At 47.8% G+C, this 72089-nt stretch overlaps 1 protein-coding gene and 1 pseudogene across 1 annotated transcript; both read right to left on the bottom strand.

Moving 5' to 3' along the window:
* Positions 1–26382: 26382 nt before the first annotated feature.
* LOC141088179 (NADP-dependent alcohol dehydrogenase-like) lies at positions 26383–41018 on the bottom strand (annotated as a pseudogene).
* A 46-nt stretch (positions 41019–41064) lies between these two features.
* LOC141088178 (NADP-dependent alcohol dehydrogenase-like) lies at positions 41065–50521 on the bottom strand. The gene is made up of 3 exons (XM_073574102.1): positions 50501–50521; positions 46627–46712; positions 41065–41689 (listed from the first exon to the last, which is right to left on the bottom strand). The coding sequence occupies exons 1-3, from the start codon at positions 50519–50521 to the stop codon at positions 41065–41067; spliced, it is 732 nt and encodes a 243-aa protein (XP_073430203.1).
* Between the last annotated feature and the right edge of the window lie 21568 nt (positions 50522–72089).

Raw genomic sequence — 72089 nt, 5'->3', positions numbered from 1 at the left:
TCCTCCTCAGTGACACAGTGAGGGGCTACGCGCCCCCTTCTGCTCTGAGGGTATGTACTCATCTAAGAGTGATGCTCAAACTGTTGGGGTGCAGCTGTGGGACCCTATTTTCAGAGATGATGTCCTCCACCCAAGTCTCAAAAGCTGAAAGGGTCTTCAGGAGAGGTGGGTAGTCAAGCTAGGCTATCAGACGGTCACCTCTGTAGCTGTAGTGTCATCCTTCCTATGGTTCCATTCAGGGTTGGACAGGGGTGGACATGTTGTTGGTACAACTTGTGCAACTACACACGGGCCAAGAGTTAAGGGTACCAATTTCCACTTCCAAAGCTGATGAAGCTGTGCGTTATGATGATTCATTGGGCTGATCATTAGCATAAAGACAGAATCTAAAATTTATCCACAACAAGACCATTAATATGAGGCATACAGGTAGGACTAGCTTAACATTTCTATTACCTGTATGCTCATATTAATAGGCCATATACGTCTCGCGGGGGGGGTGACAGATTCTATTTAAAGCATAAACAGACATATATAAATTCTTATCTATCTAATTGGATGATGACAGCTGTCCAGACCTGCATCCCACCACAACAACCACTCCGGAGTAATCCCTGGCGAATGCTATCCTCCTCAGTGAGATAGTACATGGCTACGCGCCCCCTTCTGCTCTGAGGGTATATACTCATCTAAGAGTGATGCTCAAACTGTTGGGGTGCAGCTGTGGGACCCTATTTTCAGAGATGATGTCCTCCACCCAAGTCTCAAAAGCTGAAAGGGTCTTCAGGAGAGGTGGGTAGTCGAGCTAGGCTATCAGACGGTCACCTCTGTAGCTGTAGTGTCATCCTTCCTATGATTCCATTCAGGGGTGAACAAGGGCAGACATGTTGTTGGTACAACTTGTGCAACTGCACACGGGCGAAGAGGTACATATATTAATCCTTATCTATCTATCTAATAGGATGACGACAGCTGTCCAGACCTGCATCCCACCACAACCACCACTCCGGAGTAATCCCTGGCGAATGCTATCCTCCTCAGTGACACAGTGAGGGGCTACGCGCCCCCTTCTGCTCTGAGGGTATGTACTCATCTAAGAGTGATGCTCAAACTGTTGGGGTGCAGCTGTGGGACCCTATTTTCAGAGATGATGTCCTCCACCCAAGTCTCAAAAGCTGAAAGGGTCTTCAGGAGAGGTGGGTAGTCGAGCTAGGCTATCAGACGGTCACCTCTGTAGCTGTAGTGTCATCCTTCCTATGGTTCCATTCAGGGGTGGACAGGGGCGGACATGTTGTTGGTACAACTTGTGCAACTACACACGGGCCAAGAGTTAAGGGTACCAATTTCCACTTCCAAAGCTGATGAAGCTGTGCGTTATGATGAGTCATTGGGCTGATCATTAGCATAAAGACAGAATCTAAAATTTATCCACAACAAGACCATTAATATGAGGCATACAGGTAGGACTAGCTTAACATTTCTATTACCTATATGCTCATATTAATAGGCCATATACGTCTCGCGGGGGGGTGATAGATTCTATTTAAAGCATAAACAGACATATATAAATTCTTATCTATCTAATTGAATGACGGCAGCTGTCCAGACCTGCATCCCACCACAACAACCACTCCGGAGTAATCCCTGGCGAATGCTATCCTCCTCAGTAACACAGTGACTGGCTACGCGCCCCCTTCTGCTCTGAGGGTATGTACTCATCTAAGAGTGATGCTCAAACTGTTGGGGTGCAGCTGTGGGACCCTATTTTCAGAGATGATGTCCTCCACCCAAGTCTCAAAAGCTGAAAGGGTCTTCAGGAGAGGTGGGTAGTCGAGCTAGGCTATCAGACGGTCACCTCTGTAGCTGTAGTGTCATCCTTCCTATGGTTCCATTCAGGGGTGGACAGGGGCGGACATGTTGTTGGTACAACTTGTGCAACTGCACACGGGCGATGAGGTACATATATTAATCCTTATCTATCTAATAGGATGACGACAGCTGTCCAGACCTGCATCCCACCACAACAACCACTCCGGAGTAATCCCTGGCGAATGCTATCCTCCTCAGTAACACAGTGACTGGCTACGCGCCCCCTTCTGCTCTGAGGGTATGTACTCTTCTAAGAGTGATGCTCAAACTGTTGGGGTGCAGCTGTGGGACCCTATTTTCAGAGATGATGTCCTCCACCCAAGTCTCAAAAGCTGAAAGGGTCTTCAGGAGAGGTGAGTAGTCGAGCTAGGCTATCAGACGGTCACCTCTGTAGCTGTAGTGTCATCCTTCCTATGGTTCCATTCAGGGGTGGACAGGGGCGGACATGTTGTTGGTACAACTTGTGCAACTGCACACGGGCGATGAGGTACATATATTAATTCTTATCTATCTATCTATCTATCTATCTATCTATCTATCTAATAGGATGACGACAGCTGTCCAGACCTGCATCCCACCACAACAACCACTCCGGAGTAATCCCTGGCGAATGCTATCCTCCTCAGTGACACAGTGAGGGGCTACGCGCCCCCTTCTGCTCTGAGGGTATGTACTCATCTAAGAGTGATGCTCAAACTGTTGGGGTGCAGCTGTGGGACCCTATTTTCAGAGATGATATCCTCCACCCAAGTCTCAAAAGCTGAAAGGGTCTTCAGGAGAGGTGGGTAGTCGAGCTAGGCTATCAGACGGTCACCTCTGTAGCTGTAGTGTCATCCTTCCTATGGTTCCATTCAGGGGTGGACAGGGGTGGACATGTTGTTTTTACAACTTGTGCAACAGCACACGGACGATGAGGTACATATATTAATCCTTATCTATCTATCTAATAGGATGACGACAGCTGTCCAGACCTGCATCCCACCACAACAACCACTCCGGAGTTATCCCTGGCGAATGCTATCCTCCTCAGTAACACAGTGACTGGCTACGCGCCCCCTTCTGCTCTGAGGGTATGTACTCATCTAAGAGTGATGCTAAAACTGTTGGGGTGCAGCTGTGGGACCCTATTTTCAGAGATGATGTCCTCCACCCAAGTCTCAAAAGCTGAAAGGGTCTTCAGGAGAGGTGGGTAGTCGAGCTAGGCTATCAGACGGTCACCTCTGTAGCTGTAGTGTCATCCTTCCTATGGTTCCATTCAGGGGTGGACAAAGGTGATCATGTTGTTTTTACAACTTGTGCAATTGCACACAGGCGATGAGGTACATATATTAATCCTTATCTATCTATCTATCTAATAGGATGACGACAGCTGTCCAGACCTGCATCCCACCACAACTACCACTCCGGAGTAATCCCTGGCGAATGCTATCCTCCTCAGTGACACAGTGACTGGCTACGCGCCCCCTTCTGCTCTGAGGGTATGTACTCTTCTAAGAGTGATGCTCAAACTGTTGGGGTGCAGCTGTGGGACCGTATTTTCAGAGATGATGTCCTCCACCCAAGTCTCAAAAGCTGAAAGGGTCTTCAGGAGAGGTGAGTAGTTGAGCTAGGCTATCAGACGGTCACCTCTGTAGCTGTAGTGTCATCCTTCCTATGGTTCCATTCAGGGGTGGACAGGGGCGGACATGTTGTTGGTACAACTTGTGCAACTGCACACGGGCGATGAGGTACATATATTAATCCTTATCTATCTATCTAATAGGATGACGACAGCTGTCCAGACCTGCATCCCACCACAACAACCACTCCTGAGTAATCCCTGGCGAATGCTATCCTCCTCAGTGAGACAGTAAATGGCTACGCGCCCCCTTCTGCTCTGAGGGTATGTACTCATCTAAGAGTGATGCTCAAACTGTTGGGGTGCAGCTGTGGGACCCTATTTTCAGAGATGATGTCCTCCACCCAAGTCTCAAAAGCTGAAAGGGTCTTCAGGAGAGGTGGGTAGTCGAGCTAGGCTATCAGACGGTCACCTCTGTAGCTGTAGTGTCATCCTTCCTATGGTTCCATTCAGGGGTGGATAGGGGTGGACATGTTGTTTTTACAACTTGTGCAATTGCACACGGTCGATGAGGTACATATATTAATCCTTATCTATCTATCTAATAGGATGACGACAGCTGTCCAGACCTGCATCCCACCACAACCACCACTCCGGAGTAATCCCTGGCGAATGCTATCCTCCTCAGTAACACAGTGACTGGCTACGCGCCCCCTTCTGCTCTGAGGGTATGTACTCTTCCAAGAGTGATGCTCAAACTGTTGGGGTGCAGCTGTGGGACCCTATTTTCAGAGATGATGTCCTCCACCCAAGTCTCAAAAGCTGAAAGGGTCTTCAAGAGAGGTGAGTAGTCGAGCTAGGCTATCAGACGGTCACCTCTGTAGCTGTAGTGTCATCCTTCCTATGAATCCATTCTAGGGGTGGACAGGGGCGGACATGTTGTTGGTACAACTTGTGCAACTGCACATGGGCGATGAGGAACATATATTAATTCTTATCTATCTATCTATCTAATAGGATGACGACAGCTGTCCAGACCTGCATCCCACCACAACCACCACTCCGGAGTAATCCCTGGCGAATGCTATCCTCCTCAGTGACACAGTAAGGGGCTACACGCCCCCTTCTGCTCTGAGGGTTTGTACTCATCTAAGAGTGATGCTCAAACTGTTGGGGTGCAGCTGTGGGACCCTATTTTCAGAGATGATGTCCTCCACCCAAGTCTCAAAAGCTGAAAGGGTCTTCAGGAGAGGTGAGTAGTAGAGCTAGGCTTTCAGACGGTCACCTCTGTAGCTGTAGTGTCATCCTTCCTATGGTTCCATTCAGGGGTGGACAGGGGCGGACATGTTGTTGGTACAACTTGTGCAACTGCACACGGGCGATGAGGTACATATATTAATCCTTATCTATCTATCTAATAGGATGACGACAGCTGTCCAGACCTGCATCCCACCACAACAACCACTCCTGAGTAATCCCTGGCGAATGCTATCCTCCTCAGTAACACAGTGAGGGGCTACGTGCCCCCTTCTGCTCTGAGGGTATGTACTCTTCTATGAGTGATGCTCAAACTGTTGGGGTGCAGCTGTGGGACCCTATTTTTAGAGATGATGTCCTCCACCCAAGTCTCAAAAGCTGAAAGGGTCTTCAGGAGAGGTGGGTAGTCGAGCTAGGCTATCAGACGGTCACCTCTGTAGCTGTAGTGTCATCCTTCCTATGGTTCCATTCAGGGGTGGACAGGGGCGGACATGTTGTTGGTACAACTTGTGCAACTGCACATGGGCGATGAGGTACATATATTAATTCTTATCTATCTATCTAATAGGATGACGACAGCTGTCCAGACCTGCATCCCACCACAACAACCACTCCTGAGTAATCCCTGGCGAATGCTATCCTCCTCAGTGAGACAGTAAATGGCTACGCGCCCCCTTCTGCTCTGAGGGTATGTACTCATCTAAGAGTGATGCTCAAACTGTTGGGGTGCAGCTGTGGGACCCTATTTTCAGAGATGATGTCCTCCACCCAAGTCTCAAAAGCTGAAAGGGTCTTCAGGAGAGGTGGGTAGTCGAGCTAGGCTATCAGACGGTCACCTCTGTAGCTGTAGTGTCATCCTTCCTATGGTTCCATTCAGGGGTGGATAGGGGTGGACATGTTGTTTTTACAACTTGTGCAATTGCACACGGTCGATGAGGTACATATATTAATCCTTATCTATCTATCTAATAGGATGACGACAGCTGTCCAGACCTGCATCCCACCACAACCACCACTCCGGAGTAATCCCTGGCGAATGCTATCCTCCTCAGTAACACAGTGACTGGCTACGCGCCCCCTTCTGCTCTGAGGGTATGCACTCTTCCAAGAGTGATGCTCAAACTGTTGGGGTGCAGCTGTGGGACCCTATTTTCAGAGATGATGTCCTCCACCCAAGTCTCAAAAGCTGAAAGGGTCTTCAAGAGAGGTGAGTAGTCGAGCTAGGCTATCAGACGGTCACCTCTGTAGCTGTAGTGTCATCCTTCCTATGATTCCATTCTAGGGGTGGACAGGGGCGGACATGTTGTTGGTACAACTTGTGCAACTGCACACGGGCGATGAGGAACATATATTAATTCTTATCTATCTATCTATCTAATAGGATGACGACAGCTGTCCAGACCTGCATCCCACCACAACCACCACTCCGGAGTAATCCCTGGCGAATGCTATCCTCCTCAGTGACACAGTAAGGGGCTACACGCCCCCTTCTGCTCTGAGGGTTTGTACTCATCTAAGAGTGATGCTCAAACTGTTGGGGTGCAGCTGTGGGACCCTATTTTCAGAGATGATGTCCTCCACCCAAGTCTCAAAAGCTGAAAGGGTCTTCAGGAGAGGTGAGTAGTAGAGCTAGGCTTTCAGACGGTCACCTCTGTAGCTGTAGTGTCATCCTTCCTATGGTTCCATTCAGGGGTGGACAGGGGCGGACATGTTGTTGGTACAACTTGTGCAACTGCACACGGGCGATGAGGTACATATATTAATCCTTATCTATCTATCTAATAGGATGACGACAGCTGTCCAGACCTGCATCCCACCACAACAACCACTCCGGAGTAATCCCTGGCGAATGCTATCCTCCTCAGTAACACAGTGAGGGGCTACGTGCCCCCTTCTGCTCTGAGGGTATGTACTCTTCTATGAGTGATGCTCAAACTGTTGGGGTGCAGCTGTGGGACCCTATTTTTAGAGATGATGTCCTCCACCCAAGTCTCAAAAGCTGAAAGGGTCTTCAGGAGAGGTGGGTAGTCGAGCTAGGCTATCAGACGGTCACCTCTGTAGCTGTAGTGTCATCCTTCCTATGGTTCCATTCAGGGGTGGACAGGGGCGGACATGTTGTTGGTACAACTTGTGCAACTGCACATGGGCGATGAGGTACATATATTAATTCTTATCTATCTATCTAATAGGATGACGACAGCTGTCCAGACCTGCATCCCACCACAACCACCACTCCGGAGTAATCCCTGGCGAATGCTATCCTCCTCAGTGACACAGTGAGGGGCTACGCGCCCCCTTCTGCTCTGAGGGTATGTACTCATCTAAGAGTGATGCTCAAACTGTTGAGGTGCAGCTGTGGGACCCTATTTTCAGAGATGATGTCCTCCACCCAAGTCTCAAAAGCTGAAAGGGTCTTCAGGAGAGGTGGATAGTCGAGCTAGGCTATCAGACGGTCACCTCTGTAGCTGTAGTGTCATCCTTCCTATGGTTCCATTCAGGGGTGGACAGGGGCGGACATGTTGTTGGTACAACTTGTGCAACTGCACACGGGCGATGAGGTACATATATTAATCCTTATCTATGTATCTAATAGGATGACGACAGCTGTCCAGACCTGCATCCCACCACAACAACCACTCCGGAGTAATCCCTGGCGAATGCTATCCTCCTCAGTGAGACAGTAAATGGCTACGCACCCCCTTCTGCTCTGAGGGTATGTACTCATCTAAGAGTGATGCTCAAACTGTTGGGATGCAGCTGTGGGACCCTATTTTCAGAGATGATGTCCTCCACCCAAGTCTCAAAAGCTGAAAGGGTCTTCAGGAGCGGTGGATAGTCGAGCTAGGCTATCAGACGGTCACCTCTGTAGCTGTAGTGTCATCCTTCCTATGGTTCCATTCAGGGGTGGGCAGGGGTGGACATGTTGTTTTTACAACTTGTGCAACTGCACACGGGCGATGAGGTACATATATTAATCCTTATCTATCTATCTAATAGGTTGACGACAGCTGTCCAGACCTGCATCCCACCACAACAACCACTCCGGAGTAATCCCTGGCGAATGCTATCCTCCTCAATAACACAGTGACTGGCTACGCGCCCCCTTCTGCTCTGAGGGTATGTACTCTTCTAAGAGTGATGATCAAACTGTTGGGGTGCAGCTGTGGGACCCTATTTTCAGAGATGATGTCCTCCACCCAAGTCTCAAAAGCTGAAAGGGTCTTCAGGAGAGGTGAGTAGTCGAGCTAGGCTATCAGACGTTCACCTCTGTAGCTGTAGTGTCATCCTTCCTATGGTTCCATTCAGGGTTGGACAGGGGCGGACATGTTGTTGGTACAACTTGTGCAACTGCACACGGGCGATGAGGTACATATATTAATTCTTATCTATCTATCTAATAGGATGACGACAGCTGTCCAGACCTGCATCCCACCACAACCACCACTCCGGAGTAATCCCTGGCGAATGCTATGCTCCTCAGTGACACAGTGAGGGGCTACGCGCCCCCTTCTGCTTTGAGGGTATGTACTCATCTAAAAGTGATGGTCAAACTGTTGGGGTGCAGCTGTGGGACCCTATTTTCAGAGATGATGTCCTCCACCCAAGTCTCAAAAGCTGAAAGGGTCTTCAGGAGAGGTGGGTAGTCGAGCTAGGCTATCAGACGGTCACCTCTGTAGCTGTAGTGTCATCCTTCCTATGGTTCCATTCAGGGGTGGACAGGGGCGGACATGTTGTTGGTACAACTTGTGCAACTGCACACGGGCCAAGAGTTAAGGGTACCAATTTCCACTTCCAAAGCTGATGAAGCTGTGCGTTATGATGAGTCATTGGGCTGATCATTAGCATAAAGACAGAATATAAAATTTATCCACAACAAGACCATTAATATGAGGCATACAGGTAGGACTAGCTTAACATTTCTATTACCTGTATGCTCATATTAATAGGCCATATACGTCTCGCGGGGGGGGTGACAGATTCTATTTAAAGCATAAACAGACATATATAAATTCTTATCTATCTAATTGGATGACGACAGCTGTCCAGACCTGCATCCCACCACAACAACCACTCCGGAGTAATCCCTGGCGAATGCTATCCTCCTCAGTAACACAGTGACTGGCTACGCGCCCCCTTCTGCTCTGAGGGTATGTACTCACCTAAGAGTGATGCTAAAACTGTTGGGGTGCAGCTGTGGGACTCTATTTTCAGAGATGATGTCCTCCACCCAAGTCTCAAAAGCTGAAAGGGTCTTCAGGAGAGGTGAGTAGTCGAGCTAGGCTATCAGACGTTCACCTCTGTAGCTGTAGTGTCATCCTTCCTATGGTTCCATTCAGGGTTGGACAGGGGCGGACATGTTGTTGGTACAACTTGTGCAACTGCACACGGGCGATGAGGTACATATATTAATTCTTATCTATCTATCTAATAGGATGACGACAGCTGTCCAGACCTGCATCCCACCACAACCACCACTCCGGAGTAATCCCTGGCGAATGCTATGCTCCTCAGTGACACAGTGAGGGTCTACGCGCCCCCTTCTGCTTTGAGGGTATGTACTCATCTAAAAGTGATGGTCAAACTGTTGGGGTGCAGCTGTGGGACCCTATTTTCAGAGATGATGTCCTCCACCCAAGTCTCAAAAGCTGAAAGGGTCTTCAGGAGAGGTGGGTAGTCGAGCTAGGCTATCAGACGGTCACCTCTGTAGCTGTAATGTCATCCTTCCTATGGTTCCATTCAGGGGTGGACAGGGGCGGACATGTTGTTGGTACAACTTGTGCAACTGCACACGGGCCAAGAGTTAAGGGTACCAATTTCCACTTCCAAAGCTGATGAAGCTGTGCGTTATGATGAGTCATTGGGCTGATCATTAGCATAAAGACAGAATATAAAATTTATCCACAACAAGACCATTAATATGAGGCATACAGGTAGGAGTAGCTTAACATTTCTATTACCTGTATGCTCATATTAATAGGCCATATACGTCTCGCGGGGGGGGTGACAGATTCTATTTAAAGCATAAACAGACATATATAAATTCTTATCTATCTAATTGGATGACGACAGCTGTCCAGACCTGCATCCCACCACAACAACCACTCCGGAGTAATCCCTGGCGAATGCTATCCTCCTCAGTAACACAGTGACTGGCTACGCGCCCCCTTTTGCTCTGAGGGTATGTACTCATCTAAGAGTGATGCTAAAACTGTTGGGGTGCAGCTGTGGGACTCTATTTTCAGAGATGATGTCCTCCACCCAAGTCTCAAAAGCTGAAAGGGTCTTCAGGAGAGGTGGGTAGTCGAGCTAGGCTATCAGACGGTCACGTCTGTAGCTGTAGTGTCATCCTTCCTATGGTTCCATTCAGGGGTGCACAGGGGCGGACATGTTGTTGGTACAACTTGTGCAACTGCACACAGGCGATGAGGTACATATATTAATCCTTATCTATCTATCTAATAGGATGACGACAGCTGTCCAGACCTGCATCCCACCACAACAACCACTCCGGAGTAATCCCTGGCGAATGCTATCCTCCTCAGTGAGACAGTAAATGGCTACGCGCCCCCTTCTGCTCTGAGGGTATGTACTCATCTAAGAGTGATGCTCAAACTGTTGGGGTGCAGCTGTGGGACCCTATTTTCAGAGATGATGTCCTCCACCCAAGTCTCAAAAGCTGAAAGGGTCTTCAGGAGAGGAGGGTAGTCGAGCTAGGCTATCAGACGGTCACCTCTGTAGCTGTAGTGTCATCCTTCCTATGGTTCCATTCAGGGGTGGACAGGGGTGGACATGTTGTTTTTACAACTTGTGCAACTGCACACGGGCGATGAGGTACATATATTAATTCTTATATATCTATCTAATAGGATGACGACAGCTGTCCAGACCTGCATCCCACCACAACCACCACTCCGGAGTAATCCCTGGCGAATGCTATCCTCCTCAGTGACACAGTAAATGGCTACGCGCCCCCTTCTGCTCTGAGCGTATGTACTCATCTAAGAGTGATGCTCAAACTGTTGGGGTGCAGCTGTGGGACCCTATTTTCAGAGATGATGTCCTCCACCCAAGTCTCAAAAGCTGAAAGGGTCTTCAGGAGAGGTGGGTAGTCGAGCTAGGCTATCAGACGGTCACCTCTGTAGCTGTAGTGTCATCCTTCCTATGGTTCCATTCAGGGGTGGACAGGGGCGGACATGTTGTTGGTACAACTTGTGCAACTACACACGGGCCAAGAGTTAAGGTACCAATTTCCACTTCCAAAGCTGATGAAGCTGTGCGTTATGATGAGTCATTGGGCTGATCATTAGCATAAAGACAGAATCTAAAATTTATCCACAACAAGACCATTAATATGAGGCATACAGGTAGGACTAGCTTAACATTTCTATTACCTGTATGCTCATATTAATAGGCCATATACGTCTCGCGGGGGGTGTGACAGATTCTATTTAAAGCATAAACAGACATATATAAATTCTTATCTATCTAATTGGATGACGACAGCTGTCCAGACCTGCATCCCACCACAACCACCACTCCGGAGTAATCCCTGGCGAATGCTATCCTCCTCAGTGACACAGTGAGGGGCTACGCTCCCCCTTCTGCTCTGAGGGTATGTACTCATCTAAGAGTGATGCTAAAACTGTTGGGGTGCAGCTGTGGGACTCTATTTTCAGAGATGATGTCCTCCACCCAAGTCTCAAAAGCTGAAAGGGTCTTCAAGAGAGGTGGGTAGGCGAGCTAGGCTATCAGACGGTCACCTCTGTAGCTGTAGTGTCATCCTTCCTATGGTTCCATTCAGGGGTGGACAGGGGTGGACATGTTGTTGGTACAACTTGTGCAACTGCACACGGGCGATGAGGTACATATATTAATCCTTATCTATCTATCTAATAGGATGACGACAGCTGTCCAGACCTGCATCCCACCACAACAACCACTCCGGAGTAATCCCTGGTGAATGCTATCCTCCTCAGTGAGACAATAAATGGCTACGCGCCCCCTTCTGCTTGGAGGGTATGTACTCATCTAAGAGTGATGCTCAAACTGTTGGGGTGCAGCTGTGGGACCCTATTTTCAGAGATGATGTCCTCCACCCAAGTCTCAAAAGCTGAAAGGGTCTTCAGGAGAGGTGGGTAGTCGAGCTAGGCTATCAGACGGTCACCTCTGTAGCTGTAGTGTCATCCTTCCTATGGTTCCATTCAGGGGTGGACAGGGGCGGACATGTTGTTGGTACAACTTGTGCAACTGCACACGGGCGATGAGGTACATATATTAATCCTTATCTATCTATCTAGTAGGATGACGACAGCTGTCCAGACCTGCATCCCACCACAAAATCCACTCCGGAGTAATCCCTGGCGAATGCTATCCTCCTCAGTGAGACAGTAAATGGCTACGCGCCCCCTTCTGCTCTGAGGGTATGTACTCATCTAAGAGTGATGCTCAAACTGTTGGGGTGCAGCTGTGGGACCCTATTTTCAGAGATGATGTCCTCCTCCCAAGTCTCAAAAGTTGAAAGGGTCTTCAGGAGAGGTGGGTAGTCGAGCTAGGCTATCAGACGGTCACCTTTGTAGCTGTAGTGTCATCCTTCCTATGGTTCCATTCAGGGGTGGACAGGGGTGGACATGTTGTTTTTACAACTTGTGCAACTGCACACGGGCAATGAGGTACATATATTAATCCTTATCTATCTATCTAATAGGATGACGACAGCTGTCCAAACCTGCATCCCACCACAACAACCACTCCGGAGTAATCCCTGGCGAATGCTATCCTCCTCATTAACACAGTGACTGGCTACGCGCCCCCTTCTGCTCTGAGGGTATGTACTCAACTAAGAGTGATGCTAAAACTGTTGGGGTGCAGCTGTGGGACCCTATTTTCAGAGGTGTTGTCCTCCACCCAAGTCTCAAAAGCTGAAAGGGTCTTCAGGAGAGGTGGGTAGTCGAGCTAGGCTATCAGACGGTCACCTCTGTAGCTGTAGTGTCATCCTTCCTATGGTTCCATTCAGGGGTGGATGGGGCGGACATGTTGTTGGTACAACTTGTGCAACTGCACACGGGCGATGAGGTACATATATTAATCCTTATCTATCTATCTAATAGGATGACGACAGCTGTCCAGACCTGCATCCCACCACAACAATCACTCCGGAGTAATCCCTGGCGAATGCTATCCTCCTCAGTTAGACAGTAAATGGCTACGCACCCCCTTCTGCTCTGAGGGTATGTACTCATCTAAGAGTGATGCTCAAACTGTTGGGGTGCAGCTGTGGGACCCTATTTTCAGAGATGATATCCTCCACCCAAGTCTCAAAAGCTGAAAGGGTCTTCAGGAGAGGTGGGTAGTCGAGCTAGGCTATCATACGGTCACCTCTATAGCTGTAGTGTCATCCTTCCTATGGTTCCATTCAGGGGTGGACAGGGGCGGACATGTTGTTGGTACAACTTGTGCAACTGCACACGGGCGATGAGGTACATATATTAATTCTTATCTATCTATCTAATAGGATGACGACAGCTGTCCAGACCTGCATCCCACCACAACCACCACTCTGGAGTAATCCCTGGCGAATGCTATCCTCCTCAGTGACACAGTGAGGGGCTACGCGCCCCCTTCTGCTCTGAAGGTATGTACTCATCTAAGAGTGATGCTCAAACTGTTGGGGTGCAGCTGTGGGACCCTATTTTCAGAGATGATGTCCTCCACCCAAGTCTCAAAAGCTGAAAGGGTCTTCAGGAGAGGTGGGTAGTCGAGCTAGGCTATCAGACGGTCACCTCTGTAGCTGTAGTGTCATCCTTCCTATGGTTCCATTCAGGGGTGGACAGGGGCGGACATGTTGTTGGTACAACTTGTGCAACTGCACACGGGCGATGAGGTACATATATTAATTCTTATCTATCTATCTAATAGGATGACGACAGCTGTCCAGACCTGCATCCCACCACAACCACCACTCTGGAGTAATCCCTGGCGAATGCTATCCTCCTCAGTGACACAGTGAGGGGCTACGCGCCCCCTTCTGCTCTGAAGGTATGTACTCATCTAAGAGTGATGCTCAAACTGTTGGGGTGCAGCTGTGGGACCCTATTTTCAGAGATGATGTCCTCCACCCAAGTCTCAAAAGCTGAAAGGGTCTTCAGGAGAGGTGGGTAGTCGAGCTAGGCTATCAGACGGTCACCTCTGTAGCTGTAGTGTCATCCTTCCTATGGTTCCATTCAGGGGTGGAAAGGGGCGGACATGTTGTTGGTACAACTTGTGCAACTGCACACGGGCGATGAGGTACATATATTAATTCTTATCTATCTATCTAATAGGATGACGACAGCTGTCCAGACCTGCATCCCACCACAACCACCACTCTGGAGTAATCCCTGGCGAATGCTATCCTCCTCAGTGACACAGTGACTGGCTACGCGCCCCCTTCTGCTCTGAGGGTATGTACTCATCTAAGAGTGATGCTCAAACTGTTGGGGTGCAGCTGTGGGACCCTATTTTCAGAGATGATGTCCTCCACCCAAGTCTCAAAAGCTGAAAGGGTCTTCAGGAGAGGTGGGTAGTCGAGCTAGGCTATCAGACGGTCACCTCTGTAGCTGTAGTGTCATCCTTCCTATGGTTCCATTCAGGGGTGGACAGGGGCGGACATGTTGTTGGTACAACTTGTGCAACTGCACATGGGCGATGAGGTACATATATTAATCCTTATCTATCTATCTAATAGGATGACGACAGCTGTCCAGACCTGAATCCCACCACAACAACCACTCCGGAGTAATCCCTGGCGAATGCTATCCTCCTCAGTAACACAGTGACTGGCTACGCGCCCCCTTCTGCTCTGAGGGTATGTACTCTTCTAAGAGTGATGCTCAAACTGTTGGGGTGCAGCTGTGGGACCCTATTTTCAGAGATGATGTCCTCCACCCAAGTCTCAAAAGCTGAAAGGGTCTTCAGGAGAGGTGAGTAGTCGAGCTAGGCTATCAGACGGTCACCTCTGTAGCTGTAGTGTCATCCTTCCTATGGTTCCATTCAGGGGTGGACGGGTGCGGACATGTTGTTGGTACAACTTGTGCAACTGCACACGGGCGATGAGGTACATATATTAATTCTTATCTATCTATCTAATAGGATGACGACAGCTGTCCAGACCTGCATCCCACCACAACCACCACTCCGGAGCAATCCCTGGCGAATGCTATCCTCCTCAGTGACACAGTGACGGGCTACGCGCTCCCTTCTGCTCTGAGGGTATGTACTCATCTAAGAGTGATGCTCAAACTGTTGGGGTGCAGCTGTGGGACCTTATTTTCAGAGATGATGTCCTCCACCCAAGTCTCAAAAGCTGAAAGGGTCTTCAGGAGAGGTGGGTAGTCGAGCTAGGCTATCAGACGGTCACCTCTGTAGCTGTAGTGTCATCCTTCCTGTGGTTCCATTCAGGGGTGAACAGGGGCTGACATGTTGTTGGTACAACTTGTGCAACTACACACGGGCCAAGAGTTAAGGGTACCAATTTCCAGTTACAAAGCTGATGAAGCTGTGCGTTATGATGAGTCATTGGGCTGATCATTAGCATAAAGACAGAATCTAAAATTTATCCACAACAAGACCATTAATATGAGGCATACAGGTAGGACTAGCTTAACATTTCTATTACCTGTATGCTCATATTAATAGGCCATATACGTCTCGCGGGGGGGGTGACAGATTCTATTTAAAGCATAAACAGACATATATAAATTCTTATCTATCTAATTGGATGATGACAGCTGTCCAGACCTGCATCCCACCACAACAACCACTTTGGAGTAATCCCTGGCGATTGCTATCCTCCTCAGTAACACAGTGACTGCCTACGCGCCCCCTTCTGCTCTGAAGGTATGTTCTCATCTAAAAGTGATGCTAAAACTGTTGGGGTGCAGCTGTGGGACCCTATTTTCAGAGATGATGTCCTCCACCCAAGTCTCAAAAGCTGAAAGGGTCTTCAGGAGAGGTGGGTAGTCGAGCTAGGCTATCAGACGGTCACCTCTGTAGCTGTAGTGTCATCCTTCCTATGGTTCCATTCAGGGGTGGACAGGGGCAGACATGTTGTTGGTACAACTTGTGCAACTGCACACGGGCGATGAGGTACATATATTAATCCTTATCTATCTAATAGGATGACGACAGCTGTCCAGACCTGCATCCCACCACAACAACCACTCCGGAGTAATCCCTGGCGAATGCTATCCTCCTCAGTGAGACAGTAAATGGCTACGCACCCCCTTCTGCTCTGAGGGTATGTACTCATCTAAGAGTGATGCTCAAACTGTTGGGGTGCAGCTGTGGGACCCTATTTTCAGAGATGATGTCCTCCACCCAAGTCTCAAAAGCTGAAATGGTCTTCAGGAGAGGTGGGTAGTCAAGCTAGGCTATCAGACGGTCACCTCTGTAGCTGTAGTGTCATCCTTCCTATGGTTCCATTCAGGGGTGGACAGGGGCGGACATGTTGTTGGTACAACTTGTGCAACTGCACACGGGCGATGAGGTACATATATTAATTCTTATCTATCTATCTAATAGGATGACGACAGCTGTCCAGACCTGCATCCCACCACAACCACCACTCCGGAGTAATCCCTGGCGAATGCTATCCTCCTCAGTAACACAGTGACTGGCTACGCGCCCCCTTCTGCTCTGAGGGTATGTACTCTTCTAAGAGTGATGCTAAAACTGTTGGGGTGCAGCTGTGGGACCCTATTTTCAGAGATGATGTCCTCCACCCAAGTCTCAAAAGCTGAAAGGGTCTTCAGGAGAGGTGGGTAGTCGAGCTAGGCTATCAGACTGTAGCTGTAGTGTCATCCTTCCTATGGTTCCATTCAGGGGCGGACATGTTGTTGGTACAACTTGTCACACGGGCACAACCACCACTCCGGAGTAATCCCTAGCGAATGCTATCCTCCTCAGTGACACATTGAGGGGCGATTCACCGCCTTCTGCTCTGAGGGTATGTACTCTTCTAAGAGTGATGCTCAAACTGTTGGGGTGCAGCTGTGGGACCCTATTTTCAGAGATCATGTGCTCCACCCATGTCTGAAAAGCTGAAAGGGTCTTTGTGAGAAATGGATTGTCAAGCTAGGCTATCATACGGTCACCTCTGTAGCTGTAGTGTCATCCTTCCTATCTCTCCATTCAGGGGTGGACAGGGGCGGACATGTTGGTGCAACTTGTACAACTGCAGACAGGACAAGAGGTAAGGGGACCAATTTCCACCTAAAAAGCAGATGAAATTGTGCGTTATTATAAGTCTTTGGGGTGATCATTAGTATAAAGACAGAATGTAAAATTTATCCACAACAAGACCATTAATTTGAGGCATACAGGTAGGACTAGCTTGACATTTCTATTACTTTTATTCATTCAGTGACATCACTAGTAGAAGGTAATGGGGGTGAAACCAACAACCAAAACATTTAGTGACATCACAAGTAGTGTCTTATGGGGGCAAAGCTAACAACCAAAACATTCCGTGAAATGAAAAATAAGAGCTAATGTGAATGAAGCCAACAACCATAATCTTCCGTGACATCATATGACGCAGCTATTTGGGGTGGATCAACTATCCCATCACTCTAAGACAGTGTTCCCCAACTCCAGTCCTCAAGAGCCACCAACGGTTCATGTTTTCAGGATTTCATTCGTATTGCCCAGGTGATGGAATTTTTGCCTGTGCAGGTACTGCAATTATCACGTAGGCCATACTAAGGAAAGCCTGAAAACATGAATCCTTGGTGGCTCTTGAGGACTGGAGCTGGGGAACGCTGCTCTAAGACATAACAAGGAACAGCTAATGTGGGCAGAGCCAACAGTTACCACATTCCGTGACATCGCAAGTAGCAGCTAGTGGGTGCGGATCCAACAACCTCACTTCCACTGAAGTGCATTGTCCAATATATTAGAGATCAAACTATATGAATCCTAGCAATGTGGGGGAATATTTGAATAGTTTTACTACATATGGAGCTAATATGTATATACATCGGTGTTGTACCAGGATTTCCCAATATTGGTTGGATTTATATTTTTGACCTGGACTGTATTTTACTATGTGTCTCTATAACATCCGACAATTACATAATTATCTTCATGTTACATGTGTTCCCTTTACAGGATGTAACTTTAATCTCCCAGATTTGGATGATTCTATAACAATACATGGCCTAAAAATCAAGAAGTCGTCATGTTCCAGTTATGGCTGAGGGGATTCTCTTAATTAACTAATTAACTAATCTATGGACCTGATGAGCAAGAAAGTCAGAAACCAGTAAAATGTGATGGATAATCGGTAAATCATTGTCATTTCTGTACTTGAAGATAAATCCCGTCACATCCTATGTATCTCTTTACTGTTGGAAGAAAGGCTGTAAAATTTGGACATCTCCTAATATGAGGGGTTCACTATTTATTTTGGACCTGCTTGTATTATAGAGAATAAAGACTCCTTAGTGAATAAAAAATAAATGAGAAATAGATGATAGAAGAAAATGAAGGACACAACAAGAGATGACATAGCGCCGACTTATCTCTCTCCACCGTCTGCAACTGTCAGATGGAATGTTGGCTCTGCAGCTCTTTACACAATGTTTGTGTGTGATGTCATAATGCAAGGGGGCAGAGCCAGAAACCTCAACATTCTGTGACATCATCAGCAGGAGCAGCAGCTGTTTAAAGAGACCAGAGCAGGCCATACAACCAATTCATTACCACATGAAATGGACTCTAATTATCCACCTTGGCTTCTTAAAACTTTTATAAAATGCCACAATGTTAACATACACTGTAATTCCGGAGTAGTTCCTACTGATTTGAACAGTGATAAATCAATAATAATAACTCATATATCCCAGTATTATAGAAGATTAGATTATATGGATGGTTGGATGGGGAGGTGGACATGCTACTGTAGGATAATGTTACTATATACCAGGGTTGGGCTATTACTTATCCCAAGGGGCTACATGATAGACAGTAACATATTAATTACAATTATTATTTTATAGTAATAATAACTTTATAACTTAATATTGAGCAGAATTAAATATGCTGACACCCCATACATACCATATGAGCCCATATACAGCTCTCCTCTATACCTCTTTATACTGTAAGAGCTCACACTTAGCTTCCTACATACAGTATGATTCCTCACATAGCCCCTCTATATACGTTGTCAGAACCCACATAGCCTCTCTATACATAGTATGAGCCCCCACATAGCCTCTATATATAGTATGAGCCTCCACATAGCCACTCTGTATATAGTATGTGCCCCCAAATAGCCTCTCTATATTCAATATGAGCCCTCACATAGCCTCTCTATATTCAATATGAGCCCTCACATAGCCTCTCTATATATAGTATGAGCCTTCACATAGCCCTTTGTATATAGTATGAGACCACACATAGCCACTCTATATATAGTATGAGCCCCCACATAGCCTCTATATATAGTATGAGCCCCCACATAGCCACTCTCTATATAGTATGAGCCCCCACATAGCCTCTATATATAGTATGATCCCCCACATAGCCACTCTATATACTGTATAGTATGAGCCCCCACATAGCCTCTATATATAGTATTAGCCCCACATAGCCTCTACATATAGTATGAGCCACCACATAGCCACTCTATATATAGTATGAGCCCCCACATAGCCTCTATATATAGTATGAGCCCCCACATAGCCACTCTTTATATAGTATGAGCCCCCACATAGCCTCTATATATAGTATGAGCCCCCACATAGCCTCTACATATAGTATGAGCCACCACATAGCCTCTCTATATTCAATATGAGCCCTCACATAGCCTCTCTATATTCAATATGAGCCCTCACTAGCCTCTCTATATATAGTATGAGCCCTCACATAGCCCTTTGTATATAGTATGAGACCACACATAGCCACTCTATATATAGTATGAGCCACCACATAGCCTCTCTATATTCAATATGAGCCCTCACATAGCCTCTTTATATATAGTATGAGCCACCACATAGCCACTCTATATATAGTATGAGCCCCCACATAGCCTCTATATAGTATGAGCCCCCACATAGCCACTCTATATATAGTATGAGCCCCCACATAGCCTCTATATATAGTATGAGCCACCACATAGCCTCTCTATATTCAATATGAGCCCTCACATAGCACTTTGTATATAGTATGAGACCACACATAGCCACTCTATATATAGTATGAGCCCCCACATAGCCTCTATATAGTATGATCCCCCACATAGCCTCTCTATATTCAATATGAGCCCTCACATAGCACTTTGTATATAGTATGAGACCACACATAGCCCCCTATATACAGTATGAGCCAGAGGTGTATCTAGAAGTGATGAGCAAGCCTGCTTGCCACTGCTCAATACTTGATCAAGCATCGCGGTCAGTGGCGTAGCGTGGGGGGGGCAGGGGGGTGGTCCGCCCCAGGCGGCACGTGTGTGAGGGCGGCGCGGTAGCAGCCGCAGCAATTCCTCTCCTCTGTGGGAGAACTCATTTCCGCCCAGTCTCCCTGGCTGTGGATGGTGCAGCAGTGCTGGAGGTCTCCTCCTTCCTCCAGTTATGGGGGTGGCTGGGATTGCTGTAGGCCAGCCCAGTCTGATGTGTATACACTGGATCCAGGGCAGGGTTTGCTCCATGCTCTCACTCATGCTGAATGTGCCCGGGACAGGAGCTGTACAGCCTGGGAAACAAGTCCTCTGCCAGGCTGATGCCCACTCCTGCCCTGCAGGTAAGCTGCCCCCCTGCTGTGCTGGGGGCACTGTGTGGGTGAGGGGCTATAGAGTGCCAGGAAGCTCTGCTGCAGGGATCTGTGCCCCAGGCATGGGGGGAGAGCAGGGCAGCCCTGCTAATCCTATTAGTATGTGCAACTAATAGAAAACTCATGAAGTTTTTTTTTTTTCTTTTTTTATTATTAATGGAAAAAACTGCTTCACCAGGCTGCATGCCCTCTGTATGTGTGATCCCTGCCAAGAGGTTCTGCAGCAGCAGCTCAGAGCTGATAATAGTGATGTGGTTATGCACAGATATAGCAGAGTTGGGTGTGTCATATAACTGCATGCTGTACAAGCAGTGAAGCAATTGCATTGTAAGCACTTTCCCATTCCACATCTTGTAGCCCAGTTTAGGAGCCTGAATTTTACGTACCCTTACGACTTGACTTTTTTACACCCCTTGTGCATGTCGTACAGCAGGCGGTTGACACAACTGATGAGAACTGAGGGGAAAAAAAGAAAGATTGCCAGGGAATTGCTCACAATGCAATTGCTTGATATATAGTAGGACCCAATGCAAAAACAATTGCCTTATTATGTGACAACTAGCTGGAGAGCTCGGCGCTGCCCGGGCATAGTTACTAACTGTGGTTAGTTATAACAAATTATAATTATCCGCCATGCCATAGTCCCGTGCCCATATACCCATCACACATCCTCCATCTCATAGTTCCGTGCCCATATACCTGTCATACATATTCTCCATCCCATAGTCCAGTGCCCATATACCCATCACACATCCTCCATCCCATAGTCCCGTGCCCATATACCCGTCATACATATCCTCCATCCCATAGTCCAGTGCCCATATACCCATCACACATCCTCCATCCCATAGTTCCGTGCCCATATACTCGTCATACATATCCTCCATCCCATAGTCCAGTGCCCATATACACATCACACATCCTCCATCCCATAGTTCCGTGCCCATATACTCGTCATACATATCCTCCATCCCATAGTCCAGTGCCCATATACCCATCACACATCCTCCATCCCATAGTCCCGTGCCCATATACCCGTCATACATATCCTCCATCCCATAGTCCCGTGCCCATATACCCATCACACATCCTCCAACCCATAGTCCCGTGCCCATATACCCATCACACATCCTCCATCTCATAGTCCCGTGCCCATATACCCGTCATACATATCCTCCATCCCATAGTCCCGTGCCCATATACCCATCACACATCCTCCATCCCATAGTCCCGTGCCCCTATACCCATCACACATCCTCCATCCCATAGTCCCGTGCCCATTTACCCATCACACATCCTCCATCTCATAGTCCCGTGCCCATATACCCGTCATACATATCCTCCATCCCATAGTCCCGTGCCCATTTACCCATCACACATCCTCCATCTCATAGTCCCGTGCCCATATACCCGTCATACATATCCTCCATCCCATAGTCCCGTGCCCATTTACCCATCATACATATTCGCCATTTCATAGTCGAGTGCCCATATACCCGTCATACATATCCACCATCCCATAGTCCAGTGCCCATATACCCATCACACATCCTCCATCCCATAGTTCCGTGCCCATATACTCGTCATACATATCCTCCATCCCATAGTCCAGTGCCCATATACCCATCACTCATCCTCCATCCCATAGTCCCGTGCTCATATACCCGTCATACATATCCTCCATCCCATAGTCCCGTGCCCATATACCCGTCATACATATCCACCATACCATAGTCCAGTGCCCATATACCCATCACACATCCTCCATCCCATAGTCCCGTGCCCATATATCCATCATACATATCCACCATCCCATAGTCCAGTGCCCATATACCCATCACACATCCTCCATCCCATAGTCAACCATTATGACATCATAATGAGCGGAGGCAGGGCTTGCAACCTATGATGACATCAGCGTCGCCATGGCAACCATTGTGACATCATAATGAGGGGCGGGGCTTGATACGCACACACTGCTTCCCCAGGATGCAAATAGGGGCATTATGACATCATAATGAGGGGCGGGGCTTGACGCGCACACAATTTTTCCCCAGTATGTAGGCAGGGGCAAAATTGTTTGGTGAATTGGAACGCACAGGGTTAAAATTTCGCCTCACAACATAGCTTAAGACGCTCTCGGGGTCCAGACGTGTGACAGTGCCAAATTTTGTGGCTGTAGCTGCGACGGTGCGGATGCCAATCCCGGACATACACACATACATACATACACACATACATACATACATACATACAGTTGTGGCCAAAAGTATTGACACCCCTGCAATTCTGTCAGATAATACTCAGTTTCTTCCTGAAAATATTTGCAAACACAAATTCTTTGGTATTATTATCTTCGTTTAATTTATCTTAAATGAAAAAACACAAAAAGAATTGTCCTAAAGCCAAATTGGATATAATTCCACACCAAACATAAAAAAGAGGGTGGACAAAAGTATTGGCACTGTTCGAAAAATCATGTGATGCTTCTCTAATTTGTGTAATTAACAGCACCTGTAACTTACCTGTGGCACCTAACAGGTGTTGGCAATAACTAAATCACACTTGCAGCCAGTTGACATGGATTAAAGTTGACTCAACCTCTGTCCTGTGTCCTTGTGTGTACCACATTGAGCATAGAGAAAAGAAAGAAGACCAAAGAACGGTCTGAGGACTTGAGAAACCAAATTGTGAGGAAGCATGAGCAATCTCAAGGCTACAAGTCCATCTCCAAAGACCTGACTGTTCCTGTGTCTACCGTGCGCAGTGTCATCAAGAAGTTTAAAGCCCATGGCACTGTGGCTAATCTCCCTAGATGTGGACGGAAAAGAAAAATTGACAAGAGATTTCAACGCAAGATTGTGCGGATGTTGGATAAAGAACCTCGACTAACATCCAAACAAGTTCAAGCTGCCCTGCAGTCCGAGGGTACAGCAGTGTCAACCCGTACTATCCGTCGGCGTCTGAATGAAAAGGGATCGTATGGTAGGAGACCCAGGAAGACCCCACTTCTTACCTCGAGACTAAAAGCCAGGCTGGAGTTTGCCAAAACTTACCTGAAAAAGCCTAAAACGTTTTGGAAGAATGTTCTCTGGTCAGATGAGACAAAAGTAGAGCTTTTTGGGCAAAGGCATAAACATAGAGTTTACAGGAGAAAAAGAGAGGCATTCAAAGAAAAGAACACGGTCCCTACAGTCAAGCATGGCGGAGGTTCCCTGATATTTTGGGGTTGCTTTGCTGCCTCTGGCACTGGACTGCTTGACCGTGTGCATGGCTTTATGAAGTCTGAAGACTACCAACAAATTTTGCAGCATAATGTAGAGCCCAGTGTGAGAAAGCTGGGTCTCCCTCAGAGGTCATGGGTCTTCCAGCAGGACAATGACCCAAAACACACACTTCAAAAAGCACTAGAAAATGGTTTGAGAGAAAGCACTGGAGACTTCTAAGATGGCCAGCAATGAGTCCAGACCTGAATCCCATAGAACACCTGTGAAGAGATCTAAAAATGGCAGTTTGGAGAAGGCACCCTTCTAATATCAGGGACCTGGAGCAGTTTGCCAAAGAAGAATGGTCTAAAATTCCAGCAGAGCATTGTAAGAAACTTATTGATGGTTACCGGAAGCGGTTGGTCGCAGTTATTTTGGCTAAAGGTTGTGCAACCAAGTATTAGGCTGAGGGTGCCAATACTTTTGTCTGGCCCATTTTTGGAGTTTTGTGTGAAATGATCAATGTTTTGCTTTTTGCTTCATTCTCTTTCGTGTTTTTTAATTTAAGACAAATTAAATGAAGATAATAATACCAAAGAATTTGTGTTTGCAATCATTTTCAGGAAGAAACTGAGTATTACCTGACAGAATTGCAGGGGTGTCAATACTTTTGGCCACAACTGTACATATATACATACATACATACACACTTTGAGCTTTATATATTAGATGAGGGAGTTATGCCAAATGACAAACATGGCTCTGCTACATCTGTAAGTAAGCTGAATTTAAGCAAAAGCATTATAAATGCAGAATGGTCAAATTGCTGGATGAGCTTTCTGGATGCCCTGGTGCCGGTGTTTGCGCTGTCACGCTACTGCACACCAGGACGTACAGCAACGCGACCAACAGGTTTTGGATTTATTATTTTCTTCTGTGATATTTTATTGGATTGTTTCATTGCAGACAGGGTTTCGCTGTTAATCCACCTTTACTGGGGATGGCCAGATATTTGTGGTATTAATACACAAACATCTTTAGTCCACACAGCTCTTGCTAATACATGGGGGTCCTGGGCAGGTGACCACCTCGCAATGACGGGTATACAGGGTTTATCTTCGTGAGACATTTATTTTGGTTTCCTTTCTTTGGTAGCATCATTGTTGGCACTTGCTATGTGGTGGGGGCCCTCTGTGTGGCGCTGTAGGTGGGGGCCCTCTGTGTGACTGTGTTTGGTGGGGGTCCTCTGTGTGGCGCTGTTTGGTGGGGGCCCTCTGTGTGACGCTGTTTGGTGGGGGCCCTCTGTGTGGCGCTGTTTGGTGGGGGCCCTCTGTGTGGCGCTGTTTGGTGGGGGTCCTCTGTGTGACGCTGTTTGGTGGGGGCCCTCTGTGTGGCGCTGTTTGGTGGGGGCCCTCTGTGTGGCGCTGTTTGGTGGGGGCCCTCTGTGTGACGCTATTTGGTGGGGGCCCTCTGTGTGGAGCTGTTTGGTGGGGGTCCTCTGTGTGGCGCTGTTTGGTGGGGAGCCTCTGTGTGGCGCTGTTTGGTGGGGGCCCTCTGTCTGACGCTATAGGTGGGGCCCCCAGCCCCTTATGTATTATCAACGACCAAAGGGGCGGCAAATTTTTCGACCGCCCCGGGCGCCACAAACAGTTGCTACGCCACTGATCGTGGTGCTTGGTTACACTCGTTACTCGATTGAGTATCGCGGGTGCTCAAGTGCCATTCTCAAGTAGTTTTGGATTAGAGGCATACAGGCAGGATTTATTGCCTTACAGGCCTTCCATAGGTATACTGCTGCTGTAAGCTAAAAACAAAAGTCCTTTTCAAGGCAACATATTTTCTTTTACCTATTAATACCAGAAAATTTGCATGCATAAATTATATACGTAATTTAAAAAAGCACAAGGCGTGGGGTAAGGGACAGAGAAGTTTACGTGCTGCTGATGGTGCACGCAGAGGCCAAAGCCGTTGGCCAAGTGAAACTATGCATGCTTTGGGAACACAACAAACACGATCATCCATGAGACGTAGGTTCCTGTCCCATTTTGCAGAGGGTTGCAGGACACCACTCTTAAAGAGAGATCAGTGCAAACAGGTGGTTGGTTAAATGGCAGATAATGCTTCCAGTATTTCCCAGCACTACCTGTCTTCCACACGGTCCAGTCTCACTAGCCAGGAGTCTGGACCACAGAATCCTCACCCTGATCCTCTTTCCTCCCACCATGGCGAGTCCCAGGAGCAGTAACGGCGTTAGGGGCAGGCAGACCAGGCAGCTGCCTAGGTTCCCCGCTAACCCAGGGGCCCCCGGGTAGCGGCACATTACACATCCGCTATGGGGCCCGTGAGGCGGGGGGGCTTACCTGCCGCTAGTGGCGACTCCCCCCACCGCCGCCACATTGAACTATACCGGTGTCTGCATTAGTATAGAAGTTGAACCAAAGCAAATGCCGAAATTCTTAAGTGGATTCTATCACTGTGAACAAAAAAATCATACACCAATCAGATAGGAGAATGTATGCATATAAGATATGATTAATCAGAAGCTGTAAAGTGCATTTCTACAAGGACAGCTCCATGGTCTACTTCCATATTTTCACCTGCAGTACGATTAGAATATCACAATACTCCGAGCTCCTGCCCCACTGCTAAGCAGTTCAAATGCTTGATTTTTCATTGATTGAATCATTTGATTTTTTCCAGGGCTAGCTTCTTGCTTACTAAATGTTCCAGATTGTTCCTTTTGTTCATATAATCTGTAACCAGTTTTGGGATATCAGAACCCTTGTAGCCTCCAAATATAGATCCTTTCAAGGTACGCCCTGTGACAAGCAAACCTGGATGCAAACAAAGTGTGTCCTTGGGAGATGCCACACCCAACACAACAGCAACACCATTTCCACAGTAAGTACACTGGAGAGCAGTCAGCATGGTTTCAGTGTGTCCTGCACATTCAATGGCAAAATCCACTCCTCCGTTAGTTAGCTCCGTAATGACCTCATGGATGGGTTTATCATAATCCTTTGGGTTTAGGCACTCAGTGGCTCCCAGTTGTAGGGCTTTTGGATACTTATCCTTATGTGAACCTACGCCAATGATTCGTGTAGCGCTTGCATCCTTGCATCCTACAATTGCTGAACAACCAACTCCTCCCAAGCCAAAAACAGCACAACTAGAGCGCTTGGTCACCTTAGCAGTGTTGACAGCTGCACCATATCCAGTAGCAAATCCACAGCCTATAAGACAAACTTCAACAAGGGCACGGGCATCTGGGTCGCCCTCCAAGGGTACTCGGTACCGGGCCAGTGTAAGTGGGATAAGTCACAGCAGCTGTGACCCGGTCCGTGGCCCTGGGCACCCAAATCAATGGTGGTTTGTAATATAGTTTATGTGATAGTTTGTGACGCCACCTGTGGTGTTTGGCAAGCAAGATGGTAAGCCAACGCTGCGTGCAGATCCTCTGGGGCTGATGGTGTGTTGCAGCATAGATGGTGTAGCTCCCCGCAGGTGAAGCTGTAACCCCAGGACAGTGTATAGGCGTAGGCGGTGTGAGGAATGTTGGTAGCCAGATGTAGCGGTGCTGACGGTGTTGGCGCACAAATGAATGGAAGACACCAGGGCTTGCAGTTCCAAAGCTTTACTCACAGTTCATGGTACACACTGGTGCCTGACTCCGGGGTAGAGACTCAATCAACCTCCCGGGCTAGTCAGGATTATCCTCTCCAACACTCCGCCAACATGTACCTTTCCTGAACGACTCCTCTATTGCGCCTTTTAGTGTGAAGAGCTCGAGCACCGTGGTACTCTGAAGTTCCTCCTGTCAGATGTTCCTAACAACTCTACTCGTATGGCAGACAGCTGTAGCCTCTCTTGGGGACTCCCTTCTCCGGAGTCCTGGCTCTCTATTCAGTTGCTGTTGTGCCCCAAGTCTTAGATGGGAGTAGTGCATTTACAGCCAACTACTCCACCGGTGTCTGCTGCAGAACCATAAGTGTCCATACAACCTCGGGGACCGGTCCCTGGCCTTGCGCTGAGAACCTATAGGCAGGGTTCCTCTTCCAACCCACAACTCCTCTCTGTTCTCCTACTCCTTCGTTCCGCACTGTTTCTTCTCTCTCTTATGGAAGCTTAGGTTGCAGTTCTACGTCTTTCTCCTTCTGTTCCTTTTCCGTGCCAGATGGCTCAGGTCACTGAGGCAGCTGCAGCACTCCTTCCTCCATCCCTTCTTCCAGGGATCCCCACTCCTCCCGAGTGGCTCCTTTCCTTCCTTTCTGACCCTCTGTCAGACTGAACCTCCAGACTGATCTGTAATTCTAAACCTTCCCAACCTTTTATATATCTCAACTCCACCCACCTCCCAGCACATCTCGTGTTACGAAGCAAGGACCCACGAAAGGTGCGCTGCTACCCTCTAAGCATGGAGCCGCAATGTGGTCCTGCTGAACTATCCTGTGTGTGGGGTGCAGGTGTTGGAGTGTGGAAAGGAGTTCCCTACTTACCTAGGTGGTGGGGCACTACACCTTAGGAGAAGGTGCAGTACCTCTGTGGCGACTGAGCCTCAGGGGCGCCACACATCCACTTTGGCAGCGCAAATGTCAGACACCACTGTGTATTCAGTAAATGTACTTGTGCATGCGTAATGATTAGTGTTGAGCTATACCACCCGATACTGAAAAATATCGTATCGGAATGGATCGGCCGATCTAAAAAAAAGTATCGGGTATCGCAGATTCCGATCCCGAAGTCCCATTCAAGTCAATGGAACAGAAATATCGGAATTAAAAAAAACCCTTTCTTTCCCTGTAGGTTAATTCTACATGAAGAAAAACAACTAATAATAATGTAGAATGTATTGTGGGAGGTGTAGGAGACATTAAAGCCATAGAGGTTTAGCCCAATCAAATGGAATAGCAGGATTTTTTTTTTTTTTAAAGACGTTCGTAGTTACAAAGATATTGACTATGTTAAAGTCTTTAATTTTTTGTCAGATATGTATGTTTCACTACTTCCATGCTCTTTACCTTCTTTTTTACTTCTCCCACACTTTCTCCTTCATGATCCTCAGCAGCAGCATCTTTTTCATCAACTTCTTCTTCTTTTTCTTCTTTTTTTTCTTCTTTTTCTTTTTTTTTTTTTACATTCTTCATATTCTTCTTATTCAACTATTACTCTTCTTCATATTCTACTTCTTCATCTTCTTCCTATTCTTCTTCATCATATTCTTATTTGTGTCAGGCATTCCTGTAGTTGTTATCTATAAAAGTTTGAAGATTACACCTTCCGTTCAGCCTGTCACAAAAGATTTACAACAGGATTTGTCCACGTTCAGTTTGTCCTGCAGCAGCAGGCCTTTTCCAGGGGCACCACGAGGAGGAACGGACACACCCCTGTTGTGAGTTCATTTTCCCCTTCACCGTCGCTGTCTGATGAACTCCCTCTTCTGGTGAAGGAAGGTAGTGAGGCTGATTACCAAACACCTGATCTGGTAGATGATGACTGGGTAACAGGAAATTCTGACTGGATATAAGGCAGCCGACGCCCTTCTGAGTCGCTGGTGATTTCTCTGCTGGATTCTTGGAGACCAGTCTGATTCCTGCTTCCCAAAGATAAATTTTTGCTCTGCTATTGAACTTATTAGTTTTGTTTTGTTTACCTTGTTTTTTGGAGTTCAGCCATCCCCGGTCGGGGGTGTGCTGAGTTCCATTTTTGTCTCTTGGCTCTGTCTTCAGAATTTACCTGAGTGCTGATATAGCGACTTCAGGGCCTGTTTTTCCTATCAGACGGTTGGGACATTTTTTGGTAGGGTTTTTTACGGATTGCAGACAGCAGCTTTTCTATCCTGTCCTTTTTAGTTAGCTTGGGCCCCATCGTTTGCTCAACCTATCTTTCTATCTGTGTTAGTGTTTTCATCTTGCTTCACCGTCATTATTTGTTGGGGCTGCCTATTGCTTTGGGGTCTGCTCTGGGGCAGTTTAGATTTCCCCTTTCTTTCTTTAGGCCTATTTAGTTCTCTGGCTGTGATCGAGGGGTCTAGGGCATCGTAGGAACCCCCCACGGCTACTGTTAGTTGTTGTGGATAGGATCAGGGGTCTGCAATCTGATAGCTACCAACCTCTCCGGTTTTTCTGGACTTAGCTTGTATTTTTGTTTTTTCCTCCTTCGGTGACTCATTCATAACAGAATTACCAGCCATACCGCAGATCCTAGGGTACTCAATAGCAGGAAAGAATTGTAAAAAAAAAAAGAGAGTTTGTCAGAATGTTTTTTTTTTTTTTTTGTGTATATTTCTTCCTCTATGTCTCTGAGGCCGTAGGGGGAATTTTTTTTTTTCTTTCTCAATGGAGATGAAGCAATTGTCTGATCGTGTGGAGCAGCTCACTGCTGAAGTGCGGGGAATTTCCGCCTATCTTGCTCATTCTCATGCTGCTGAACCAAAGAACCCTACTCCTGATGTGTTTTTGGGGATCGGTCTAAATTTTTGAATTTTAAGAATAATTGTAAATTATTTTTTGCCTTGAAGCCTAACTCGTCGGGGAGCTCCACGCAGCAGGTTAAAATTGTCATCTCTTTGCTGCGCGGCGATCCCCAGGATTTCTTTGAAACCTGATGATCCTATTCTTACTAATGTGGACGCATTTTTTCAAGCCTTGGGGTTGTTGTATGATGAACCTAATGCTATTGATCAGGCTGAAAAGGCCCTGTTGGCATTGAGCCAGGGTCGGGATTCTGCAGAGTTGTACTGTCAAAAATTCCAAAAGTGGGCGGTCCTTACTACCTGGAATGATGGTGCCTTGGCAGCTCTCTTTCGGAAGCGTTTGTCAGAAACCGTAAAAGATACTATGGTGGTCTCTTGGCTCTGTCTTCAGAATTTACCTGAGTGCTGATATAGCGACTTCAGGGCCTGTTTTTCCTATCAGACGGTTGGGACATTTTTTGGTAGGGTTTTTGGTAGGGTTTTTTACGGATTGCAGACAGCAGCTTTTCTATCCTGTCCTTTTTAGTTAGCTTAGGCCCCATCGTTTGCTCAACCTATCTTTCTATCTGTGTTAGTGTTTTCATCTTGCTTCACCGTCATTATTTGTTGGGGGCTGCCTATTGCTTTGGGGTCTGCTCTGGGGCAGTTTAGATTTCACCTTTCTTTCTTTAGGCCTATTTTGTACTCCGGCTGTGATCGAGGGGTCTAGGGCATCGTAGGAACCCCCCACGGCTACTGTTAGTTGTTGTGGATAGGATCAGGGGTCTGCAATCCGATAGCTACCAACCTCTCCAGTTTTTCTGGACTTAGCTTGTATTTTTGTTTTTTCCTCCTTCGGTGACTCTTTCATAACACACCCCCATACACTGCTTAGTCTTCTTCTGCTAATAAATTTGATAATATCCTTTGCTCAGATTTTTAGTCTTATGCTTAATGTTCTTCTGCTTTTGTTTTTTATGCTTCTTGGTCTTCTGTCTCTTGTTGTTCTGCATCTTGGTGGTTGTCTTCCTGTTCTTTGTCCTCTTGGTCATCTTATTCAGGGTCATCTTTTAGGTATTCTTCTGTGTGGTCTTCAGGGTATTTGTCTTCAGGGTCATTTTCATGGAGATCCAGAGTGAGAATCAAAAACCATTTCCACAAGCTTGAACTTGGAAAAGTAGCAGAAGTTACAAGAAGGCTGAGGAACTGTCGAGAACCAGCTGACGGTACTGGAACCCGGAGTGGCAGCAGAATGAACAAGAGCCAATGGCGCAACCATGGACCAGCTGACTGTGCTGGAACACAGTTACTAAGCAGGAGGTACCTGTGCTCCAAAGCACTACCAAGGACCAGCAGACGTTGCTGGAACTCGGATACCAAGAAGGAGGCACCTAGGCCAAAGGCACTGCCGAAAACCAGCTGACGGTGCTGGAACCCGGATGGGTAGCAGAAGGAACAAGAGCCAATGGGACAACCGTGGAACAGCTGACGGTGCTGGAACACCGTTACTAAGCAGGAGGTACCTGTGCTCCAAAGCACTACCAAGGACCAGCAGACGTTGCTGGAACTCGGATACCGACAAGGAGGCACCTAGGCCAAAGGCTCTGCCGGGAACCAGCTGACGTTGCTGGAACCCGGATGGGTAGCAGAAGGTACCCATGATTAACAAAGTTTTGCATCCGCGAGCAGGCCGCAGTTACCGAAACCCACAGTCCTACAGGGGGTGCTTGTCCTATTGGCACTATGGAACCAGCCTTTTTTACCAGAACCCGCAGCCCAAATAGGAAGCACCGAAACTGCAGGCACCATAGACTCGGCTAACCCTACCGCAACACGACAGGACAACGTATCGGTGGCAAAGTGACGTTGACACTACCCGGAAACAGCAGGCGTGCTGTAACAAGGCTGGGCAGGAGGGAGTACCCGTGCCAAAGACAATGCCGAGAACCAGCTGACGGTGCTGGAACCCGGATGGGTAGCAGAAGCTACAATACTCAATGGAACTACCGAGAACCAGCTGACGGTGCTGGAACCAGGAGGGGCAGCAGAAGGAACAAGAGCCAATGGCCCAACCGTGGACGAGCTGACGGTGCTGGAACACGGTTTCTAAGCAGGAGTTACATGTGCTAAAAAGCACTACCAAGATCCAGCAGACGTTGCTGGAACTCGGATACCGACAAGGAGGCAACAAAGCCAAAGGCTCTGCCGGGAACCAGCAGACAGTGCTGAAACCCGGATTGGTAGCAGAAGGTACCCATGATCAACAAAGTTGCAAGGCCGCGAGCAGGACGCAGTTTCCGAAACCCACAGTCCAACAGGGGGTGCTTGTCCTATTGGCACTACAGAACCAGCCTTTATTACCAGAACCCGCAGCCCACATAGAAAGCACCAAAACTGCAGGCACCATAGACTCGACAAACCCGACCGCAACACGACAGGACAACGTATCGGTGGCAAAGCTACGTTGACACTACCCGGAAACAGCAGGCATGCTGGAACCAGGCTGGGCAGGAGGGACTACCCGTGCCAAAGACACTGCCGAGAACCAGCTGACGGTGCTGGAACCCGGATGGGTAGCAGAAGCTACAAGAGTCAATGGAACTACCGAGAACCAGCTGACGGTGCTGGAACCCAGAGGGGCAGCAGAAGGAACAAGAGCCAATGGCACAACCGTGGACCAACTGACGGTGCTGGGACACGGTTTCTAAGCAGGAGTTACCTTTGCTGAAAAGCACTACCAAGAACCAGCAGACATTACTGGAACTCGGATACCGACAAGGAGGCAACAATGCCAAAGACTCTGCCGGGAACCAGCAGATGGTGCTGGAACCCGGATGGGTAGCAGAAGGTACCCATGATCAACAAAGTTGCAAGGCCGCGAGCAGGACGCAGTTTCCGAAACCCACAGTCCAACAGGGGGTGCTTGTCCTATTGGCACTACAGAACCAGCCTTTATTACCAGAACCCGCAGCCCACATAGAAAGCACCAAAACTGCAGGCACCATAGACTCGGCAAACCCGACCGTAACACGACAGGACAACGTATCGGTGGCAAAGTTACGTTGACACTACCCGGAAACAGGCGTGCTGGAACCAGGCTGGGCAGGAGGGAGTACCCGTGCCAAAGACACTGCCGAGAACCAGCTGACGGTGCTGGAACCCGGATGGGTAGCAGAAGCTACAAGAGTCAATGGAACTACCGAGAACCAGCTGACGGTGCTGGAACCCAGAGGGGCAGCAGAAGGAACAAGAGCCAATGGCACAACCGTGTACCAGCTGACAGTGCTGGAACACGGTTTCTAAGCTGGAGTTACCTGTGCTGAAAAGCAATACCAAGAACCAGCAGACGTTGCTGGAACTCGGATACCGACAAGGAGGCATCAATGCCAAAGGCTCTGCCGGGAACCAGCAGACGGTGCTGGAACCCGGATGGGTAGCAGAAGGTACCCATGATCAACAAAGTTGCAAGGCCGCGAGCAGGACGCAGTTTCCGAAACCCACAGTCCAACAGGGGGTGCTTGTCCTATTGGCACTACAGAACCAGCCTTTATTACCAGAACCCGCAGCCCACATAGAAAGCACCAAAACTGCAGGCACCATAGACTCGGCAAACCCGACCGCAACACGACAGGACAACGTATCGGTGGCAAAGTTACATTGACACTACCCGGAAACAGGCGTGCTGGAACCAGGCTGGGCAGGAGGGAGTACCCGTGCCAAAGACTCTGCCGAGAACCAGCTGACGGTGCTGGAACCGGGATGAGTAGCAGAAGCTACAAGAGTCAATGGAACTACCGAGAACCAGCTGACGGTGCTGGAACTCAGAGGGGCAGCAGAAGGAACAAGAGCCAATGGCACAACCGTGGACCAGCTGACGGTGCTGGAACACGGTTTCTAAGCAGGAGGTACCTCTGCTAAAAAGCACTACCAAGGACCAGCAGACGTTGCTGGAACTCGGATACCAAGAAGGAGGCACCTAGGCCAAAGGCTCTGCCGGGAACCAGCTGACGGTGCTGGAACCAGGCTGAGCAGGAGGGAGTACCCGTGCCAAAGACACTTCTGAGCTGCAACTGGCGATGTTGGAGCCATGGGGTCAATCATGCAGCAGGCTGAGGCCTACTTCGAGCTAGTTTTATATTGGTTGTACACAACTACTGATTTTAACCGGGCTCTACTTGGGCCTCTGGTTCTACTGTCTCTAGTATTTCCCCTGGCCTACAACCCCGCCAGTCGCCGCTCTGAAGTGGCGTGTGCACAATCCACACTTGTTCCTGTGTGACTGGGGCTCAGTCACGTCAGTTGATCCACTGATGTGTGTCCGGCAAGGTCTCCTGCTCTGTCCACATTCCGACTACTAGTAATGGGAATGGGGACAGAGCGGCAGACATTGCCGGACACACATCAGTGAATCAACTGACGTGCCTGAGCCACAGTAACACAGGAACAAGTGTGGATTGTGCACACGCCACTTCAGAGCAGCGACTGGCGGGGTTGGAGGCCAGGGGAAATACTAGAGACAGTAGAGCCAGAGGCCTAAGTGGAGCACAGTGGAAAATCAGTAGTAGTGTGATTTTGGAGGCAGCAGGAGACTTTGCCATCCACATAGCAGGGGAACAGCAGGCGTTACTGAACCCCACAGACACAGGAGCGAGTGTTTGAATCTGTGCGGACAGCACTTCCAAGCTACAACTGGCTGTGTTGTAGCCCAGGATCAATGCTCCGAGCAGGCTGAGGCCTACTTGGAGCGAGGAGAAAATGCGTTGCAGTGTGAGTTTGGAGGCAGCAGGAGACATTGCCATTCACACAGCAGGGGAACAGCTGGCATTACTGAACCCCACTAACACAGGAGCTAGTGTGTTTTGCTCTGTGAAGACGGCACTTCTGAACACCAACTGGCGTTGTAGGAGCACAGGATGAGGCATGGAGCAGGCTGAGGTCTGATGTTGTTGGCATGTGGATGGAGCAGGAGACTTTGCCGTCTACACAGCAGGGGAACAGCTGGCATTACTGAACCCCACTAACACAGGAGCTAGTGTGTTTTGCTCTGTGAAGACGGCACTTCTGAACACCAACTGGCGTTGTTGGAGCACAGGATGAGGCATGGAGCAGGCTGAGGTCTGATGTTGTTGGCATGTGGATGGAGCAGGAGACTTTGCCGTCTACACAGCAGGGGAACAGCTGGCATTACTGAATCCCACTAACACAGGAGCTAGTGTGTTTTGTTCTGTGAAGACGGCACTTCTGAACACCAACTGGCGTTGTTGGAGCCCAGGATGAAGCATGGAGCAGGCTGAGGCCAACTTGCAGCACGTTTTATAGAGGTTGTAGACTACTACTGATTGTAACCGTGCTCCACTTAGGTCTCAGGCTCCACTGTCTCTAGTATTTCCCCTGGCCTCCAACCCCACCAGTGACAGCTCTGAAGTGGCGTCTGCACAATCCACACTTGTTCCTGTGTTACTTGGGCTCAGTCCTGTCAGTTGATCCCCTGATGTGTGTCCGGCAAGGTCTCCTGCTCTGTCCTCATTCATACTACTAGTAATGGGAATGTGGACAGACCAGGAGACCTTGCCGGACACACATCAGGGGATCAACTGACGTGACTGAGCCCCAGTAACTCAGGAAGAAGTGTGGATTGTGCAGACGCCACTTCAGAGCAGCAACTGGCGGGGTTGGAGGCCAGGGGAAATACTAGAGACAGTGGAGCCAGAGGCCTAAGTGAAGCACGGTTAAAAATCAGTAGTAGTTTGAATGTGGATGGAGCAGGAGACTTTGCAGTCCACACAGCAGGGGAGCAGCTGGCATTACTGAACCCCAATAACACAGGAGCTAGTGTTTTTCTCTGTGCAGACGACACATCTGAGCGACAACTGGCTGTGTTGAAGCCCAGGGATTATAGTTCAGGTGGTAGAAACATGAACACAACAGGAGACCTGGATACAGTTGCCAACCAATTATTTAGTCGGGAAGAGGACTGGCAAATTCTGGGGAGATCCAGGCCTTGTTCATTTTCAGAAAAGTAAGCCGGTCAACGTTATCGGAAGAAAGTCGCGTGCGACGGTCTGTTAGTACACCACCTGCGGCACTAAAGACGCGTTCCGATAATACACTGGCAGCAGGGCAAGCCAGCACCTCCAATGCATACTGGCTAAGCTCTGGCCATGTATCCAGCTTAGAGACCCAAAACTTGAAGGGGGAAGAGCCATCTGGGAGTACACTCACAGGGCAAGACATGTAGTCTGTCACCATCTGATGGAAACGTTGCCTCCTGCTGACTGGAGCCGTCAGTGATGGTGTAGACAATTGTGGCGGACACACAAAACTTGCCACATTTGGGCCATAGTGGTCTTGCCTTGTGCTGAGGCGCTGCCTCTGCTCCCTCTTTGTGCCGAGTTTCCTCCACTGGCTCGACGCACAGAGGTGCTTTGTAAAGCACTAGCACCACTGCTGTCGGGTGGAATGGAAAACATGATGGACTGCACCAGTGTGTCTTGGTAGTCCCGCAGTTTACACTCCCGGTTCAACGTTGGTGTGAGGGTTTGCAAGTTGTCCCGGTAGCGAGGATCTAGGAGGGTGTACACCCAATAATCAGCCGTATAGAGAATGTGGGCGATGCGACGGTCGTTTCTCAGGCACTGCAGCATGAAGTCAACCATGTGCTGAAGACTCCCAACTGCCAAAGAACCGCTGTCCCCTGCTTGAGGCGTGATCTCTGCCTGCTCTGCATCACCCCACCCTCGCTGTACATACTGACTAGAGCTTTGTGTACCTCCCTCCTCTGGAGAGATGTCTTCCTCCTCCATCGACTCCTCCTCATCCGCCTCACAAAGTGTCCCCTGCCTAGGCCTTTGTGAGGAAGCACGTAGCGCAGACTGTCCAGTAGCAGATGGCATTTGGGACTCCTCATCCTCCACCTCTTCCAAAACCTCATCCCTTAGTGCTTGCAGTGTTTTTTGAAGCAGACAGATAAGGGGGACAGTCATGCTGACTAGTGCATCATCTGCACTCGCCATCCGCGTGGAATCATCGAAGGCACGCAAAACGAGGCAGATGTCCTTCATAGAGGCCCAGTCAGTGGTGCTGAAGTGTGACCGGCGCACAGTGCGACTTGTTTGCGCCTGATGCAGCTGGTACTCTATGACTGCTGCCTGCTGCTCACACAACCGCTCCAACATATGTAACGTAGAATTCTACCTGGTGGGTAAGTCACATATGATGCGATGTTCCGGAAGGCGTAATCGGCGCTGCAGAGCAGCAAGGCGCGACCTTGCCGTGCTGGAACGCTGCAAGTGAGCGCACTCTATGCGGACCTTGTGCAGCAGTGCATCAAGATCCGGATAGTCGCTCAGAAAGCTCTGCACGACCAAGTTGAGCACATGTGCCAGACATGGGATGTGAGTGAGGTTGCAAAGGCCAAGAGCTGCCACCAGATTTTGGCCATTGTCACACACTACCAAGCCTGGCTGGAGATTCGCTGGCAGAAACCACACGTCGCTCTCCTGCTTGATGGCATTCCAGAGCTCCTGCGCTGTGTGGCTTCGATTCCCCAAAGAAATTAATTTCAGTACGGCCTGTTGACGTTTGGCGACGGCTGTGGTCATATCAGTCATAACAGGCTCCTGCTGCGCTGTTTCAGAGGAACTTGAGTAGGAGGAGGAGTCAATGTGTACAGACTGGATTCCTGCAATCCATGGAGTTGGCAGAACACGTACAGCGCCACTCTCCAGATCTGTACCCGGCTCAGCAACATTGACCCAATGGGCAGTGAGGGAAAGGTATCGTGTCCCTGTCCATGGTTACTGGTCCACGCATCGGTGGTCAGGTGGACCTTGCTACTGACGGCGTTTAGTAGCGCATATTTTATGTTTGCCTCCACATGTTTCTGCAGGGCAGGGACGGCTCGCCTGCTGAAATAAAAGCGGCTGGGCACGGTGTATTGTGGGACCGCCAATGCCATGAAGTCCCGGAAGGTGTCAGTCTCCACCAGCCTGAATGACAGCATTTCAAGTGCCAGTAGTTTGGCAATGCCAGCATTCATAGCCTGTGCTCGGGGATGGTTTGCCGAGTATGGTCACCTTTCTCCCATGCCTGTGCTACCGATGGCTGTCGAGTGGCCTGGGAGTGTGAGGATGACTTGGAATGTGGTGCTGTGGGTGGAATGTCACAGGGTCTCCGGACAACAGTGCCAGAGGTTCTTCCTTGGCGATCCTGTGAGGAAGCCGAACCAGCTGTGTGTGAGCTGGAGGAAGAGGCCCCAACACGAGCTGAAGAGGTGGTAGGTGGTGCTGTACGTTGGCCTACGTCTTCAGTGTGTCTGTGTAACTCCACCTCGTGCTTGGTCCGCACATGTTTCCACATATTAGTGGTATTGAGGTTGCTGACATTTTTCCCTGTTTTGACTCTCTGATGACACAGCTTGCATTTGACAAAGCAAATGTCATCTGCAACTGTGTCAAAAAAGGACCACGCACTGCAAGTCTTGGGAGCGCCCGTTTTGCCTTTTGAAAGTGGAATGCTCCTAACGTGTGCCGAAGTGGAGGCTACAGGCAACCAAGTCTGCCCCTCTCCCTCTCCCTCCGGTTTTGGCCGTTCGGGGAATCTCTTCCTCAGAGTTGCTCCCACCACCTTCCTGTTCCTCACGCCATGATGGGTCAAGGACCTCATCATCTACACTCCCCTCTTCAAACACCTGCTTCTCCTGGGTTGTCTCGCCAGCACCGTACGCAACAGAAAGTGGCAACTGTGTCTCGTCATCATCTGATGCGTACTGAGGTGTGCTGACCATAGGCACTGACCCACCCGCCTCTTCAGATTCAGAGGGACAAAGAAGTTGCGCATCACTGCATACTCCCTCTTCTTCACAATCTGGAATGCTGCTTGGCTGGCCCCCTCTTTCCAAACCAACAGATTCCAAGAACAGAAGTAGAGACTGTGATGGCTCCTGTCCAGTGCTCTCTGACTGCCTGGGCACTTTGGCAGGTGGTGAAGAGACAGATGGTTGCTCTTCGGTGCTCTGGCCCTGAGAGGATGTGGAAGTAATTGAAGTCGATGCGTTAGCTGGCATCCATCCCACAACGGCTTCAATTTGTTCCTCCCGCAGCAGTGGGGTACGTTGAGGTCCTACAAAGCTGCGCATAAAGGACTGTTGCCTGCTAAAACTGGGGGATGCTGACTCACTGGTGCCAACAGCAGGCACAGACTCTCCACGTCCTCTCCCTGCAGAATCCCCACGTCCTCTCCCTGCAGAATCCCCACGTCCTCTCCCTGCTGAAACTCCACGCCCACGTGCCTTACTCCCTGCCTTCTTCATCTTGCTAGACTGAGAAAGATAGGCAGAAAAGTACAAAGGGGGGCCTTAGTGTGCTTATTCCTGAACAGCTGGTTACAGGTATAAGAAACACTAATTTTATGAAGTGTGTGTATCGACTACACTTTAATGGGAGCTAATGTGGCCTACACAACTTTCAACTGTAGTGTTTGGTGAACTTTGCTGTTTTTTTTGGGGGGAAAAAAAACTAAAATGATGTGATCAAAGATTTGAAAGTGAGAGTATCACCAACTTTCTGGAGCTATTACAATGCAGGCAGGTAACCTACAATGCAAAAGATGAGGCTCCAAAAAATTTGGGTAATACTAATCTGGCTGCAGCTGAAGGGCACAAGCCAGAAAAAAGGCTTCTCTACTCCTATATAGTGTTTGCAACCAACCAATGTAGATGGATATGGATGGATGCACACTAATAGGAGAAGAAAAAATGAGCTGCAATTAAAGAAAAATATGTGCGAGGCAGTGACGCACGCTGAGCAGCCTACAACCAGACGTAGCTGCCGGACACACTACTCAGCGTGAGCTGCACTCACACACAGTCAGAGACCTCTCAGACAGCCGTGAACAGTGCAGCTAAGTGGGCACTAGCACTGACAGGCTGCAGAAAGGCTCCGCTGTGTACTCCTAGAGTGTTTGCAACCACCATATATGGATACGGATGGATGCACACTAATAGGAGAAAAAATGAGCTGCAATAAAAGAAAAATGTGTGAGGCAGTGACACGCTGAGCAGCCTACAACCAGACGTAGCTGCAGGACACACTACTCAGCGTGAGCTGCACTCACACACAGTCAGAGACCTCTCAGACAGCCGTGAATAGTGCAGCTAAGTGGGCACTAGCACTGAAAGGCTGCAGAAAGGCTCCGCTGTCTACTACTAGTGTTTGCAACCAACGTATATTGATACGGATGGAAGCACACTAGATAGAATTTTTTAAAAATAAGCAGCTCAAAAAGAAAAATATGTATGAGGCAGCAGTGAGGCACGCTGGGCGGCCTACAACCAGACGTGGCTGCAGGACCCACTCCACAGCGTGAGCTGCACTCACACAGCCCTTGCAGACAGCTGTGAACACTGCTGCTAGGGAAAAGAAAGCTACAGTGGTGGTTTATGTAGCCTGGGTAAAGCACAATATTGTTTTGAGAATCGCTATTTCTAACTGTCCCTCACAGTCTTCAACAGCAGCCTGTCCCTAACTGAATTCACAGCCGAGTGACCAGAAATGGCGGCGGCTTTTATAGTGCATCATGACATCATTTCAGCAGCCAATCACAGCCATGCCAATAGTTTACATGCCTAACAGGATGTGCCCACACTTCTGAGGATTCCCATTGGCTGAATCAAAGCGAGCGGGCTGATAGCATTATGGGAACTTCCCATTCCGTTATCCGATACGAAAAAAGTATCGGAAGTCAGTATCGGAATTCCGATACAGCTAATATCGGCCGATACCCGATACTTGCGGTATCGGAAAGCTCAACACTAGTAATGATAAATCGCTTTCCCTTTACAGGTAAATCTGCTTGCACCATCATCCATCAGTCCTGATTGAGCTCCAAATGCAAACTCTAATTTTTTGCAGATGTTACTGTGTGGGCCATCGCAAGCTCTGCACGATTTCTTTTGACTTCATGAGCAAACAAGCAACACCATTTCCACAGTAAGTACACTGGAGAGCAGTCAGCATGGTTTCAGTGCGTCCTGCACATTCAACGGCAAAATCCACTCCTCCATTAGTTAGCTCAGTAATGACCTCATGAATGGGTTTATCGTAAACCTTTGGGTTTAGGCACTCAGTGGCTCCCAGTTGTAAGGCTTTTGGATACTTATCCTTATGTGAACCTACTCCAATGATTCGTGTAGCGCTTGCATCCTTGCATCCTACAATTGATGATAAACCAACTCCTCCCAAGCCAAAAACAGCACAACTAGAGCGCTTGGTCACCTTAGCAGTGTTGACAGCTGCACCATATCCAGTAGCAAATCCACAGCCTATAAGACAAACTTCAACAAGGGCACGGGCATCCACTTTGGCAACGTAAATGTCAGACACCACAGTGTATTCAGTGAATGTACTTGTGCATGCGTAATGATAAATCGCTTTGCCTTTACAGGTAAATCTGCTTGTACCATCATCCATCAGTCCTGATTGAGCTCCAAATGCAAACTCTAATTTTTTGCAGATGTTACTGTGTTGGCCATCGCAAGCTCTGCACGATTTATTCTGACTTCATGAGCCTTTGGAGGAGCTACTTCAATATCTTCAATGCTGAGGGGCTTGCATGGTTCCCAGGCAATAGCGGCCTTGCATTTAATAGCCTTTCCTGCGGTGCTCATGGTGGTTCCGGTTCAAAGCAATGATGGAGGAGAGAGCGTCAGCTGATGCCTCCTCTCCCATCATTCCCCTCTGCCTCTGACACTGCGGGTGTGTGATGACGTCATCGCGCACTCACTGTGTGCCAGGCAGTGCAGCCGTTGAGACAGGAGCCCCCTGAGGAAGCGACGAAATATCAAGCGAAACGTGCGTTGGGGAACGTGGTCACAGCACGGGCAGTCATTATGGGTAATTAACCTCTTCATTCTTTACTTAGTCATGTAGCGGTCTTTGCATACGTAATGTATACATAAATATATTTATTGTTGATACTGTGGTAATTGCAGGTACGCAGGATGCAGTGACGAGTCGCGAGACAATTTGGTGCTTTCTATAATAACTTTTATAAGACTAGAGGGAACTTTCCTCAGTCACGGCTTGATCACCAAAAGCGGTAATGGAGCGCCGACACCAGGGCCTAGCGGGGTACTCGGTATCGGGCCCGTTGATCTCAATGGGAGTGTCACGGAAGCTGTGACCCGGTCCGTGGCCCTGGGGCTCCATGGCAAAAAAGGGGGTGAATGAACAATGAAATAAAGTTTATGAATAGTTTGTGACGCCACCTGTGGTGTTCGGCAAGTGAGGTGTTAGACCGACGCTGCATGCAGATCCTCTGGGACTGGTGGTGGGTTGCAGCCAAGATGGTGAAGCTCCCCACAGGTGGAGCCGTAGTCCCAGGGCAGTGTAGATGTAGCAATGGAGGAGAGGCACAGGCGGTGTAGAGGCCGTTGCCCAGATGTAGCTTTGCAGGGTGTAGTGATGCGGGAATAAGTGGAGGACACCAGGGCATGTAGTTCCAAAGCTTTACTCACAGTCTGCAGTTCACACAGATGCCTGCCTCCGTGCTGTGTCCTCCGGGTCCTGGGCTCAGTCAACCTCCAGGCAAGATAGGATGCTCCCTTCGAACACTCCGCCAACATGTACCTTTCTGAATGTCTCCTCTATAGCGCCTTTTACTGAAGTACTCCTAGTACTGAGTTACACTGGAGTGCCTCCTGACAGATGTTCCCAAGAACTCTACTTGTACAGCAGACAGCTGTAGCCTGCTTCGGGGACGCCTTACTCCTGAGTCCCAGCTCACTATCCAAGTTGCTGTTGTGCCCCCAAGTCTTAGATGGGAGTAGCTCACTACTCCACCGGTGTCTGCTGCAGAGCCTTCAGTATCCATACAACCTCGGGGACCGGGCCCCGGCCTTGCGTTTAGAACTTCTAGGCAGGGTTCTTCTCTAACCAACGTCCTCTCTGTTCCATTTTTCTCCTTCATTCTGTACTAATCCCTCTCTCTCATAGAAGGTCAGGTTTCAGTCCAATGTCTTTCTCCTTCTTTCCTTTCCTGTGCCAGCTGGCTCAGATCACTGAGGCAGCTGCAGCACTCCTTCCTCCATCCCTCTTCCAGGAATCCTCACTCCTCTCCGAGTGACTCTCTCTCTCACTGACTGACTGACTAACTAACTCTTCCTGCTCTTTATGTAGTCTAAACTCCACCCGCCTCCCAGCACGTTTCGTGTTCCAAGCAGGGAACCACCAAAGGTGCTCTGCTACCCTCTAAGCAAGGAGCCGCAATGTGGCTTTGCTGAACTACCATGTTGTGTGGGATGCGAGTGTTGCAGCGTGGTCAGGAGTTCTCACCTTACCTGGATGGTGGGGCACCACACCTCAGGAGGAGGTGCAGTACCTCTGTGGCGACTGAAGCCTCCGGGGTGCCACAGTAACACGGGTTGCCCTCGCAGGGGCTCTAAAACAAGCAAACACAAACGGGTAGAACACGACTACTTCCGGCAATAGCCGGTCACTATCGGGCTGCGGTATGGCTGACTACGGGTCTGTAAATATATAGTCAACTTAGCCGTCCAGGCGTCCCTCGCCATTCGGGATGGTGGTCTTTCGGCGTAGTAGTCGCTGGGCCCAGTTGCTGAGGCGTTGGCGTAGTCTTCGCACGCTCCAGCGCTCTGATGACACTGGAGCCCCACAGGCCCCGGCTGAGTCCTTGGACGGATGGGCCGCAGTTCCCAGACTGGGGCAAGTGGCAGCGACGTAGGGTGGCGAATCACAGACCACCCACGCAGCTAACAGCTGCGACGGGGAGTCCACGGCCAGCAGAGGCTCGGCCCCTGCTGCGAACCGCTGCGGGACAGTGGTGGCCGGCGGTGGCACTGTACTTGCCGCGAACACTGGTGAGAGCAGGGCGACTGCGGGTGGCGGGTAACAGGTCGCTGCCGCGGGGTGGAGCGAGATGGCAGCGGCCGCGGGCGACCGCGGGTAGGCTGCATCCGCGGGCTGGAGCGGGGCAGCAAATCTCGGATGATCGCCCTGCCACCGTCCCTCTGGAGTCCTCAGTCTGCATCTTCCCTGGCACTGGTAGGTCGCTCTATCTTGCAGTCGCTCCCACAGTCTCCTGCTGCCTCTGTCACAGTCTGCTCACTCATCATCCCGGGGATTCCCCGCCTCCTTTATATTGTTCCCTCCTCCAGCCCATCTGTCTGTCACAACAGCTTGTCCTCGAACTCTGTGCCCCGGGGACAGTTTCCCCCGGAACCCAGATGACGGCTCCCTTGGTTCCGGTCCGGACACTCGACGGGGGCCATTCCTCCCACACTACCATGGTGATGTTTATGATTTAGGGGCACTTGTTCAGCATACCATTGCACTGCATGGTTGGCTATATGAGCCTCCTGATACTGAGTGAATCAGCTGCCTGATGTTTACATTAACTCTTTCTATTACTATTGGTTTGACATAGGTTATTTTTTGCTCTGTCCTGCTATTATGTTCTGCTCATAGTCTGTGGCCATCAGTCTTGTGGATCATGTGTATTCATACATACTAATTGACATATGATATATTTTATTGTACATTTTACTATTTATGTAATTGATGAACTTCTGTATTAATAAATACTTATTTTTCGTTGTATATGGTAAACTCATTTTTTTCTCTGTATTTTCTGATATGTATCTGAGTTTATATACATGAAATTTTCTTGACTTTGTGCTGGTACTTTTTATGTTTATGTAGGAGCCAGACGGGAGCAGCGCATGGCACGAGGAGAGGTGAAAATTGTGGAGTTTTTTAATATATCAGTGAGTTCTGGACTGTGGGGCCATTCTCGGGGGGGGGGGGGGGATGTGGACTGTGTTATATATTATGTGGGCTGTGTTATATTCTATGTGGCTTTGTTATATACTATGTGGGCTGTGTTATATACTATGTGGGCTGTGTTATATACTATGTGGGCTGTGTTATATACTATGTGGGCTGTGTTATTTACTATGTGGGCTGTGTTATTTACTATGTGGGCTGTGTTATATACTATGTGGGCTGTGTTATATACTATGTGGACTGTGTTATATACTATTTGGCTGTGTTATATACTATGTGGACTGTGTTATATGGGATTTGGATGTTTCGCCCCCCGCAGTTCGCCCCCAGCAGTTCGCCCCCGCACATTTCGCCCCCAGCATTTTGCCCCCAGGGTGTTTCGACCCCGCACATTTCACCCCCGCACATATCGCCCCATACCCAAGGAGCTGCAGCTGTGACAGGTAAGTATGTCAGTTTTTTTGTGTTCTAGGGTGATAATACTCCTTTAAGGCCAGCCAGATGAGACACTGGGTGAGCTGCTGAAAAGGCAGCCACAGGAATCCCCAGCAATTGGGGTCCTGTATATTTTACCCTCAGGTATGTTCAGCCCTAGATGTTTTGTTCCCTGCATGTTGACCCCAAAAGCTGAGGGTGAAACATCAGGGGTCAACATGCTAGGGGCGAAACATCAGATGGCGACCCATCCAGGGACAAAATGCTGTAGGTGAAACATCCGGGGGCAAAACATCCAGGGGCGAAACGCTGGGGGTGAAATGTGCGGTGGCGAAACATCCTGGGGGCCAAATGCTGGGGGCAAAATGTACCTGGGGCGAACTGCTGGAGGCAAATTGCTGGGGGCGAAGCTTCCTATAACCGCTCTTAATAGGGTGCATTTCCTGGAGTTGGACAATGCATTATTCTGCACATTGCTTCCTTCTAGAATTCCTGCCCATGATAAGGAGATTAAAGATTTTCTCTATTTCCTATTTTCAGTAACAAAACAAAGGTTCAGGAAGAAGATGAGCTGATAGAAATAATAAGTGATGACCCAGGTAAGTACAATAATGTGGGTCTATAAAAAAAAAAGCAAATGAACTGCATTTTTTTTTTTGCTGCTTAAAGGGTAGGAGAACTTATTTTTTGGATAGAGGAAAAAACGATTGTACCGTGATGGAAAAAGCGGACACATTGACCAAAAATGGATGAAAATTTTCTCTTTGCATGCAAAAACAACCCCAAAACATCTGAATGAGGCCTAAAGGTACTGTCACACTTAGCGATGTACCAGCGATCCCGACCAGCGATATGACACGGTCAGGATCGCTGGTGCATCGCTAAGTGGTCGCTAGTGAGCTGCCACACTGGCAGATCTCACCAGCGACATCGCTGGGGACGGGGGTCGCTACTTACCTGTCACACCAGGCGATCCTGCATCCTCCCGCCCGGCTCCACGCGTCGCTCGTCATCACAACAGGAAGCTGACGACGAGAAGCGGTCCTGAACGTTCTCGCGCGATCAGCGATAACCAGGGGGGGAGCGGGTTGTAGGTAAGTATCACACACAGCGATATCGCTAGCAATATCGCTATAACGTCACAAGTTATAGCGATATTGCTAGCGATATCGCTTAGTGTGACAGTACCTTTACTAATTTTGAGTTGGCCTCCTCCATTACACCCAAAGAAATAATTACATTATCTTCTCCTGTTTTTCACAAACAGAGCGTCCCTTCAATATCAGAAAAGAGGAAATAGTGGACTGGGTAAGGTCAGTGGAAGGCTGAAAGAGACGAAGAAAGAATACAATCAAGATTTATAGACAACATTATTATTATTATTATTATTATTATTATACAATTTATAGCGCCATTTATCCATGGCGCTTTACATGTGAAAAGGGGCAAATATAGACAAGTACAATAAACATGAGCAGTACAAGACACACATAAGTACAAAAGGAGAGAGGACCCTGCCCGCAAGGGCTCACAATCTACAGGGTTGGGTGAGGATACACTAGGAGAGGGTAGAGCTGGTTGTGCGGCGGATCAGTAGACTGTGGGTCACTGCAGGTTATAGGTTTGTCGGAAGAGCTGGGTCTTCAGGTTCTTTTTGAAGGTTTCCATGGTAGGCGAGAGTCTGATGTGTAGGGGGAGGGAATTCCAGAGAATCGGGGAAGCACAGGAGAAGTCTTGTATGCGGTTGTGGGAAGAAGAGATAAGAGGAGAGTAGTAGAGAAGGAGATCTTGAGAGGATCGAAGGTTGCATGCTGGTAGGTACCGGGAGACCATGTCACAGATGTAAGGAGGAGACAGGCTGTAGGTGGCTTTGTATATCATAGGGTTTTGAACTGGAGCCTCTGCACAATAGGAAGCCAATGAAGGGCTTGGCATAGGGGAGAGGCTGGGGAATAACGGGGAGACAGGTGGATTAGTCGTGCAGCAGAATGTAGGATGGATTGGAGTGGTGCCAGAGTGCTAGAGGGGAGGCCAGAGAGTAGGAGGTTGCAGTAGTCAAGGCCGGAGATGATAAGGGCATGCACTAGTGTTTTTGCGGTGTCATGGTCAAGGAATGCACGGATCCGGGAAATATTTTTGAGATTGCGACAGCAGGAGGTTAGGGTTTGGATAAGTGGCTTGAAAGCGAGGGCAGAGTCGAGGATCACCCCGAGGCACCGAGCATGCAGGACTGGGGAAAGTGAGCAACCATTGACATTGATGGATAAGTCTGGTGGAGGGGTAGAGTGAGATGGGGGAAAGATTATGAATTCTGTTTTGTCCATGTTCAGTTTTAGAAAGCGAGCAGAGAAGAAAGCTGAAATAGCGGACAGACATTGTGGGATTTTGGTCAGTAAGGAGGTGAGGTCAGGTCCAGATAGGTAGATCTGCGTGTCATCGGCATAGAGATGATACTGCAAGCTGTGGAATTCTATGAGCTGTCCCAGGCCAAAGTTGTAGATGGAGAAGAGTAGGGGTCCTAGAACTGAGCCTTGAGGAACACTGACAGAGAATGGGAAAGGTGAGGAGGTGGTGTGGGAGAGGGAGACACAGAATGATCAGTCTGTTAGATATGATGAGATCCAGGATAGGGCCAAGCCTGTGATGCCCAGAGATGAGAGAATCTGGAGCAGGAGGGAATGGTCCACAGTGTCGAAGGCAGAAGACAGGTCCAGGAGAAGAAGGACTGAGTATTGTCGCTTGCTCTTGGCGGTTAGTAGGTCGTTGGTGACTTTAGTTATGGCAGTTTCAGTTGAGTGGTGCAGTCGGAAGCCTGATTGTAAGCGGTCAAAGAGGGAGCAGGAGGAGAGGTGGGAGGACAGTTCAAGATGGACAACATCAACAATATCATCATTACCACCAGTGAGATCATCACTACCATCATCATCATTACCACCAGTGAGGTCATCACTACCATCATCATCAATACCACCAGTGAACGGTTTTGTCAGCAGATCGTCAGTATTCTCACAAATAAATCTAAAGAGAATAGAACATCAGAAAGTTTCCTGAATGCAAAAAACTTTCTTAAAAATAAAAGCAGAAAATGTGATAGTTTCACATTTATACCTGTACTTACTGTGACAAATATTGTCTGTGTAATCATATTATAATATTTATTGCCCCCAATTTTTTTTAACTCTCAACTTTTTTTTTTATTTCAGTCTTTGACATATACCCTTCACTTTTCTACTGTTGGGATATGGGTATTTTTTCCTTAAAATTCATGTATTTGGGGCTAAAAATCATTTTTTCAACTAGGTTTTATTAATGAACTTTACACCAAATGAGATGTCCCTTTTCAGAGATTCCTTGACGAGGTGGGTTGGGTTGATCTTTGAGGGATGCGTCCGCCATGCAGGGTCGGTTTTAGACAAAGTGGGGCCCTTGGCAAAAGCTTAAAGTGGGTCTGCAAATGCTCACATATCGCTCCATCACTCAGAAACATTTCTGTTGTATTTACTTGCGCTGAGTTCAGGCCGCTAAACGAGCCCGATCGACAATATTGAAGTCATTCAACGCTTGTTTCCTGGAATTTTTAGGGTATCTGCACACGTTCAGTAATTGGCAGCGATTTGTATGCAGCGCATGTCCGCTACGTCCATAGTGTTGCCAGCTATTGAATGCAGGTGATTCTGAATGTGTCCATTGAACTGTGCGGAATTAAACCATCAAATACATTGTACGGGTGAGATTTATCTTACGGAGGCTTGTGTCTCTGCAAGATAAATAGACATGCTGCGAACTGGAGAGACACGCCACATGTCCATCTCTGGGTGATCCGCGGGCATCGGTGCACGCACAGTAGGCATGGGATTTCTTGAAATCCCATCCGCTATGCTGTAACATCTGGATGCTGCACAGGTACGCAGCATCCAACCCACATCATTTACTGACCGTATGCACCTACCCTTACTCTGGCTGAGGGAGAATGATTGGTGCAGATAGTCCTTGATACTGTATAATGCAGGTCCCATATAGTACATATAGTAAAATGCGCTCCCATGGTCCTTGATAGAGTATACTGCAACCCCCCTCAGAGTATAAAGCAGCCCCTCAGAGTATAATGCGGCCCCCCACAAACACACACACACACATAGTGCAGCCCTCACACACAGTATAATGCAGAACCCACACCCACAGTATTATGCAGCCCCTTCAGAGAATAATGCAGCTCCCTCAGAGTATAATGCAGCCCTTTCAGATTATAATACAGCCCCCCCACACACACAGTATAATGTAGACCCCCAGAGTATAAAGCAGCCCCCTCAGAGTATAATGCAGCCCCACACACACAGTATAATTCATCCCCCCACAAACACACACAAAGTATAGTGCAGCCCCCACACACAGTATAATGCAGCCCCCCACACAGTATAATGCAGCCCCCACACACAGTTTAATGCAGCCCCCACACATACAAAGTATAGTGCAGTCCCCCAAACACACAGTATTGTGCAGTCCCCCCACACACACAGAATAGTGCAGACACACAAAAAAACAGTATAGTGCATTCTCCCCACACACAGTATAATGCAGACAACACAGTATAGTGCAGTCCCCCACACACAGTATAGTACAGCAGACAAACACACACCAAAGTATAGTGCAGTCCCCCCATACACATTATAGTGCAGCAGACATACACAACACAGTATAGTGCAGCCCCCTACACACAGTATAGTGCAGACAACACAGTATAGTGCAGTCAACCCCACACACAGTATTGTACAGCAGATATACACACTCCAAAGTATAGTGCAGTCCCTCCATACACACTATAGTGCAGCAGACATACACAACACAGTATAGTGGAGGCCCCCCCACACACAGTATAGTGCAGACAACACACTATAGTGCAGTCCCCCCACACACAGTATAGTACAGCAGACACACACACACACCAAAGTATAGTGCAGTCCCCCCATACACACTATAGTTCAGCAGACATACACAACACAGTATAGTGTAGTCCCCCCATACACACTATAGTTCAGCAGACATACACAACACAGTATAGTGCAGTCCCCCCATACACAGAATAGTACAGCAGACACACACACACAGTACTTACCTGCTGCTCTCGCTTCTGCATACTGCAGAGCTTCTCAGCTTCAAATCAGCTCCCCTGTTGGTACATGCTGAGTCAGAGTCGAGTGATGGGAGAGGGAGCATCACATGATGCTCTCTCCTTCATTACTGCTTTCAACTGTATCGGCATCTATAATTTGATATGATTATTAACAGGTTGGCTTAAGATTATTTCAAGGTTTTCTATGGGTCTGATCACTTTGATAATGGCTACAGTAACGAGGCGTACGGAGCGGAGTCGCATGTGTACGAGGTGTACGGAGCGGAGCCACGTATGTATGAGGTGGATGGAGCGGAGCCGTGTGTGTACGAGGTGTATTAAGTTTGAAAGGAATGGCGCCCGCCAGCTCAAATTTTTTTTATGTGCGGCACATTTACTCTGCCGAGTTTGAGACCTCTGCTGTAAAGTGTCAGATCACTGATCTGACACTTTGCAGTGCACTGTGTAAGATCAGCGATCTGACATGTACTGCAGGAGGCTTTCTCAACGCCTAATCTCAGCAGGTACTGAGAAATCCACCTCCCTGCAGGACCCCAAAGGCCCCCGCGGCCATCTTGGATCCAGGGGCCTGCACTGTTCCCTGCGTGATTCTTCCCTATGCCCATGTTTGATCGCAGTGTGCCAGGGGTTAATGTGCCGGGGGCAGTCCGTGACCGCCTCTGGCACATAGTGCCGGGTGTCAGCTGTGATAATCAGCTGAGACCCGGCCACTATCAGCGGCGCTCCCCCCGTGAGCGCTGCTGATCGCTATGACATACTATCCCGTCCATGGGAATTAAATCCCAGGTCACATGGACGGGATAGTACATCATATGACAGAAAGGGGTTAATATGGAGCATCTTATAGGGCCACCATTAACCTTTGTGCAGCATTATATGGGGCATATATTAATATGGAGCATCTTATGGGGCCACCATTTTACTTTTATTAGTATCTATTTTTATTTTTGAAATTTACCAGTAGCTGCTGCATTTTCCACCCTCGGCTTATACTCAAGTCAATAAGTTTTCCTAGTTTTTTGTGACGAAATTAGGGGCCTCGGGTGATGCTCAGGTCGGCTTATACTCGAGTATATATGGTATGTCAAATTGGTAGCTAGACCCTAGTGGGTCTTGCACAGTGTCATTTTTACTACAGTCCACAAATGTAATTTAGATCCCTAATCTCACCTCTGCTTTACCAGCATGATGAATTAATAGGAAAAACACATGGTATTGATGGAGCTGTTGTTTTCCTGCCAAAGAAACTCAATAAGATCAATGAGGTGGTTAGCCGCACACGGAATGGAGAAATAGTAAAGATGACAATTAGTTTCACATTTGAGTTAAAACTCTCTTCACCAATTTGCTTTCACTTTTACAACATTATATTCCGAAGCCTTGAAGAAAAAGATGAATATATTGTGAAGCAATTAGGTGTGAATAATTATCACCCAATTGATGTTACATAAGTCAAATCAATCCTATAAAGAGAGCACGGCACTCAGGAATAGCTTGGTTGTTGGTGCTCAAGTCGGGTATCCAACCCATCAATCAAAAAATGACAAAAATCTTTGCAGTCAATATGTGAAATATTCAGACACTTTTATTTTGTGCATCCAGACAGAAAGGTTTAAACGTTTTCGGTCCAGCATAGGACCTTCATCAGAAAAATCTCGTTTACTGAAATAAATAAATCCTTGCAATGGTAGCCAAAAGAAGGACAAAGTATAGAGTCTGGATGGCCAGTGGAAATGTTAAATGGCTGGCGTCTGGAAAGCGTATGTGGACTGAGCCGTCCAAAGTCATAAGTCAAAACATACACAACCTAACAATGGGGAATTGATTTACCACCAAAATTTTGAAGTATGAGACTAAGATAAGATAAGATAATCCTTTAATCGTCCCACCAAGGGGAAATTCAGAGCATTACAGCAGCAAGGCAGGAACAAGTACAGATACAGATGCATAAAGGCATTACACTGACAGTAGGTAGGTACATATACGAAAAAAAAAAAAAAAAGATGTAACCGGACTATCACAACTTTGGACCTATCAGTTCACTGTTTGGGTCGTTCTCCATTTTGGACAGTGCTGGTTATACAGCCTAACTGCAGCAGGAAGGAAGGACTTTCGATAGTGCTCCCTCTCACATTTAGGATGAAGTAGCCGGTCACTGACAGTACTGCACATCTTTGTCACGGTCTCATGCATGGGATGGGAATCATTCTGCACCATGTAGCTCACCTTGGCCAGTATCCTCCTGTCGCCTACTTCCTGAACTGGATCAAGGGGGCATCCCAGGACAGAGCTGACCCTTCTAATCAGTTTGTCCAGCCTATTTCTGTCCCTGGTTGATATGCCACTACCCCAGCACGCCACACCAAAGAAGATGACTGATGCCACAACAGAGTTGGAGAAGGATGCAAGGAGTGCCCCTCTAACTCCGAAGGCCCTCAGCCTTCAGAGCAGATAAAGCCTACTTTGGCCCTTCCTGTACACTGCATCCAAGTGATGGGCCCAGTCAAGCTTATTATTGAGGATCACACCAAGGTACTTATAGGTGTCGACTATCTCAATGTCATTTCCCTGAATGTTCACCACTACTGGTGGATTTTTTCCCTTGCGAAAGTCCACCACCAATTCCTTGGTCTTCACGGAATTAATCCTAAGGTGGTTCCTCTCACACCACTCCACAAAAGCTTGGTTAGTATCTCTGTACTCTCTTTCATCTCCTCCTGAGATGAGGCCTACTATTGCAGAGTCATCAGAATACTTCTGCAAGTAGCAGCTAGATGAGTTGCACTTAAAATCCGCAGTGTACAGTGTGAAGAGAAAAGGGGCAAGAACTGTACCTTGAGGTGCCCCTGTATTGCAGATCACTGTGTCTGACACACTGTCCTGAACCTTTACAAACTGAGGTCGGTTCGTGAGGTAGTTAAGGATCCAGGTGGAGAGTTGGAGGTCCACGCCAACAAGGCCCAGTTTGTCTCTCAGTAGAGCTGGCTGTATGGTATTAAAAGCGCTAGAGAAATCGAAGAACATTCTCACAGTGTTCCCAGGTTTCTCCAGGTGAGAGAGAGTCCTATCTAGAAGGTGGATAATGGCATCATCCACACCAATGCCCGGCCTGTAGGCAAACTGGAGAGGGTCCATATCCGAGCTCACTAGAGGACGGAGACGTGTGAGAACCAATCTCTCTAGTACCTTCATCAGGTGTGATGTCAATGCTAGAGGTCTATAGTCATTAAGGTCTTTCGGATAAGGTTTCTTCGGAACTGGTACCACACACGATAATTTCCACAATTGTGGTACTATACCTATTCTCAGGCTCATATTGAACAGATATGTAATGATCTCACTCAGCTGGTGCCCGCAGGTTTTGATTAGCCTTGCACTGATGAGGTTGTGAAGTACAGTATTCAGATGTACAGGACATCTTGTTCTCCGGGATCCATTTTTGTGCTTGCGACGCCATTTTGCTGTTTACGAGTTAAATTTTGTAACTTAACTAGATGAAAGTTCACGGCTGTTATGAAACCAGACTGTTCCAGCTTGTACAAGATATAAGATATGAGATGAGACCCTAAAAGAATGTGCTATTGTTCTATATTCTACGTCACGCAGCTAGGGACATATTCTGATTCTCTTACAATACTATTGGCTTACATGTATTACGATTCTATTGGTAGCTGTATACTTTGCATAATTAAGCAGAATGCTATGTAATGTGAGATTCAGTAAAGGGGCTCAGTGATCTGCCTCGATCCTCCCGTACAGAGACCCCCGTCTCCGTGTGGTCATTCCCAGTTGCTAGCAACGCCCTGTGAATTAATTTGGAAATCACTGGCTCAACCGTGAAGGGTTAATTTAGCCCTACCTCAACACCGTCAGGACCTGCAGCCTTCAAAACTTTGATCTTATCCAGTTCTTTTGCAACCTGGGTACTTGTGAAGAACAGACCCTGGCTCAGTTGACAAGTTGCAGCAGGGGGTGAGGTTATTGTAGCAGAGAGGTGTGAATGATATGCAGGGGCAGGAGCAGCCAGTGTGTGATTAAATCTGTTAAAGAATAGATTAAGTTCATTAAGCCCCTCTTTATTTACAACCATCCTGGCAACAGTCTGTCTATGCCCAGATATAGACTTTAGACCCTCCCAGACTTCATGAATCCTTTTCTGTGACAATTTCAGTTCAATCTTTGTCTTATAATTAGCCTTTCCCTGCCTGATTAGATTCTTCAGATCTTTCTGCACTTCTCTCAGCCTGCCCTTGTCACCTGATCTGAAGGCCAACTTCTCTTTGAGAAGAGCCTTTATTCCGGGGCTGATCCCTGGTTTATTGTTAGAGAAGCACCTCACTACTTTTGTGGGTACCATGTTGTCTACACAGAAATTAATGTAGTCCGTTATACAGTGTGTGAGACCATCCATGTCATCACCATATGAATCTTGCAGCACTTCCCAAGTGGTTGTTTCAAAGCAGTCTCTCAGTGAGGCAGGTAACATACTGTGTGCAACTGGGTAGTATAGATGGTGGAGACTAGGAGACTAGGATGACTAGTGTCATCTTGTGCATTGATATGAGCCACAAAGTCCTTCAAAATGAAACTGTTCTGGATGTAATGATGCTTGCATTAAAGAACTGATTGGCCAGATATGTACGGGGTCAGGATGACCGGGCTGCGGGTACATGTGCTGCATCGGGTCCAGAATTGTCAAGGCTGCGTCTCCTATTTCCCAGGGGAAGGAATAGGGGAACGGACAGACCCCATTACCCAGGAAGAGGGGGCATGTTTAGACAGGGAACCTGTCCGGAAGCTGAGGAAAAAATTGCAAAGTAGGAGTGAGTCCCCAGCTGTGAGCGTGTGAGCAGCAAGGGGGGCAGTGCACTACGCACCCAAAGCGCCGACGCCGCGACGAACTGTAGCAGACGTACAGACCCAGTGACCTAGAGGCAGGGGGCCAGCTTAAGAGAAAGCGGGCATGACAGCAGAGATTTTTGGCGTGGACAAGCAGCGCATAGGAGGCTGAGCAGTGTGCTCCATCCTTAGAGCACTGGCGCTGCAAAGGGCTGTTCCCGTTGGCTCCCGCCACTAAAAGTGATACTGCCAGAGAGCGAGGCGCTGTGTGCCCACTGACCACCAGAGAGCGAGGCGCTGTGCGTTCCTTGACCATGAGTACCACGCACATGCGCAGTAGAGAGAGCAAGTTCATGCCACGTGTTCAGCGTGGATAACCAATAATTATAAGGCACAGAGGAATGACAGAGGACGTTGGTGTGGTCAGCAAGGTACTCCCTCAGCATTTTCCCAAACTTTGCACTCTTTGTTGGAGTCCCCCGTGCCTCGGGGTCAGGGCGATGGGATGGTCTGAGAAAACTCTCCTCGAACTTTGCCAGTGTTCCACTGCGTCTGCTGGATTGGAGTTGTGTCTCTCTCACCTGTACTCCTTGCTTCGCCAATGAACTGAGACCTCTGCTGTCAGCGTTTTCATATGGGAATTTTTTTAATAATTCCGCAAGAAGGGCCCTCTGGTCCTCCAACATTTTAGTACACCTGTCTGCCTCTGGAATAAGAGATATAAAGTTCTCCTTGTAGCGTGGGTCTATAAGTGTCACCAATCAGTATGGGTAGGATACGTAACTCAGGTATATATAGATATATACATACTGTTGTGGCCAAAAGTATTGACACCCCTGCAATTCTGTCAGATAATACTCGGTTTCTTCCTGAAAATGATAGCAAACACAAATTCTTTGGTATTATTATCTTCATTTAATTTGTCTTAAATGAAAAAACACAAAAGAGAATTAAGCAAAAATCAAAACATTGATCATTTCACACAAAACTCCCAAAATGGGCCAGACAAAAGTATTGGCACCCTCAGCCTAATACTTGGTTGCACAACCTTTAGCCAAAATAACTGCGACCAACCGCTTCCGGTAACCATCAATGAGTTTCTTAAAAATGATCTGCTGGAATTTTAGACCATTCTTCTTTGGCAAACTGCTCCAGGTGTCTGATATTTGAAGGGTGCCTTCTCCAAACTGCCATTTTTAGATCTCTCCACAGGTGTTCTATGGGATTCAGGTCTGGACTCATTGCTGGCCACCTCAGAAGTCTCCAGTGCTTTCTCTCAAACCATTTTCTAGTGCTTTTTGAAGTGTGCTTTGGGTCATTGTCCTGTTGGAAGACCCATGACCTCTGAGGGAGACCCAGCTTTCTCACACTGGGCCCTACATTATGATGCAAAGTTTGTTGGTAGTATTCAGACTTCGTAATGCGATGCACACGGTCAAGCAGTCCAGTGCCAGAGGCAGCAAAGAATCCCCAAAATATAAAGGAACCTCCGCCATGTTTGACTGTAGGGACCGTGTTCTTTTCTTTGATTGCCTCTTTCTTTCTCCTGTAAACTCTATGTTGATGCCTTTGCCCAAAAAGCTCTACTTTTGTCTCATCTGACCAGAGAACATTCTTCCAAAACGTTTTAGGCTTTTTCAGGTAAGTTTTGGCAAAGTCCAGCCTGGCTTTTTTATGTCTCGGGGTAAGAAGTGGAGTCTTCCTGGGTCTCCTACCATACAGTCCCTTTTCATTCAGATGCCGACGGATAGTACGAGTTGACACTGTTGTACCCTCGGACTGCAGGGCAGCTTGAACTTGTTTGGATGTTAGTCGAGGTTCTTTATCCAACATCCGCACAATCTTGCGTTGAAATCTCTTGTCAATTTTTCTTTTCCGTCCACATCTAGGAAGGTTAGCCACAGTGCCATGGGCTTTAAACTTCTTAGTGACACTGCGCACGGTAGACACAGGAACATTCTGGTCTTTGGAAATGGACTTGTAGCCTTGAGATTGCTCATGCTTCCTCACAATTTGGTTTCTCAAGTCCTCAGACAGTTCTTTGGTCTTCTTTCTTTTCTCCATGCTCAATGTGGTACACACAAGACAGAGGTTGAGTCAACTTTAATCCATGTCAACTGACTGCAAGTGTGACTTAGTTATTGCCAACACCTGTTAGGTGCCACAGGTAAGTTACAGGTGCTGTTAATTACACAATTTAGAGAAGCATCACATGATTTTTCGAACAGTGCCAATACTTTTGTCCACCCTCTTTTTTATGTTTGGTGTGGAATTATATCCAATTTGGCTTTAGGACAATTCTTTTTGTGTTTTTTCATTTCAGACAAATTAAATGAAGATAATAATACCAAAGAATTTGTGTTTGCAATCATTTTCAGGAAGAAACTGAGTATTATCTGACAGAATTGCAGGGGTGTTAATACTTTTGGCCACAACTGTATATAACCAGAGGTGTCCGGAGGGATAGTCTGAGACGCCCTCCTCCTTTCACTGAGTACCGCGAATTTTGGGCTTCCCAGATGGGGTTGACCTGGTGGAACAAACTGAGACGGCCGCTCCAGTATTGTGCACAACTAAAGGATATTTAGCTCTAAATGAGAGAATCTGTGGAAGGAAAAGAAGAATTTTGTGGCTTGGCACATGAATTGTGTGACGAAGGTGTTAGGAAGAACAGAGGAAGTGAATTCTGATTGTTTCTGTTACTGCTATGTTGAAGAAGGAAAAATTGTCTATTATTATGGCAAGGACGGGATGTATTGTGGTTCAAGCAAGTGTCTGTGGTGTGAGGAAGTGATTAAAAGAAGGAACTGAGATTAATGATACTAATGTGTTAGGCAGACTAATAGTTAAAAGTGATGATTTGAAAGAAGAGGTCTCCTTGCTAGATGAGAATTGTACAAGAAGACCGAGAGGCAGCCCCCACCTTTTCTTTGTTAAACGCTCACAGTATCTATTATCAGCCACCGCTGACAGCCTCAGTCCCCGCTAAGAAAAAAAAAAAGTTTTCAGAAGAATTTAACCCGCCTGTTCAGCGTACAGAGAAAAAAAAAGCAAGCTAGCAGCCAGTAGCTGCTCCAGCCCCCACCATTGTGCCCAGCGAGGCTGCGAGTTCACAGTCCCTTATCAGTATCAGTGTGCCCTTCAGCCCACACAGCAAACTCTGCCCCCCCCCCACAGACTTCAGCTACTGGGAAACCTGCTCCTCAGCCCCTCCCTGCTAATGCTGGCACTGTGCCAGACTCGAACATTTTCAGAGATTGTCATTCCCCTGCCATTTTAATCGGAGTAGATGGTAGACCCAATTAATATACTTTTATAAACCCTATTTCTGTGGGACCTTTTCCCAAGGTTACTGTTCAGTTTGTAATCTCCCCCACACGTCCAGTAAATTTACTAGGGGCAGATTTATTATTACAGTTCCGCTCCGGAATATAATTCCAAGATGATGGTCAGATGGCTCTTACGTTATGAAGACAGTGAGGAAATCTGTATTTTGCATGCCCTTCCTACAGTTATGATGGCCCTGATAGGCCCAGATCCACCCCCAATATTGCCTGAGGATCAATGACGCACCCCATAGCTCTCAGAGATACTATCTAAACTCTGGTCAAAAGGGTCAAATGATATAGGGAGAATGCCTGTAGAACCAGTAAAAGTGTTTCTCAAACCTGGTGCCTAATCCTCATACTCTTTTGTCCCAAATACCCCAGGATGCTCACTGTATAATGAAGCCCATACATATCTTTTTGTGGCAGCTTTGATGTCCGGCCTCAGACCCGAATTGAAAGAGGCAATAATTTCAGTTAGACTTGACGTTGAGAATTCCACCCCGGCTGATGCATTGAAAGTAAAAAAAAGTTTTCAGACTTTAACCTGCTCTGTTCAGGAGAGAGAGAGAGAGAAAAAAAAAAAAAAAAAGAGCAAACAGCAGCCTCTAGCCCCCACCGCAGCTGCGAGCACACAGTGTGCCCTTCAGCCCACACAGCAAACTCTCGCCCCCCTTCTTCAGACTTCAGCTAGTGGGAATCTTGCTCCTCGGCCCCTCCCTGCTAATTCTCGTTACTGCTCAGTTCGTGATCTCTCCCACATGTCCAGTAAATTTACTAGGGGTAGATTAATTATCACAGTTCCGCTCCGGAATACAATTCCAAGATGATGGTCAGATGTTTTTTTTGTTATATAATCCCTATGTAGATGAAGACAGTGAGGAAATCTGTATTTTGCATGCCCTTCCTACTGTTATGATGGCCCTGATAGGCTCAGATCCACTCCCAATATTGCCTGAGGATCAACGACTCACCCCATACCTCTCAGAGATACTATCTAAACTCTGGTCAAAAGGGTCAATTGATATAGGGAAAATGCCTGTAGAACCAGTAAAAGTGTTTCTCAAACCTGGTGCCTAATCCTCATACTCTTTTGTCCCAAATACCCCAGGATGCTGCTTGGTTTACAGTTATTGATCTTACCAATGCCTTCTTTAGCATTCCGTTACACCCAGACTGCCAGTTTCTATTTGCATTCACTTATCAGGGCCGACAGTTAATATGGACAGTTATGCCACAAGGGGCCTAAGACAATCCCAACCAGTTTGCAAAAAAAAAAAAAAAATATGAGCAGGTGTCTTTTGCCATTTCTGCCATTGCTAGCCTCCTTAAGCATCTGGAAGCACTGAACTGTCGAGTTTCGGCCTCGAGACTTCACTTCTGCCTTGGTCAAGTGATATTCTTGGGTCACTGTCTCCTTCAGGGTGCCAGACACCTCGCAGAAGAAAGAAAAATAGCTGTCAGCTCCCTTCCTATCCCAAAAGATGAAATTGAACTCCAGCGTTTTCTTGGACTATGTATTTATTTTTGTCAGTGGATACCGGATGCATCCCGCATAATGCAACCCCTTTACAACGCCTTGAAAGACGGTATAATGAACTATAAGGAAAGATGGCAGTGATGAGGATTACCTCCAACATGACTGTTCCCAACTTCTGACTGAAGAAACAGCTACTCCACCAAATGTCAGTGAGAATCCACTCCCAAATCCTGATCTGGTGTTATACACGGATGGTTCAAGATATGCTGACGAGTTTGGTAGATTCCACTCGGGATATGCTGTTACCACAGAGGACACTGTAGTGCACACAGCTGCGCTCCCGCCCTCACAGTCAGCACAAGAAGCAGAACTCCGGGCTCTGTCTACTGCATGTACTTTGGCCATGAACAGACGGGCTAATATATACACGGATTCACGGTATGCATTTGGTATTGCTCACGATTTTGGGGCTCTATGGGCCAATCGAGGGTTTATTACTACTGCCGGAACCCCAGTGAAAAATGCTGAAGCTGTTAAAACCTTCATGGACTCGATCAAATTACCTACTCAGTTGGCCATTATCAAAGTTAAGGTGCACGGTCCTAGGACCAGACCACAGACTGTTGGCAACGCATTTGCGGATATGCAAGCAAAAGCCGTCGCTCTGTAACCCGTTGAACCAACCATACCAACTGTGGTGACCACACGCTCTTAGCGTAAACAGTTACAAGAAGCACTGACCCTACAAGAACCTGAGGATCTACAACAGACTGAAGTTTTCTGTCGAACCCCGTGAGACCGCTTAATGACGATGCAGAGAATGTCTCCAAAGGAAGGGGTGAAGCAATGGAAGACTGATGGGGCACGTATGGATAATGGTCTCTGGAAAAAGGACCAACTCGTGTGTCTCCCTAAGCGGATGTACCCTGCTATTGCCATATGGGCACATGGGCCTACACATCGAGGAAAGAATCAGGCCCTCGCACTGGTGCAAAAATTCTACTGGGCCCCGGTTCTCCAGTTGGCCGAAAGCATTCCCTGTTACCAACATGACTGCAAAGACCACAGCGAAGAAACTGGTGATGGAAGTTATATGCAGATATGGGGTTCCAGAAGTTGTTGAAAGTGACCAAGGTCCGGCCTTTTCTTCTCATGTGTACCAAGAAGTTTTGACAATGCTTGGATCCACTGTAGCCCTCCATACTCCCTACTACCCACAATCCAGTGGGAAAGTTGAGAGGTTGAATGGCACACTGAAGGGACAATTGACCAAAATGATGCAGGAGACTACGGCTCCATGGCCAGAGCTCCTACCCATTGTACTATACCATATTCGTACTACCCCTATTGTAAAATATGGCCTGTCCCCATATGAGATATTGTTTGGTGCTAGGCCCCCAGTTGCAAATTTCCAGCCTCAGCAGTTATCAGAAGAAACTGACCGTGCTGTTCAATATGTTATTCAGCTTAGCAAGATTTTTTACTAACACCCATGTCCCCATGTTCTAGTTTCCTCTTCTTTTCCAGATTCAGCAGAAACCGACACCTGCTATAACCTGAAGCCTGGTGATTTGGTAGTCGTGAAAAGGCATGTCAGGAAGCACGGACTAGAACCTTTGTATGACGGTCCCTATGAAGTCCTCCTCATCACCCAACAAGCCAATAGCAAATGAAGGGGCATAATGTTTTGGACTTTCGCATTTTCCATGTTATTATTGGTAACCGCATGGGACAGCCTAAATTCCCCAACGTCCTTGAATAATAAGTTTATACAACATCATGAAAAATTACTGAGAGCTTTGTTGGACAATTCCCAGTCTCTGGCAGACTGTTGGATCTGCACGTATTCACCAGTGTCAGCCACAAGCATCCCCTTTTTGGCTATCCCTGTTCCACCCGAGGAGTTATTTGCTTGGACTGACTGTTCTGACACACTCGCTAATAGTGCCACAGATAATGCTAAATTATGGAATTTAACTGTTGGTATACCTATTGTGGGATGGGTGGGATACCCCTGGTGGCAAGGTAACCTTTCAGGAAGTAATACACAACTTCAATATTTGGCCTACAAAGGGGGGGCTTGGGTCCCTAAGAATAAGACTAGTCTAACCAATCTGGGGCAAGTTCCAACGTATGGTCTACAAGTCAGTTTCAATGTAACTTCACACTCTACTGATGCCTTCAAACCAATGTTGCTAGAAAGAAGGTTACATAACACGTCATGGGAATTTTCTAATTTGTTTCCCCAGGGTTCTAACGAAACCTGTGCCAGTATTTCTGGCAATATATCTTGTAATGAGTCCTCTGAATATGTGCCAGGAACCCCCACTTGTGGAAATCCCGATGTAGGTGATTGTAGTCCTTTAGGACAATCTCCAGCTTGGTGTATGCTTCAGAATGCATCTGCATTCATAGACTTAACTTATAGATTGGTACTGCAACATTCAGCCCTATGGGATTTAACTGATGACATGATCTGGGTATGTGGAGACAATGCTTATAAATGGTTGCCAGTAGGGGTAAGAGGTACTTGTTCTCTGGGTCGCTTGACCCCGGCCACCTTAGTTATTCCGAACAAACAGTTGGATACACAGGCTATACCCAAACATACATTATATCAGTGTTTTGTTCTCTGGCTCCACGTCATCTCCTCTTCCTCTTGCTGTCGGGGTACCTCAGGGCTCAGTCCTTGGCCCCCTTCTTTTCTCTCTCTACACGGCCCCAATTGGACAGACCATCAGCAGATTTGGCTTTCAGTACCATCTTTATGCTGATGACACACAACTATACACGTCTTCCCCCGACCTTACCCCCGCTGTACTACAGAACGCCAGTTACTGTCCGTAGTCTCCTATATCATGTCCGCTCTCTATCTGAAACTCAACCTCTCCAAAACTGAACTTCTTCTGCTCCCGCCGTCTACTAACCTCCTTAAATCTGACATTTCCTTCTCCGTGGGTGGTACCACAATAACACCCCGGCAGCAGGTGCGCTGTCTGGGTGTTATGTTTGACACCAATCTCTCCTTTACATCCCATATACAATCCCTTGCCCGCTCTTGCCGCTTACACCTAAAGAACATCTCTAGAATCCGCCCTTTTCTCACTATGGAAACAACAAAAACCCTCACTGTTGCATTGATCCACTCTTGCCTGGATTACTGCAACGCTCTATTAATTGGCCTCCCCGTCACTCGACTATCCCCTCTCCAGTCCATACTCAATGCAGCAGCCAGGATCGTCCATCTGGGTAATCGGTACTCAGACGCGTCCGCTCTTCGCCAGTCCTTACATTGGCTGCCCATTCATTATAGGATCCAATTCAAAGTACTTGTTCTCACCCACAAAGCTCTCCACAGTGCGGCACCCCCTTACATCTCTTCTCTCATTTCTGTCTATCGGTCTAGCCGATCGCTGCGCTCTGCAAACGACTTTCGACTAACCTCTGCACTAATCCGTACCTCCCAATCCCGACTCCAAGACTTCTCCCGTGCTGCTCCTATCCTCTGGAATGCTCTACCCCAAGAAATCAGGACTATCCACAATTTGCATAGTTTTAGGTGCTCCCTCAAAACACACCTGTTCAGAGCGGCCTATCACATTCACTAATCAAAGTCAATCTCTGTGTAAGTGTGCGTGCGTAGCCCATTCACTATCTCCATCCATCCTTCACTCCTGCAAGATGGCTGGACCTTCATTGTAAATACACCATTGTAAATACACACCTGTACTCTGTATCTCCCTCACCTCATTGTAGATTGTACGCTCTCACGAGCAGGGTCGTCTTATTTCGTCTTATTTTGCTTTAATTATTGCATTGTTAGCGTTGTTACTTATGACTTGTGTTTTGAAACTGTTAAATTGTAAAGCGCTGCGGAATATGTTGGCGCTATATAAATAAAGATTATTATTATTATTATTATTATTATACAAAAGAGCTGCGGACAATTCACCCCGCCCTTCAGGGAGACCACATATAGTACAGATGAGTGTGGCCAATAAAATTGTCAGTTCCATTTTCATTTACCCTATGATTACACAAATGTGGGATAAATTGGTTAGGGCCACAGATTATCTAGATGATCAAATTTGGGATATATTGGACATACTTAACACTACTGTTGCTGTCCAAAATCAACTTATTATAGTCACTAATCAACAAACTATAGTGCTGGACTACTTAACAGCAGCACAAGGTGGTATGTGTCAGGTCATTGGACCCGCTTGCTGTCATTATATAGATCCTAACAGTACTATGAAGTTAAAGTTAGAAGACATTCAAAGACTCAGAGATCAATACGATAAAGACAATGATCGTACTAAGGACAGTTGGTGGTCAGACACCTTCTCCTTTCTCAATCCAGCCAATTGGTTTAAGGGAATTGGGGGCTGGAGAGCTGGGATCTTACAGAGCTTGTTACACATTGCTGCCTGTATCCTTGTTGTATATGTGATACTAAAACTTGTTCTTTGGTGTATTTCTGTATGTATTAGGAAATTCTGCACTAAGCCAGATAATGATGATACCAAAGGTGTCGTTGCCCCTGCTCTTCTCTACACCGATCTTAAAAGGCTACTTGATGAAGATGTTGAAGCCAAGCGCATGGCTACCTACAAAAGATCTCCACCACCGGCATCAAAAATTGTTATTTGTGAACTGCAGTATACAGGGGGGGACGGGTGCGCCGCGACAGCCATGACTGGTAACACGGCATCAGTCATGTGAAGACCAGTACCCCTCAAGCTGTTAGCTTGGGATAGCACCTCTGATGCTGCATATGTGTTATCAAAATTTATCTAGGGGGGAATTGTGAAGTACAGTATTCAGATGTACAGGACATCTTGTTCTCCGGGATCCATTTTTGTGCTTGCGACGCCATTTTGCTGTTTACGAGTTAAATTTTGTAACTTAACTAGATGAAAGTTCACGGCTGTTATGAAGCCAGACTGTTCCAGCTTGTACAAGATATGAGATATGAGATGAGACCCTAAAAGAATGTGCTATTGTTCTATATTCTACGTCACGCAGCTAGGGACATATTCTGATTCTCTTGCAATACTATTGGCTTACATGTATTACGATTCTATTGGTAGCGGTATACTTTGCATAATTAAGCAGAATGCTATGTAATGTGAGATTCAGTAAAGGGGCTCAGTGATCTGCCTCGATCCTCCCGTACAGAGACCCCCGTCTCCGTGTGGTCATTCCCAGTTGCTAGCAACGCCCTGTGAATTAATTTGGAAATCACTGGCTCAACCGTGAAGGGTTAATTTAGCCCTACCTCAACACCGTCAGGACCTGCAGCCTTCAAAACTTTGATCTTATCCAGTTCTTTTGCAACCTGGGTACTTGTGAAGAACAGACCCTGGCTCAGTTGACAAGTTGCAGCAGGGGGTGAGGTTATTGTAGCAGAGAGGTGTGAATGATATGCAGGGGCAGGAGCAGCCAGTGTGTGATTAAATCTGTTAAAGAATAGATTAAGTTCATTAAGCCCCTCTTTATCTACAACCATCCTGGTGACAGTCTGTCTATGCCCAGACATAGGCTTTAGACCCTCCCAGACTTCATGAATCCTTTTCTGTGACAATTTCAGTTCAATCTTTGTCTTATAATTAGCCTTTCCCTGCCTGATTAGATTCCTCAGATCTTTCTGCACCTCTCTCAGCCTGCCCTTGTCACCTGATCTGAAGGCCAACTTCTCTTTGAAAAGAGCCTTTATTCCGGGGCTGATCCCTGGTTTATTGTTAGAGAAGCACCTCACTACTTTTGTGGGTACCATGTTGTCTACACAGAAATTAATGTAGTCTGTTATACAGTGTGTGAGACCATCCATGTCATCACCATATGAATCTTGCAGCACTTCCCAAGTGGTTGTTTCAAAGCAGTCTCTCAGAGCATCATCACTGAGGACAGTCCATATCCTCACTGTGCGAGTGACAGCAGGTTCTCTGTACAAGTGGCTTGTACACGGGTTGGAGGTGCTCTAGGTTGTGATCCGATCTTCCAAGGTGCGGTAGGGCTGACGAGGCATATGCCCCTCTCACATTGGCAAAGAACAAGTCCATTGTTTTGTTGTCTCTAGTGAGGCAGATAACATACTGTGTGCAACTGGGTAGTATGGATGCTGGAGACTAGGAGACAAGATGACTAGTGTCATCTTGTGGATTGATATGAGCCACAAAGTCCTTCAAAATGAAACTGTTCTGGATGTAATGATGCTTGCATTAAAGAACTGATTGGCCAGATATGTACGGGGTCAGGATGACCGGGCTGCGGGTACATGTGCTGCATCGGGTCTGCAATTGTCAAGGCTGCGTCCCCTATTTCCCAGGGGAAGGAATAGGGGAACGGACAGACCCCATTACCCAGGAAGAGGGGGCATGTTTAGACAGGGAACCTGTCCGGAAGCTGAGGAAAAAAATGCAAAGTAGGAGTGAGTCCCCAGCTGTGAGCGTGTGAGCAGCAAGGGGGGCAGTGCACTACGCACCCAAAGTGCCAACGCCGCGTCAAACTGTAGCAGACGGACAGACCCAGTGACCTAGAGGCAGGGGGCCAGCTTAAGAGAAAGCGGGCATGACAGCAGAGATTTTTGGCGTGGACAAGCAGCGCATAGGAGGCTGAGCAGTGTGCTCCATCCTTAGAGCACTGGCGCTGCAAAGGGCTGTTCCCGTTGGCTCCCGCCACTAAAAGTGATACTGCCAGAGAGCGAGGCGCTGTGTGCCCACTGACCACCAGAGAGCGAGGCGCTGTGCGTTCCTTGACCATGAGTACCACGCACGTGCGCAGTAGAGAGAGCAAGTTCATGCCACGTGTTCAGCGTGGATAACCAATAATTATAAGGCACAGAGGAATGACAGAGGACGTTTGTGCGGTCAGCAAGGTACTCCCGCAGCATTTTCCCAAACTTTGCACTCTTTGTGAGAGTCCCCCGTGCCTCGGGGTCAGGGCGATGGGATGGTCTGAGAAAACTCTCCCCGAACTTTGCCAGTGTACCACTGCGTCTGCTGGATTGGAGTTGTGTCTCTCTCACCTGTACTCCTTGCTTCGCCAATGAACTGAGACCTCTGCTGTCAGCGTTTTCATATGGGAATTTTTTTAATAATTCCGCAAGAAGGGCCCTCTGGTCCTCCAACATTTTAGTACACCTGTCTGCCTCTGGAATAAGAGATATAAAGTTCTCCTTGTAGCGTGGGTCTATAAGTGTCACCAATCAGTATTGCCCATCAAGCAAAATTTTGAAAATGCAAGGGTGACGGGAAAAGCAGCGTAACATAAACTCAGCCATGCGTGTAAGACTGCTAACAGTCAATACTTCCGTGTCCTTACCAAGAGTACGACTGACCATGATCTCCTCCTCCTTGTCCTCAGGCCTCCACGACTTTCGACTAACCTCAGTAATATCATTGTAAAAACATCATCTTATATATAAAGCTCAAAGTGTGTATGTATGTATGTGTGTGTGTGTGTATGTCCGGGATAGGCATCCGCACCATCGCAGCTACAGCCACAAAATTTGGCACAGTCACATGTCTGGACCCCGAGAGCGTCCTAAGCTATGTTGTGAGGTGAAATTTTAACCCTGCGCATTCCAATTTACCAAATAATTGTGCCCCTATCTACATAATGTGGAAAAAGAGTGTGCGTGTCAAGCCTCGCCCCTCATTATGATGTCATAATGCCCCTATCTACATAATGGGGAAAGAGTGTGTGCATGTCAAGCCCCGCCCCTCATTATGATGTCATAATGGTTGCCATGGCGACGCTGATGTCATCATAGGTTGCAAGCCCTGCCGCTCATTATGATGTCATAATGGTTGACTATGGGATGGAGGATGTGTGATGGGTATATGGGCACTGGACTATGGGATGGAGGATATGTATGACGGGTATATGGGCACGGGACTATGGGATGGAGGATGTGTGATGCGTATATGGGCACTGGACTATGGGATGGAGGATATGTATGACGGGTATATGGGCACGGGACTATGGGATGGAGGATGTGTGATGGGTATATGGGCACTGGACTATGGGATGGAGGATATGTACTACAGGTATATGGGCACAGGCCTATGGGATAGTGGTTATGTACGATGGGTATATGGGCACGGGACTATGGGATGGAGGATAATTATAATTTGCTATAACTAACCACAGTTAGTAACTATGCCCAGGCAGCGCCGGGCTCTTCAGCTAGTTGTAAATACATTCTTGTAAATATACCCCTGTAGTTTTTATCTCCCCCACCTCATTGTAAATTGTAAGTTGTCACGAGCAGGATTGCATTTTTGGGGGTTAATTATTGATATAGTTGTTACTTAGTGTAGACTGCAAGCTGTCACGAGCAGAGTCATTTTATTTTGGTTTAATTATTGTAATATTGTTGTCGTTATTACTTAGGACTGTTGTGCTTGAAACTGTTAAACTGAAAATATGTTTGCTCTATATAAATAACCACCAACTTGGTGGATTCCTCAAAGTTTTGGAGGATGGCACATATGTCTGAAATCCATGTCCACTCCTGAGATCTTATGTGTGAAGTCAGAACTGATTACCGACAACCTTGTTGATGCTGGTAGATTAGTCACCAAATGCCCTCTTCTGCTCACAAATCCTTTCCAACATCTGCAGTGTAGAGTTCCATCCCCTGAGGACATCACACACCAGTCAGTGAGCCAGAAGCTGCAAGCGCCGCTGAGGCACAGCAAGGGCGGATGAAGATGGAGATGACTTTCAAAATGGGTACGCAGAGAGTTGTACTTTTCTAGCAGATCTGTCAGCTCTGTGTCGCTTTTCAGAAAACATTGACTAATGAGATTAAGCGCATGAGCCAGCCATGGCACATGTGTGAGCTCGCATCGCCACAGACCAGCCACCAGGTTCCAGCCATTGTCACACACAACCATGCCTGGCTGTGGGTTCAGCGGTGTCAGCCACAGATCTATTTCAATGTGAAGCGAAAAAAGGAGAAATATGCAGCACTCACCGATATAGCTGAAAAACTGTGCGTCTTTATTTCACATAAATTCCATCAATAGTTAAGTGGACATGCAGGATGTTAGAGGAATGCTAGGGGAGGGAGGTGCCGGACAACGGCCATTTCGCGATTACTCGCTTCTACGGGTCCAAGACTGGAGTGCTGCATATTTCTCTTTTTTTCGCTTCACATTGAAATATTCATGTTTTCCATTTCGTCCCTCTGGACAACACCATGGAGGAAGTCCTCCCTTGACCTATAGCGGGACAGGATCACAGAGAGGTTAAAAGGTCCCTCCAGCCTCCAGTGTTTTTCCTGTCCCAAAGGGGACGGTCATAGGAGAGGTTGCTCCAGGAGGAGTGAAGATAGAAGGTGAACGTTTGACGGGCCCAGGGGGATCGGGCGGCTGGGCCAAACCTTCCCCCTGTCAAGCAGCCCGGGGCTGAAACCCTCCTAGGGGGGTCCCTCAGCCACAGAGACCAGGGTGCGGACGAGGCTCCTGGGTAGAGCCGCTTCCTCCCACAGTCGAGGCTCTCGGCTCTGACGCCGGCCTGCAAGCCACTGCTACTTACGGAAATCGGGGGAGAAGAAGGCGTCGCTCCTCCGGTAATGCCAGAGCAGGTCGGCGTGCGTTCCGCTGTAGAACGCGGTTGTGCAGAACGAGACAGGCAACGGGCGAGTTTCCTGGATCTCGTGGGGCACAGGAGAAGAAATCATTGGCAGTAATGCAGCATGCCTGACGGGACTCCGCTTCCCTCCATGGTGGGCACTCGGCATTACCAGCTCCCCCTGTTTTCTAGCAGGTATGGAGCCAGCACAGGTAAGTGCACGGTGGAATGCTGTTGATGGCCTAGGCCTCTGGACGGATGCTAGTCTCATGCCTTTGTGCTGAAAGCTGCTCAGGTGATGAGGTATTTGTTCACATATATGCAGATAAGCCTTGCACCTCTAGGCTATAATAAGGCCATATGTCCAGGTTACATCTCATGGTTCGACTTAACTACTCTATCCATAGGAGGACACAGGGGGTTAATGCAGCACAGTGTCTCCATGAAGGCCCTCCAGCTGCAGCTCAGTAATTAGCTCCTTCAGGTGGGGTCAGGCTGACAAATGAGATGTTCCGTTCAGAGTGGCAGCTCATGGCCCTAGCCGTAGAGACACAGAGGGAAAGGTAAAGAAAGAAAATCACACCACTCAACAGGATTGAGAGCAACGGTTGGGTCTACGGATTATATTGAGCATCTATGCTTTAGATTGCATTATAGCGTTTCCATGCTTTATATTGTGGGCCTCTGTACATCATATTGCATCAGACTGCCTCTATGCATTACATTGAGTGTTTCTCTGCACCATATGGCTTCTATGCAATATATTGGGTGCCTCTATGCTTCATATTGCATTAGAGTGCTTTTATGTTTTATATTGTTTTATATATATGTTTTATATATATATGTTTTATATATATCCACGGTCTGCTTGTAACAAGCTTCCTTTCCTACACAACTACTTTCTGAACAACTCTCTTAATCTGTTGGCCCTCACTGAAACCTGGATTCAGGATTCTGACACTGTCTCTCCTGCTGCCATTTCCTACGGTGGCTTACAATTCTCTCACTCCCCGAGACCCACAAACAGACCTGGTGGTGGAGTTGGCATACTCCTGTCCCCACAATGCACTTTCCAGGTCATCCCCCTAGTCCCATCACTCTTATTCCCTTCTTTTGAGGTCCACACCATCAGGCTCTTCCGTCCCCTCTCCCTCAGGGTAGCGGTCATATACCGGCCCCCAGGCTCACCCACCCTCTTCCTTGACCACTTTTCAGCCTGGCTGCCACACTTCATGTCCTCAGAACTACCAACCCTCATCCTGGGAGACTTCAACATCCCCATTAACAGCCCTAATTCCACATTTGCATCCCAGCTTCTATCACTAACCACCTCTCTAGGCCTCTCACAGCTTTCAACCTCTGAGACACATAAGGACGGTAACACCCTTGATCTGGTCTTCTGCCGGCTCTGTTCAATCTCCCACCTAAACAACTCACCGCTTCCACTCTCTGACCACAACATTCTCTCCTTCACGCTCACAAATCCTCGCCCACCCCAGCTCATTCCTACCTACCACACAGTCAGAAGTCTACAAGCTATTAACCCTCAGACACTTTCAGATTCCCTACACTCATCTCTGTCCCCAATCTCCTCTCTTTCCTGTCCTAATCTGGCTGTTCATCACTACAATGACACTCTTAGAAGCACCCTTGACCAAGTAGCTCCCCTCACCCTCAGAACCTCCAAACACAGAGTAAAAGAGCCCTGGCTCACATCGCAAACTCAACTTCTCCAGCGATGCTCCAGGAGTGCTGAACGCCTATGGAGAAAAACCCGCACACCAGAAGACTTCATCCACTTCAAATTTATGTTAAGAACCTATAACGCTGCCCTTCACCTTGCCAAACAGACCTACTTCACCACCCTGATCTCCTCACTAGCCAACAACCCCAAGAAACTTTTTGACACTTTTCACTCCCTCCTCAGGCCAAAAGCACAAGCCCCTATCACAGACATTTGTGCTGATGACCTGGCCTCCCACTTTACAGAAAAAATAGATAATATCCATCAAGAAATCTGCTCCCAACCACCAAGTGCTGTGACTCCCATCCCTTCCTACATCTCCCCTGGCTCACTCTCCACATTTGATCCCATAACAGAAGAAGAAGTCTCCAGACTCCTCTCTTCTTCTCGTCCGACTACATGCACAACCGACCCCAATCCCTCACATCTCCTCCAGTCTCTCTCCAGTCGTCACAACCCACCTAACTACAATCTTTAATCTCTCCCTCTCCTCGGGCATTTTCCCATCCTCCTTCAAACACGCCATCGTTACTCCACTACTAAAGAAACCTGCTCTCGACCCATCCTGCACAAACAACTACAGACCAGTCTCCAATC

Source organism: Dendrobates tinctorius, unplaced genomic scaffold, assembly GCF_039654945.1.
Source record: "Dendrobates tinctorius isolate UK_male_01 unplaced genomic scaffold, ASM3965494v1 ptg000038l, whole genome shotgun sequence".
NCBI classification, from domain to species: domain Eukaryota; kingdom Metazoa; phylum Chordata; class Amphibia; order Anura; family Dendrobatidae; genus Dendrobates; species Dendrobates tinctorius.
This window is presented reverse-complemented; position numbering and strand designations above follow the sequence as displayed.

Coding starts and splice junctions, on each gene's coding strand:
- LOC141088178 (XM_073574102.1), bottom strand. CDS start 50,521: ATGCAGAAGCGAGAGCAGCAG. Junction 46,713..50,500: donor TGCAGAAGCGAGAGCAGCAG/GTAAGTACTGTG, acceptor CGTCTCTTTCAG/CCTTCCACTGACCTTACCCA. Junction 41,690..46,626: donor GAAAAACAGGAGAAGATAAT/GTAATTATTTCT, acceptor TAAATCGTGCAG/AGCTTGCGATGGCCAACACA.